The 72,089-nt window shown below is 38.8% G+C and overlaps 3 protein-coding genes and 1 long non-coding RNA gene across 9 annotated transcripts in view; 1 reads left to right on the top strand and 3 right to left on the bottom strand.

The window, feature by feature from the left end:
* LOC309497647 (uncharacterized protein) overlaps positions 1-11,825 on the bottom strand; it is a 28,055-nt gene extending 16,230 nt beyond the window's left edge. The window contains exons 1-3 of one of the 3 annotated variants that reach the window (XM_082167942.1): positions 11,769-11,825; positions 10,877-11,002; positions 8,206-8,363 (exon numbers count right to left, since the gene is read on the bottom strand). In XM_082167942.1, coding sequence (XP_082024068.1) covers positions 8,206-8,296 — 91 coding nt within the window. In that variant the 5' untranslated portion in view covers positions 8,297-8,363; positions 10,877-11,002; positions 11,769-11,825. The other 2 variants (XM_082167943.1, XM_082167944.1) reach the window with 2 other exon arrangements.
* Positions 11,826-23,763: 11,938 nt separating this feature from the next.
* Positions 23,764-64,457, bottom strand: LOC309497682 (uncharacterized protein). Of its 4 annotated transcripts, XR_014205646.1 has the most exons (5): positions 64,371-64,457; positions 63,712-63,860; positions 38,394-39,582; positions 26,261-26,374; positions 23,764-25,891 (listed from the first exon to the last, which is right to left on the bottom strand). XR_014205646.1 is itself a non-coding variant. In XM_082168008.1 (3 exons), exons 2-3 carry the CDS (start codon positions 63,791-63,793, stop codon positions 38,753-38,755), a joined length of 912 nt encoding a protein of 303 aa, XP_082024134.1. In that variant the 5' UTR covers positions 63,794-63,860; positions 64,371-64,457; the 3' UTR covers positions 37,604-38,752. The 4 variants fall into 4 exon arrangements, 1 of the variants encoding a protein (XP_082024134.1); XR_014205647.1 differs by lacking the exons at positions 23,764-25,891; positions 26,261-26,374 and adding an exon at positions 26,403-27,912; XR_014205648.1 differs by lacking the exons at positions 23,764-25,891; positions 26,261-26,374 and adding an exon at positions 26,403-27,814.
* LOC309497637 (uncharacterized protein) lies at positions 49,030-54,347 on the bottom strand. Its single transcript, XM_082167926.1, has 5 exons — positions 53,748-54,347; positions 50,861-51,442; positions 50,618-50,761; positions 50,158-50,413; positions 49,030-49,869 (listed from the first exon to the last, which is right to left on the bottom strand). The coding sequence occupies exons 1-5, from the start codon at positions 53,874-53,876 to the stop codon at positions 49,208-49,210; spliced, it is 1,773 nt and encodes a 590-aa protein (XP_082024052.1). The 5' UTR covers positions 53,877-54,347; the 3' UTR covers positions 49,030-49,207.
* A 3,630-nt stretch (positions 64,458-68,087) lies between the features above and the next one.
* Positions 68,088-69,396, top strand: LOC309497718. The gene is made up of 2 exons (XR_014205678.1): positions 68,088-68,207; positions 69,224-69,396. It is a non-coding gene; the product is annotated as an uncharacterized lncRNA (long non-coding RNA).
* The last annotated feature ends 2,693 nt before the right edge of the window (positions 69,397-72,089 follow it).

Raw genomic sequence — 72,089 nt, 5'->3', positions numbered from 1 at the left:
GGGGGTTTATTTTTATAACCTACAGAGAACGTCATTAGCAGAGGTTATTTTAGCCAAATTCTAGTCGTGTTTGCCGCACATGCTCATAACCGTCAAACAAATATGTTTGAACGTTCCCTGCAGGTTATTTTGGAGTTTATGTTATATAAACTAATTAAAACATTGCATATGATACCAATATGCTACAGAGATTATTCAAATGCTGATATGTGTAATTTATTTATAAATAAAGTATTTATGCTCGGACACATTCGGTCTCTGTCGCGCACTGTCAAGCGCGTTCTCGGACACACTCGGTCTCTCTCGCGCACTGTCGAGCGCGTTCTCGGACACACTCGGTCTCTCTCGCGCACTGTCGAGCGCGTTCTCGGACACACTCGGTCTCTCTCGTGCACTGTCGAGCGCGTTCTCGGACACACTCGGTCTCTCTCGCGCACTGTCGAGCACGCTCGCGGCATTCGCCTCGCTTTTGTCGAGTCCCGCGCCTCATAAACACTCACAACACCAGAGAAAAAACATTGCAGCTCCTATGGCTGAGAGAGAGCCTACTCGGATGAAAACCACTTCAGTGAGCTCAATTAAAGTAACGCCGCATTTTTATTGACAGTAACGGTAACGGCGTTGTAATGGAGGAAGCAGTAATTAGTTAGATTACTCGTTACTGAAAAAAATAACGCCGTTAGTAACGCCGTTTATTTATGACGCCGTTATTCCCATCACTGATCAAAGGTCAAAAAACTGTTTAATTTCCTCATAATATTGCACATCACCACATTTTCAATGATTCTCAAACGACTCGTGAGATGAATCAATCCCTCTAAATCCCGCCTTTCTGCAAGCTACTCTGCTCTGATTGGCTAGACAGCTCAGTCTGTTGTGATTGGTTTACCGCGTCGAAAACAAAAACACCCATTGCCATAACAACGTCAGCTGTCCTGAGGCTTCCTACACCGTAAACTAAACACAGTAACTAACAATGACGTTGATTTTACCATATCAATGCGAGCGCGATGATGAAACACTGGAAGAACTAGTTATTCAACCCAAACCTCCATCGCAAGGACGACTCGAGCAGGGCGTTTCTCACTGATACACTACTCAGTTTGAGGTACATTATGAGATGTTGCAACTGTAATTCCTCACCATCAGCATTATTAGGCCTGTCACGATAACTACTTTTTGTTGTGCGATATATTGTCCCAGAAATAATTGCGATAAACAATATAATTGCCATTTTAAAATCATTTTATGCCACTGAATATAAATCATAATATAACAGCATAATAATGCAAGTAGGCCTACACACTTTCAAATGACAACAACATATATTGTGCGAGAAGTCAATATATTGATTATTACGACAGGCCTAAGCATTAACAACTGCATGTCCATCAACAAACAAACAAATAATTTTACTTGTACTAATTTATATACCGAGTATTTTTTTTATATATTGCGGTGAACACGTGGAAACTGTATCAATAACAGTGCATGTATGCAATGTATACATTAGCCGAGCTCTAGCGTGAATGACTGATGTAACATAAACGTTGGTAAAACAAATCTTGCTCCATGCTTAACCTTTCCTCAAAGTAGTGAGAATGACAGACAATCTGCATTAATAGACACAGTTATAGGTAATAGTGGCCCACAAACTGATTAGCAGAAGTATTTAAGTAAGACAGTAATAACATGAGTTAGCTAGTTAGCAGGAGACCTACTCAATATAAAACTCAAAACGAAGTATTTTGAACACCATCTTTCAAGAGCAAGCGGTTTGTGAATCCTGCATTGAACTCCGAGATTTGAGAAGCAGCCGTCAGTGAAATAAAGGGAACACAGCAAAAGTTTAGGATTATACTGCTGTGATGTCATGTAAAGATGAATTTTAACCACTGATTCTTCACATGGTCGTCCTTGGGCAGTGGAAAAAACTGGCTTTACCTTCACATTGTAGAGCACAGCTTCTTCTCGACATGATGCTGTCCAGTATCCAAAGGAATCAGCTGCAGGTTTGAGGTTCAAGTTTTCCCTGGTGTCTGCGCGCACAAAAAGTGGGCGGGCAATATGCTGATGTTTCGTCTTGACGTCACAACGAAACGGCTTATGACTCGTTTGAAAAACAATTAATTTCATTGACTCAGAGTCGACTCTTACTTTTGAATAGGGTTGGGTACTGAAACCGGGAACCGATATGGAACCGGTACCTAAGTAACCGGTATGTAACCGGACCGAATCAAAACGCAGATTTCGCTGCCACTTAAATGCCTCAGTTCTCTGTTGAAATATTTGCCCTCTGGTTCTCCGAAACGGACGCAAGAAACATCATCACCGCATGTGATCGCTAGTTAACCCTTTGATGCGTTTTTCATCGTTCACACTAGTCAAGTCAAGTCAAGTATATTTGTATAGCGCTTTTCACAATACAGATTGTATCAAAGCAGCTTCACAGTATTAAATTAAAATAATACAACAAGGTTTGTTTCAAGTGGAATTTATTGATTGATAAAAAATTAAATTAAATATCTCCAAAATATCCCCAACTGAGCGAGCACTAGTGTGCTTAATGTTCGGATCGCGTGACGCTCTCAGCGCTGTCATATTATATCACAACTATTCAGTGTTTTCAACCACATAAGGTTTATTTTAGGTTTCAGACATTTAAATACACAAAAGTACTAGCAAAACAACATTTATTCAACATTAAATTGACTTGATTCTTCTCACACTTCACCTTCAATTTGATGAACTGACGTGTTGTAGACTGACAGATGATAATAATAATAATAATAATACATTTTATTTGTAAAGCACTTTACATTTGACACCAAATCTCAAAGTGCTACAGTAGAACATAATTAAAAACAATACAGTATACAATAAAAACACAACATGTTAAAAGACGGGACTAAAAACAAGCATTAGCTGTTAAAATAAGCCTGTGTAAAAAGGTGGGTTTTTAGTCCTTTTTTGAATGTGTCCACTGTCTGCGGGGCCCTGAGATGGTCTGGAAGGGCATTCCACAGGCAGGGAGCAGCGACTTGAAAGGCCCTGTCGCCCATTGTTTTGAGCCGTGTCCTGGGCATGACCAAACAGTGCTGTTGGCCTGACCGGGTTCTGGTTGATGAATTTGGTGTGAGCAACTCAGTGAGGTAAGTGGGGGCCGCACCGTGCAGACAGTGATGGGTCTGAAGGAGGACCTTATATTCTATGCGGGACTGAATGGGGAGCCAGTGCAGTGAACGGAGGATGGGGGTGATGTGCTCATGTTTTCGCACCCCCATCAGGACCCTGGCAGCGCTGTTCTGAACATACTGGAGCTTTTGAAGGCTCCTGCCAGGAATCCCGATGAGGAGTGCATTACAGTAGTCCAGCCTGGAGGAGACAAAAGCATGGACGAGCTTCAGAAAGGGAGAGGGAGGGGCGCAGTTTGGAAATATTGCGTAGGTGAAAGAATGCAGTTTTGCAGATAGAGGTGACATGACTGTCGAAGGAAAGGTGGGGGTCAAATTTTACCCCTAGGTTAGTAACAGAGGAAGAGAGGGGAGTGGTGTGTCCAAAAAGTGAAACAGTGGTGATTGGAGAGGAGCGGAGTTGATGAACGGTTCCAGTTTGAATGGCCTCTGTTTTGGAGCCATTCAGCTGCAGGAAGTTTTGACTCATCCACGCCTTTATCTCCTCCAGGCAGGAACTAAGGCGGGCAGCCGTGGGAGGGGGAGCTAGAGGGAGTGACTTGAAGGTAGAGTTGTGAGTCGTCAGCATAGCAATGGAAATTAACTCCATGCCTGCCGACGACACGACCCAAGGGGAGCATGTAAATGGTGAAGAGGGTTGGACCGAGTACGGAGCCCTGGGGGACCCCACAAGTGACAGTGTGGGGTCTGGATTTTACATCCCCCAGAGCTACATACTCGGTTCTATCAGTGAGATAGGAGTGAAACCATTTCAGGGCAGTACCAGAGAGACCTGTGTAGTGTTGAAGTCGGTGCAGGAGAATGTGATGGTCTACAGTGTCAAACGCAGCAGAGAGGTCGAGAAAAATGAGGAGGGATGTGGAACCGGAATCAGAAGCCATCAGCAAATCGCTGGTGACTCTGATAAGAGCTGTTTCTGTGCTATAGGAGGGACGAAAACCAGATTGAAATTTCTCATATAGCCTGTTGGATTTGAGATGATTATGGAGCTGGGTGGAAACAACTTTTTCCAGGAGTTTGGAGATGAATGGGAGATTAGAAATTGGTCTGTAATTCGACAGTGGTGTAGGGTCCAGGGTGGGTTTTTTGAGGAGGGGTTTGATGAGAGCAGATTTGAGGGAGGTGGGAACATAGCCTGTCTCTACGGACATGTTTAGGGAACTGATAGAGTTAGTGTGAGTTTTAAGCAGAGGAGATGGGAGGGGATCAAGGTAGCAAGGTGGCAAGATACAATTCTCTGAACTGCAGTGCGTAATGGCGCTCATTGTGCGTTATAGATCAACTAACATGAATCATGATCATTATAAAGGTTTCTTAAATGACAAAACACATTCACTTACATGTATTTAAGAATAAGAATATCAGCCAAGGACTGACTGACATAACGCAACCAATCACAGTTTGTTATTTGTTCCGCGTCATGTTTAGTGTGAAAATGTCGATGTCCATACAATAACAGATCGGCGTACATCTAATAAATTATTGATTCAAGAACATTGTGCAAGTTTACTGCAACAATAGAGAACCTCACGTACTTTTTGAAAATCCAGCATTCAGTTGATCCTGACGAGCGCTCATTGTCACAGTTGTAAACATGATGGCGTTCTTCTTCCACGAGGGGTTTCGTGTCACGGCATTTAAGGTGATGCGTTCTAAAATAACGCTCACCTTGTGCAGGACATGCAATAAGTCAGGAGAGTTGTCGTATTTGGCCAGAGAAGGCAAAACATGTGTAAAGAATTGCTGAAATTTAAAGCTGGTTTGTAGCATACCAAGAATACAGACTACTTTGCTGTTATTAGCACTGTAGTGTTATTTAGCGTTAAATTATTGTATTTGGGTTCGGTGGCTTAGGTTTTATTGTGAATTTGTTATGCAAATTTGATGTGTTTTGTATTTAGACTACTTATATTTATATTTTTACTCTAAAATTGTAATATATTAAATTAAGAATTTTTCTTTTCTTTAAAAAAAAAAAAAAAAGTTCTTTAATGTCATTCACCATCGTTTTGAGGCTCTCTCTCTTTTTAATTTTTTAAGTATCGGTTCAGGCACCGGTACCGGTTTAAAAGTATCGTTTTGGCACCGGTGTAAAAAAAAAAAAAAACGATACCCAACCCAATTTGTGCGTACGCATGCTTGGTGAATGAGACCGATTTATCCCAATCACACCAGCAAATCTACGACAGAACGGCTGAAAAAGAAAAGAATAAAGGCCCAGTCAAAGTCCAGGCCTGAATGCAAGCTTTTTAAAGAGACTGAAAAGATGATGCAGACTATATTGGATCAGACAGCAATGTCGCAACACACAAGTGTGAGTAACAATGTTTAACCATGTGTCACTTGCTTTGTCTGTTACAGATCGTTTGATATACAACCCCAATATCAAAAAAGTTGGGATGTCGGTTGGGAAATCGGATGTTGCGATACACAATGTGGACGTCAATCATTTTAGATCATTCCAATTGGATACACAAATAATCAGATTTGGACTGACAGTGTGAACGTAAACTTAGAGAGGCAGAGTGTCTCAGAAGTAAAGATGGACAGAGGTTCAACAATCTGCAAAAAACTGTGTACAATTGTGGAACAATACTGATTATTTATAGCCTACAATAGTGCCGCAGTCAAACTGAATAGATGTGATTTGCTGTTATATCCTTTGCTTCAGCATTTATGAGGTTAATGCAGGGAATTCCTGGATACGGGAGAACGTAGTGAACACTGCTTTAGTTATTGTTTTGATCGAAGCATTTGCTGTAATACTGAATAAAAGCTTCAGTGAGCGACGTTTTGTCATCAGTGAGACATTACATCACGTTTCATTTTATTTAAAACACGACTGACAAAATATCTGTTTTTCACTTTATCGAAAAGGATCAACGATAGTTTGCAAATAATGGTAAATTCATTCATAATTATATTTACACTAAAATATTTTCCACAACCAAGGCATATAAAGCATATGTAATACGCATAAATGTTTCACAATGTTGGCTAATATTTCCACTATGTAACGAGATATTATTCAACATCGGAAGTTTTCAAAATAATTCCACAGGTGTAGCCTAATGGCGGTCAACGTTAAAAGATTATTTTAATATGCAAAACCTTTTCCTGTAAATCCGTTTACTTTTGATAGGCGGCATTCCAAAAGTGTTTGGAAGAGAGGTTCAAAAACAGGATAGAAAATAGCTTATTAATAACATTAATTATTGATAACATTATAAGCAGACCTCATATACTGTAGGTATGATAGGTATAAGAACCTATCATATTGGAGAAAAATTATGTAATGAATCATGTCACCTTTGCTATTTTCTTGTTGCTGGTGAGATTCTCTCTGAAATATGTCTGAGGTCCTCCAGCCGTGATTAAAGCATATTCGAAGGCATTGTCTGGAATCTTTAGTTATTGCTGCGCAGCAGGATAGTGGAACACTAGAGACCTTATTCCCAAACGCTGAGGGGTTTTCGCACCGGAGAAACCCTTTCATAGTTCCTAGAACTATTCGCAGAAGTTCCCAGTTTTTGGCGTGTTCGCACCGCAGGAACTAGGAACGATTTTAGTTCTATGAACTCCTTTTGGAGGAACTAATTTAGCTCCTGGTTCAGAGGAAGGGAAGTCGTGTTTATGACGGCATGTGCGTTCAAGTCACTTTCGTTGGAGTAAGATGGCGGTGTAATTTCTCTAAATTAATCATAAACAAATAGAGCAAGTTTCTTAAACTCTAGTTCTAGAGTAACCAAAAGTAATTTTTCGTGGATTATAACGCTTTAACAGTCAAAAACATGCGAAAATTATGTCAATTTTTGGTCTTGGTGAGTATCCTCCAAACACAGTCAATTATGTCTTAAATAAGCATAAATCGCATGTGACCATAATGAACACAGGATCCGTGCACAAATTGTCATTGTCATTCATTTGGTTGTCAAAACAACAAAACATGGCTTTGATTTTAAGGAATCAGGATTAATAGCCTTTGTATTTAATTTAGTCAGGACTAAAATACTACCCAGTGTTATTTTACATTTGATTACTTTATTCAGTCTCTGTATTTCTGAATACTAGTGTTAGACCTAAGCAAAAACTTCTCTCTTTATTTCTCTTTATTGGTATCTTTATTCTATTGTATTTATTTGTGCTACTTTTTTCAATTTAATTCAAAGATTGAAATCAAGCTTCCTTGTGTTGTGTAAATTCTTAAGAACAAAATTACCCCATTGTAAAAATGCGATGAGTGAGCAAAAAAAAAGTCTAAACTCCCCCCTCAAATTAAAAATCCCCCCCCATAAGAATCACCTAAGTCATCTAACTATTAGCGTAACTGTTCATTCATAAAAAATTTTTTTTAAAAGAAGCTATTTATGCATGATAAACAATATTTGAAAAAAAATTATAATAATAATTCTAAATAGCTTTTCAGCTTTTCACTCATCTTCCTGCGGATATCTTGAATTGGTTGGGCTCCATGTGCAACTGTATTTTATATATATAGCATAACAGATTCTTAAACACGAGAATCAGTTTAAATGTTGCAATGTATGATCCACACTACAAAATGGAAATGCAGAATGTTTATGCTTATTGTTGACAAAACAAAATCACATAGGCTATTCGAAACTGGAATGAGAAATGTTTCAAGGATTATTTTGCATAGATGTTACATTTCAATCAAACGCCAATGCAATCCTTCTGTGTCTAGAGGCAAATATGAGCATCAAAGGCCAGTTTCCGCAACTTGTTTCTTTCCTAAATTAATCAATGTTTTTGGACTATGCTGACTATGTGAAGCCATATGGTATACCATATCATCATCAGTCTTATTAATTTTGTTAATAAAAGTTCTAGGAGTTTGTTAAAAAGCCGACAATTTTTTTTATTAAGAATAATATTGAATCAACATTAAACATTATTATCATGGTGCAAAGGACCCTAGGTTGATTTTACTCAGAACCATCCCTTTAATAAGGATCAAATTACTGATTTCAGCTTTGAGAATGAAACCAACCTGTTTGCTCCTCAGTATCTTCTTGTTTCACACTGAATGTTTCTTCTTTTACAATCTTCATGTCTTCACTCTCCTCTTTAATAAACGCCATCTTTATAATAGTGTGTCACGTGGATCTCAGTCGCTTAACCATACGTTTTTATCTGTATTTGGACAATCTGTAATGTTTAAGATGAGAATAATTAACAGACAGAAAAATAAATCCAAACTAAATCTCTGAACGGTCTCACTCAGCTCAGTTCAGGGGCCCGTTCTTTGTACGTTGCTTAAAACATCCGAGATCAAATTACACATCCAAGATGATATCATCGTGCTAATCATGATCTGGCTAATTAGGTTATTCGAACACACTTGCCGGATAGGATTAGTATCGCTGGATTGAGTTATCTGAGATAATTGCGCGTTCATGCGCTGGGTTAAAAGGGGATTATGTATCGATAGTAGAAACATTGATCAGCAACGCTGCTATTGGCTGCTCAGCGTGGCCAAAGAGCGTGCTCAGTTTTTCTCCTCAGCAGAGCAAGAACTAATAGTCGAAGTTTATTCGGAATTTTAATGTTTAATCAAAACGCCAGGGAACACCTCAAAGTCTGCAAAAGCCAGGAGAGAGGGCTGGTAAAAAGTAGCAGACAATTTAAATCCGTTAGAAGTGGCCATGTTAGATGTTGTTATCACTTGTTAGCCTATATATTTGTATTTTAATAATTGCATAATTACTTTGTTCATTGTAATGTCAGAGTCACCACACTAGAACATGGGAACAAATAAAAGTGAAGTACAAAAATATTCTACATAATGGTAATTTTTAGTTATATTATAGTCTCTTTTATAAAAGGCAGTGTTAAATAAATGGTTGTCTGTTCATAAAAGCAACCAAGAAAAAGGCTGAGAAAAAAGAAGAAGAAAAGATCTTAGTAGCCTACACTGTAATAATTGTTGCTGCATTAAATTAAGGCCGTATAGTCATTTCAACTTTTAAATCTTGAGTAATGATGAATTTTGACTTGTGAAAGTGAAAACTGATAAACTTGTTAATGTGAATATTTTGCCATGAGTTATTGATCACATTTTTCCCGAGTGTAGTTCATTGTAATGACATTGTGTTTTCCTCTTTTGTTCACTTTTACATAATACACAAACACTTGTATCTGTTCCCAAGAAAGTGGTGGCTGAAATATGTGCAGTAAGTGGACATTTTCTAACTTTCCAAAGGAAAGAAAGTATAAGACTTAGTAATGTCCATTTGTTTCCATTGTACTGGACAGTGAATAAACCCTCTCAGATAACTGTCATATGGAGGAACTAGCCTACCTGCAAATGCATAAATAACTTTACTTAATTTATACTTGTGTGCTTTATGGCTGCAATATAAGTTGCAGGATTCCACATCTACAGAAAGGCCTACAGAAGAGTCTGCACAGACAGAGGAGACATAGGCCTACAGGTGGGCAGTGGATAGCCAACTTTTCCTTTTTATTTGTTGCATGAGGCATGTGTCTAATATCTCTTGTTGCAGGCACTTGACCACTGGCTTATCTTTACAAAGAACAATTGAAATAAAACTCAAGGAACTAAGTATATTTGTCTTTTATTAAACATTTAATGAAAAGTGTTTTTTTTGCAATGTTGTGTAATATGCAACAATGTCACAGGCCCTGTCAGGTGTGAAACCCTCAGACTTTTCCGACACTGTAAACGTCCCTTTAGTTAGCCAAAGTTAATTTCATTGTGTGCCCTTGTCCTGGCTAGAGCTGCATTGTAACTGGTTTGGGTCAGGGAATGGGGTCATAAAACACCTGTCTGCAGGCAGGAACATGTCATAATCACCTATGAAAAAATGCAGTTCTGTTAGGATCAGCATAAGTGTATGTAATACAGTGAGCTTGATATTTAATTGTGGAACTTTCCTTACCACTTTCAAATAATGTGCATAAATGTGAATCTCTGAAAATTCTTAAGTCATGCACAGATCCTGGCCATTTTGCTTTCACATTTGTGATATGGAAGATTTTAGTCAACTGCCTTTTTTAATTTGATATAATATTACTAATCTGGAATATTAAGAATCACAGTAGTAACTGGGCTGCACATTTACATTGTGAACCCCCTTTCTGTTCACATAATCCCCTTCATTGAGGCCTTGATGGCAGTCTATGGTCTAGCCTATAGTCTATGGTACCAATCACGTTAGTGAAGCCTGAGTGACACTGTAATGGGCATGGTCATGTTTGCATGATCTTCATAAAAAATTATGATAGCCTAAAAATTTTTTTTAAAACTGCTTTAAAAACAACATTGGGTCTTAAGTGGCTTGGAAATGCCACTAAAAAACCTAAAACTGTTTTTTAAACTCCAAATGACACAACAGACAGCACTTTCCATCAAGTTCTCCGCATCTCCAATAGAGTAAAGGAAAGAGCCACTGGCAAATAATCTTAGGGCAATGCAAACAGTTTTTGTCCCGACTCCGACAAGTCGAAAATAAATGTGCGTTTACAACAAATTAATAATGTAAACGACAATCTCACGAGTCACGAGAAAAAATATATATCTCAGAAAGTGCACTATCGCGCTGCGCTGGACTTCCCGTATCAACTCCGCTTATGAAGCCGCAGTCTAATCCTGTTATCATGAAATAAGCCTGCTCACAAGCAGGTTTAAGCTTGCGCACCTGTTGCTATGACAGCATGTCCAGGATGAGCGTCGAAGAACCAAACAATCCAAGATCATGCCAAATCGCCAACAATCAAATCCAGCTAACTGAGTTAGCAACGTACGAAGAACGGGCCCCAGTTCACTGGTAAGAGTCAGTCAGAGCAAGAGTTCATGGACTGAACAACAACAACAAACTAGCACAACAAATTAATAAAAGAACACACATTTTACAAACACTTTACATTTAGTTTAATATTACTGAATGATCTGTAGATTATATTTAATAGATTCAACAACATTTGCAGTTGGCTTGTTAAAGTTGTCATTCCACGTTTGTTTTACATGTTTACACTGATTTGACGAGCATCGTCAGCGCGCGGCGATTCGAATCACTGAATGTGCAAAAACATATTGGTTCAATTAACTCGGATTTTCAAAAAGCTCAGTTTCTCCAAACAATAAAACCAGTTCGTTGCTGCCAAGTATTGATGGAAAAATGCAAAAAAGATCTGCACTCTAAAAATACTTTATTTACAAACAGGAGATAAAGATTATATACGTTTCGGCTGTTTGCCTTTGTCAGTGTCTTTATCTCCTGTTTGTAAAAAATGAAGTATTTTTAGAGTGCAGACCTTTTTTGCATTTTTGTTCTAATATACAGTATAGGTCTCAGCACCTAATTAGATGGGAGAGCGCGGTGAATGTTTTGATTGAACTATTGATGGAAGAAATGAGACGCACATACTGTTGCAAATGCATGGATGCACTTTACTCACAAAACGTTCATTTATGTTATTTATTACATTATTACACTGCTACAATCCGTAATAATTAATTTCACAGATCTCTATAAAACTTTCTGAACGGTTTATATTGGTTTTAAACACTGTAAATGGTTAAAAACAAACCTTTCTTCACCCGAATCACAGACGCAGGAGGAGCGCGCGGCGCAACCTTATGACGTCACATCTCCAGACCAAAATAAAAGTCCTTTTCAAACGCTAAAAAGTATAGAAATTCACATTAAGAAAACACATTTAAATTATGAGATAAATTACTAATTTAAGGTTTGAATCACATATTTGCAAAGCTATCAATATCGTTTACCATTTTTCAAAGTGTAAAATGCAATTATAATACTCAAATGCAAAGTATTTGTGATATTCTCAATCACAGAAAAAGTCAAGTATCTTGTTCATCATAGCAAAGGCTCGGAAATAACTTTTAAATATTTTAAACTCATTAAGAATTTGTTGATCAAAATTAAATGCATGGTTGCAAAGAGATCTAATAATTTAATTTATTAACTAAAACAGTATCCTTATCACAAAATATAGGGGAAAGGGGTGAGTTGTGCCAGTTTTTACTCAAAGTGACTTTAAAGTGAGGCCATGGCAGTAATGCCTTCAACTTAAGGATGTACATATATTTTAGGATGTGGTGCATCCCTGAGAACAATAACTTTGGATCTGAAATAAATTGTTTCAGAAATATAGCTTTTGGGGAAAAAATTGGTCTCGTGGCAAAACTTGCCCCTGGTGCGGGGTAAGTTGTGCCTTTGGGGGAATACGTTGGGGTAAATTGTGCCAGTGATTTCTGAAGTAAAACAGAACATTTTAATGTTATGAACAGTAATGCTATATGAAAGCAAGACAAATTCAATACAAAATTATTCATTTAAGGTTTATTTAGATATTGTCACCCTATTAAACTGTTGGAATAAGTCATATTTTGTAGTTTTTGGGAAAACACACAAAATATGATATTTGTGAATCATTTCTGGCAAAAAGGCTTTGGCAATAGATGCCTGTTGACATACATAGAACGCTGTCTGTCAATTATGTAACATATAAGAATAAAGTGACTAGGTTCATTTCTAAACATCCTATTGTGACTTAGGCCACTTAAAGACTTGATAAAATTTCTCTTTAATAACATAGTGCAAACTCAAAATTGAAATCATTGTTAGCTAAATTAAACAAATGGCAGGTAGGCCTAAGTCAAACACTGATGAGGCATGCCCATCTCCTCACTTCTCCAAATTATCCCCTGTGAGTAGGTCTAGGTGGTCTGATTCTGGCCTACTATTAACATCCCACTTGTCAATGCTGCAGGGGAATATAAACTTCTGCTCTCTTCTGGCTGTACCACCAAGTTTTTGGGGTGTGGCTAGTTTCTTGAGCACATCACCTCTAGGGATGACTCCTTCATCATTTTCTTTAAATGTAAAGATGGGCTTTCCATCCACAGACTTCTAACAATTTTGCCTTAGAAACGTTGCGCTGATGTCTGCACCCTCAACCTTCTCCACCAATCCAACGTAGTTATAGGATTTGGTTTTACCAGCAAAGCTCACAATGACAAAGTCACCAGCAGACAGATCCTTGTCACCATCATCATCATCATTCTGGACATCTGAACTATCATAATCAGTGGTGTCGTTAAGTGGAATGGAGATGTCACTCTCTGCTGAGCTACTGTAGACAGTCACTTTCTTTTTGGGTTTGGTTGGTTTGGACACTTTTAGAGCCCCTCTCTTATTTTTTTCATTCATTTTCTGTTTTTCAGCCCTTTTATTTTCTCTGTTGTGTGTGTTCTCCAAGTCATCTTCTGCTTCATCGTCAGTGGTGTCATCAAGTGGAAGGCCCATGGTGCTTTCTTCTGAGCTACTGTGCACAACCTTTTTCTTTATGATTTTGGTTTGATTTGAGCCTTTCAGAGCCCATTTCTTCTGCCTTTCATTCTTTTTCTTTTCCTTTTCAGCCTTTTTATCTTGTTTTTCTTTGTGTGCCTTCTCCAGCTCCATCTTCTCAGGTGTGTCGGTCACGATTCTTGTTTTTACTTTCTTTCTCATCATTCTGGGCCTTCTTGCCGTGGCTTTTGGCAAGGGAAGTATGACTTATGGAGTCACATAACTCCCATGGGCACCAGAACCAGTTTCATCACTTGATGAGTGCTCAGGATTTGGTTCCGGAAGAGTGGCAGGTGGCTCCCCTGGGTCTGGACCTGCTTCAAGACCTGTGGCATGGGTTGGTTCCTCATGTGATGGTCCAGGCGGGTCAGCAGCAGCACTGGTGGAGGGCTCTTCTGGGTTTGGCCTGTTACCATTGATGAGGCATAATCTTCATCTGGGAAGATATCCTTGTTGTATGGGTATATGCCCATAGCTCTGAAACCTGATGTGATGTTTGTGGGGGTCATTGCAGACATAAATGCTTGCTTCACAAGTTCTGCAACCTCGTAAATCGATATGGTTCAACCAGGGTGTGTGCGCATCCAACCGTCCATTGCTCTGAAGAAGTAGGTTTTCAGTGGTCCATAGACTGTTTTGTCCAATGGTTGCAATCAGTGTGAGGAGGTGAGGTGGGAGGGTGAGCATAACGACACCATTTTCTTTAGCAGTTGTCACTGCCTTCAGTGAGATGTGAGATTCATGGTTGTCCAGAATGAGCAGGACTGGGTGATCGATGGAGCAGTTGGTGTGGCGGATGAAGTGCTCCAGGAAGATAGTGAAGGCTTCTTCATTCATCCATCCAGACTTTGTAGAATGACCTATGGACCCTGCAGGTGATCCATTCATGAAGGATTCGTTTAAATGAACACAAGGGAAAATAAACATGGGTGGGATTGCATTTCCAGTGGTGTTTACTGCACAGGCCACAGTGACGAGTTCTCCTCTTTCAGCTGATGTAACTGAACCCACTTGTTTCTTCCCTTTCTCTGTGACAGTCTGCTTGGGTGTCTGCACTGTAGTCACACCAGTTTTGTCCATGTTGTATATCATGTGTGGAGGGAAGTTATACCGGAAATGAGATTATGGAGGTGGTTATGTGTGTAAATGTCAAATCTGCTACTAAAGGGCAGAAGACCCTATAGAGATGTGCCCTCTTTCCTTCCCTGGCTGCCTCGTCTGTGTTGAGTGTGTGTGTGTGTGTGTGTGTGTGTGTGTGTGTGTGTGTGTGTGTGTGTGTGTGTGTGTGTGTGTGTGTGTGTGTGTGTGTGTGTGTGTGTGTATGAGAGAGAGAGAGTGTGTGTGTGTGTGTGTGTGTGTGTGTGTGTGTGTGTGTGTGTGTGTGTGTGTGTGTGTGTGTGTGTGTGTGTGTGTGTGTGTGTGTGAGAGAGAGAGAGAGAGAGAGAGAGAGAGAGAGATAGAATATGTGATCCTATGATTGATGATTACCTGTCCATCACTTTAGAGAGGTTATCAAAGAACTCCCCCACGTTGTGTCTATTAAATGCAGTAGCTCTTCCAAGAGAGGCTGCTTCAGGAGTGCGGCATGACAAGTGGTGGCGTGCTTTAAAGGCTGTGAACCAGTCAGGTCCTAGAAAAGGTTAATAGTTTATTAGCATAAAGGGTATCTCTTTATTTATCCCTTATTAACCATTTCAGTTTACATTCAGATTTTACTTAAGGTGAAGTTATACTGTATGCTCTAAGTACCCAATTTTGCTTCTCTGTAGGATGTGCATGGTTATAACTGATAATGAGCATGTCCTGGGAAAATCACGGGAAAAAAAACGTTAGATTAATTAGCTGCGCAGTACTTGGTAGCCTTGTCTGCCTGAATAATACATAAACATAAAAAAACTAGTAGGCTATTTGCAGTATATTAAATCGTTTTTTGACCTAATTATTTTGCACTGAAATGACACACTCGAGTCTGTCGGCTCTGACAGCGTTGCATCACGTGCACCTGCGCAATATCATAGCCTATGATTTCAGAAAATAGTACTATGTCAACTAGTGATATACGAACAAGAACTGTTGAGGAATATGCAACATAATTTAGACAATTGTTTTTGTCATATGTTATAATAACTGACAGACACTATCATTTCAGAGGCTGAACATAGGAGCTCAGCTTCAGCTGAGACAAAAATAGACTATTAACTTAAAGCTTTTACTCTTAAACACAAAAGGCACGTCCAAAAATTATATTTATTAAACTAAATAAAGTGCATAACTGAAAAATAAAGCATAGGCTCAAAACAAATACAAACAGTGGGCACAACGCAATTGCGCATTAGGCTCCAAAAAAATAAAAAATAAATAAAGTGCCCAAATCCAATAAATAATACTAGAAATAACATACTAGAAACAGATGGGGCAAGTTATCTTACCGTTTTTAGGTGATATGCCATGTTTGTAGTCGAGCTGTGATATGCAAACTGTTGCATGCAAACTTTGCATTCGACTTTTTTTCCGTTATCTATTTTTGCAAAATGCTGCCACACTGCCGATAACTTTGACATGGTAGAGGAGGACTGACTGTAAATTAAACGCTCACAATTAAATAAACATTCAGCAAACCACCAGACCAAGGCCTTCTAGTACTTTCTTCAATCTGTCTCCAGTGGGTTGGGCTAATCCCAAAAAAGTGAAAACAAGGGGGGTGTTCTGAAGACAGACTGTTACCTGTGAAACAGGGGTGCTCTGAAAACACCCCCATTAACAATTAGTGCTTTCCACCTGATGAAATTAACACGGTAAAAAATCGACCAATCAGAATTTTGGTCGAGCCAGAACGTATCGACCAATAAATCGACTAGTCGACTGGGAGATTACAGCCCTAGTTCTCTTATATCCTAGCTGTGTCCCAATGTGAAGGCTGCATCCTTCGAAGGACGCACCATGTAGCCTTCGTAGGATTTCCTAATTGCGCAACCAGGTGTTTCTGCTCACCGCTCCTGGCGCCAAGCAACGGTGCGAGAGGACAGCTGCCATCCTGATAATTAATTTGATATAATTGAGTAAACAACTATGGAGCCAGAATTGGCTATATTGTCATTTTTATGTTTTATATTTTACTGGAGGACATGGTGAGGATGTTTCAGCTCCGGCGCTGCCGGATCATGTATTTTCGGTTTAGCCCTGTTTGAATATAAAACCCAATTGAATATAAAAAATCCAGTATTTCTCCCGCTCGTCATCGGCAGCTGTCACATTTGCCAGGCGACAAGAACAATCCTCCGTAGGCTAGACCGGTCTGAACGCTTCAGATGCGCCCTTTGATATGGGACACAGCTGTAGTTAGCAACAATTTGTTAATATTGTGACAATAGACCTACATTTTGTTACTTTAATTTTCGGAACTGCATATTTCGTTAGTAATTCACTTACAAATGTGAAGTACTGAAGTACTTTTTTCTCTCACATATGATTTTACATTAAACTACACAAAAGTATATAGTTTAAATGTAACAACCTTGAAAATATTCAGAAGTAAAATGCAGTAGTAGCATAATATAAATGCAAAACTATCATAAAAACCCTGACAAGGAGTTTTTTTCCCCCCTGCAGATTACATACCTCTAGTTTTACTCTTGATACTTTGTACATTAACAAGATAATTTTGCTTAACTAGGGTTTTAGTAGTTTTTCCCCAATGCAGTATTAGTAGTTATTAAAAGTACTTTTTTCAAACCTGTTGGTAGACAACTTAGTGGATAGTGGAAATATGCACTCAAACACTCTGGAGACCATCCCAGATGATGTCCCACCAGCAGGAGGCCTTACCAGGGTCTCTATTGTGGCAGCCCATCCCGGTCCAGCAGCACACCAGGGTCTCCCACTCAGCTGAATAAAAGTCTACATCATTTTTTTCTTATTTTATGTACTGTAAATTTAAATGTTTATGTTGATTTTGATATGTTTAACGGATGTTGTTCATAGTTGGAAAAAGTACTTTAATGCAGGCCGTAGAACAAATGATTTTCATTTGAAAAAAAAAAAAAGGTATAGAAGAATTTGTTTCATGTAGAAATTATGACTGTCATTACAAAAATAAACAATGTCCAGAACAATTAATTCTCTTTTATTTACACATTTAAAGTTGCATAAAAATAATGTACAGATTTTTTCTTTCCTTTTAAAAAATAAAAGTGAAAAAAAGTTAAACTACAATATGTAGAAAAAAAATTATTTTTCAATCATTCTCTCAAGAAGAGAAAACAGCCTGTCCATCCTCTCCCTACTCTCCTGTGCTCTCCTCGCCTCTGCCTCCCTCTCTAGTCCTCTGTCCTCTCCTTTTGTCTCGCCGCCTTCGTGCTGGTGCTGGTGTTGCCCCTGGCTCCTCCTCACCGTGGGCACCCACTGCTGAACTCAGCCCTGGTCTGTCCTCGGGGATTGAGGCAATGAGGACAGGGGGGTGGTGCAATGCCTCTGTCCCAACACCTCATCCAGGACAAACCAGGGCCAAGTTTCAGCAGTGGGTTTCCCACTCAAACCCTCTCCTGTCCCAGGACACTTGCAATCCTAAGGGCAGAGCAAATGAACCATGGCTTGTTAACAACAACAGCACAATACATTTCAGCAGAGACGTGTGTATTAATTTTCTTACTTTGTATTTTTTTTCTTTTTCTGAATTGCTCTAAAAAAGCAGAAAAGGGTACTTAACACGGGTGCAATCTTAAGTGCATTGTTAACACTGCAAAATATGCCACATCAAGACAAAATATGCATACAAAATACTTCAGAAATCATATTTCTGGAAACTCAAATTTGGTTAAAACCTTTGTAGACATCTATTTGAGTAAATGAAAACATAATACTGACATTTAAATAAAAAATGCTGTCGTCACCGGCGCGCAATGACTTATGGGGTAGGATAGGGTAGGATAGGCCGCTTAGGATCCTTTTATGTATCCTTCCTTTCACGGGGAAACGAAGGGTGCATTTGGCGTCACTTTTGAATCAGGGTAGCCTTCGTCGCGTCGTGATGACGCAACCGGCCTTCGAATACGGCCTTCGAAGGATGCAGAATTGAATTGGGACGTCCTTCGCCGCGCCGCTGTGACGCAATCGGCCTTCAAATACAGCCAATCGGCCTTCATATACGGCCTGTCTTTGTTACTTCTCCTATCTTTTTATTCTCCATGAATCTTTTCAAGGTCATCCTGCAGATCTTCATCTCCGTTGCCACCTGACGTATGGTCTTTCCCTGTTGCACCTCTTTCACTGCTCTGTCCAGCTCCACAAGAGGAGTTGAAGCCCTGTCTGTCTTCCGTTTATAAGTGCGTGGCATGATGGGTTTTGGTCTAAAATTAAGAATGTCACATAGTTTAAGTGCTAAAATGTAAAGGTGATGATACACTGGGCAACTTTTTGAGCAATGTTGCCGTCAACGGGCAACCAGGTGAGACACAGGGCAACTAATTAGGGCAACAGACAGTTGGCAGCAGCCAATCAGACAGGAGTAAATATATTGCCATGGAGACAGACATCACAAAGATGGATGCTGAAACTTTTGCAGCTGTGACTGTTGTCTTGGCTTCTTCAACAATTATTTTACTTAAAGGTGCAATGCGCAAGTCTCTGAGATTTTGCAGAACCATGCCCCCTCTGGCGACAAGCGAAACTGCAACCAGAGGTGTGCACGCTCATTCCGTCCCGAATCCCTCTTATTTATTTTGCTGTACAGGATTATAGAGGCAATCACAGTGATCAGAGAAGGGCTCATTCAGCCCATCAGGCAATTGTTTAAGCATGTATGGGTTAGAAAAACGGGTATTTTTAACATGAAATGTTGCGCATTGCACCTTTAAGTAAGTATTACTTATAACACAAAACTTCGAAAATAATTTGCCATTATTATCACATAATTTAATTCATATTACATGCAAACATTCCATCTTTTTTTCTTTTCTTTTTGCTTTCAAAATGCTAGTAGCCTATGTAGCATATGACTAATGACTCAAGAGTTTTTATTAAATGAGGCTAAATTACATTGTTGTTATGGAAATGTCATTATATATATATATATATATATATATATATATATATATATATATATTATACAGTATATATACTGTATAATATATAAATAATATAAAATGCCTTTGGCATTCTCGCCAATAGGTTTAGAGTGTTCCGCTCCACAATCCTCCTACACCCAGAGAGTGTAAGATCACCCTTGCTTCAGCATGCCTCCACAACTTCCTCTGTGATCGTCGTTCAGAGGCCTACATGACTCCAGCACTGGCAGACTGGGAGGATGCAGGCCACAGAGTCAACGAGGGGGCATGGAGGAGAGATGGTCAGGGGGCCATGCAATGTGTGCCAGCTGAAAGGTCACGTAACCCTAGCCTAGCTGCTAAGCAGCAGCGTGACCTCCTAAAAGATTACTTTGTCTCACCTGCTGGCCAGGTGACATGGCAAGAAAAAATACATTTAGGCAATGGACAAAAAGAAATGTTTGCTAGTTGTACTTTAGTGACTTATGTAATGTACATAGTTAACAGATAAAACATTTTTTGTTTTATTTTCCTGTTGATTGATTTGTTGGTTGTGATCTAAAACACTACTATTTGATTCTGCTGTCCTGTATTTTTGATGAGATTTTATATTTTTATAATTGAATCTCTTATAGCTTAATTTTTTTAATGTTTTAAATAAAGACAGCATTCATGATCACATTTCAGTTGTTTATTCAAGTATTTTCAACATAAAGGATTAAAGTGCCAAATGAACATTCGAAAACATTCATACAACTCAAAAACTTTATTTAATTATTTTGACTCTCACAAAAGTTTTAACAGCAACGTATAATGACATATTATAATACATTACACCAAGTAACCAATAAATAAATAAATAAATAAATAAATAAATAAATAATGTGCATGTGAAAATGTGTTTAATGTACCACATTTTTATATGCAACTACTCTTCCAAATCTTGCATCCTCAAAAATGTTTGAGGCTGAACAGGGCCCTGAGGAGGCTTGTGTTGATGGTAGTGTTGAGGTATCTGTGTGTATACAGGGGTTGAGGAGGCCATTTGTGCAGGTGTAAGAGTTGGGTATATGGCTGGTGGCATGTGTGAGGAACTAGATTGGTCAGCCTCCTGGGCCTCAAACAAAACATTCATAATTTGTCTTTTTACCTTGGTCTGTATACTTATGTTTTTTATCAACCTGAGTTCAACAGCAACCTGACTTCCAAAGGAATGGCATGCATCTGGAGGGGCAAGAACGGAAGCAGACATCTGCTGTAACAGGTTGAGTTTTTGTTGCTCAAAAGTATCTGTCACTTTTGCAGCGTTTCTTTGCAGGCCTGGGAGTGGGAAAAGGCGATGTTTGGGTAGAGGGACATGGTCCTATGGTTGATGAGATAAAAGATTAAATTATAACATTATTAGTAGAATTTCAATCAAAGTAAGTTTTTGCATACAGCCAGAAGTATTTGTAAACTTTTACAAACTTACGCAAATACTTCAAAGACAGAAATATAGAAAAGGCAAAAAATAATTTAAGAAAAGTTGGGGAAAAAAAAATCACATTAATTGCTCCTGACCTGCTTTGTTGTCTCCCATTGTTCTTGACCAAGTTAAAGGGATAGTTCACCCAAAAATGAAAATTCTGTCATCATTTACTCACCCTCAAGTTGTTCCAAACCTGTATGACTTTCTTTCTTCTGCTGAACACAAAAGAAGATATTTTGAAGAAAGTCGGTAACCAAACGACTGATGGACCCCATTGACTTCCATAGTAGGAAAAAAAAAATACTATGGAAGTCAATGGGGACCAACAACTGTTTAATTACCAACCTTCTTTAAAATATCTTCTTTTGTGTTCAGGAGAAGAAAGAAAGTCATACAGGTTTGGAACAACTTGAGGGTGAGTAAATGATGACAGAATTTTCATTTTTGGGTGAACTATCCCTTTAATGTGTGATGTGTGTGCATTGCACACTGACTCTGATGTTATCCGAAAATCATCTATTTAGCTTATGAAATATGTCTAAAACCATCCTGTGCAGTACTAACATACTAGAATTATTATGACCACACAATCAGTTTGTAATAATATGAAAACTGGTCATATTATATGAAGCAGATTTGGCTGTTGAGGAAATTGGAGTTCTTCAAGAAGCATGTTGCCCAACCAGTGAGTGATGTATGAGTGACATGTATAAACAATCCTAGTAATGAATGATAGAATAACTACACTATTTGAAACGCATTACCTCATCATTACCTCTAGATTTGTGCAACTTTACACCCTAAATGACAAAACAAGTAATCGGTCATCACCGTTTCCATTTTCCATGGTCTTGTACATCTACAGTTATGATTTTACCTAGTGCCTCAGATGTGTCTGCAATTATGTCTTCATCACTGGTGGGATCATCCATGTCCTGTCCTTGACTGAGCAAGTCTTTCACGGATTGATCAAGCTGAAAATTAATTTTATACAGGGTTTGTTAAACGTTTATCCATCCATATCAACAAAGTACTGCCATAACAATTTCACTGTATTGTTTTACAATATTGCTCTGTATTGTAATTTTCCACCTTTTACCAAATGTGCATTTTTATATATTGGGTTGCACTTCTGGGGAACTTTCATCCAAAGAAGTGAAACAAATCATCTCAAATAATAAGGTAGTGCTACAAATATTTTTTATCCATAGTTAAATGAGATGCACGTACACTTGTTATTTTAATGTGACATCAGTATCACAGGATATGTGTGTCAAGAGCTCTACTAAATTCAATGTGACCTGTTCCTCCAGATTATTTTATCTCTGTAATCCAGTAATATTTAACACCTCCGTAATTTTGCTGTGGAAAGACACGTCTCGATTTTTTGAATTTATTCGTGGTCTGCTGAAAATAATTTGTTAATTCTATTAAGTATTCTAGTATTCTTTAAATATTGAATGGATGAACTGTGAGGAGAATAATGTCACCTCATTGTACCACATTTTTAAAACACATCACAGATTATTTACAGTTTAACAGAAGTTACCCCCATAATTCACCAAAAAAAAAAAATGGGGTGAAGGAAAAAGGTAAAGACATTATATCACATGTCATGTCTGTTCATAATATTACATACTTACACTGGTCTCACTTGGGCGTTGGGCAACATGTTTCTTCAGAAAGTCCAAGTTAGTTAATAGCCATCTCTGTTTCTCTGTGAGGCCTTTCTCCCCACTGCCACTAGGTTTCGGTTTGAGAAGTTTTGTAAATTGAGTCCTTAATGTGGTTACTCTTGTCTTCAGATCTTCCACTGAAAATACACAACATACACTGATACTCATCTCTACATTCAGCTAAATTAACCTTATTAAAATATAAATGGGCTATACTAATCTTTTAATGTCCCTTGAATTATTTTTTTCTCAAAATGTACAAACAATTATAAAGGTTGGTGCCTGTTTACATTTTTTTTTTTTTTTACAGTTTATGGTTCACTTATGTTCTGTTGAGAGAGGATTGTGTGTGTGAGTGAGAAAGAGAGGAGGGAGGTGTGTGTGAGGGATTTGAGAGTGTCTTGTGGACGTTTTATATTAATGAATTGTTATGTTATCTTTTTACAGACATGTATGTAGCAGATGGTAAGGTTAACTGACGTTACAACAGTTAATGTTTACATTTGCTAGCCTAGCGCGCTAACAACTATTCTCACCTGGTACTTTTAAAACAGATGCGATTTCTCCCCAGCTCTTCTCTTTATCGGTGCGGTTATGGTACACTTTTGAAGAAACGTTGTATAGGCAGTCATGTTGTTGCCACATTTCAAAAAGTCGCTCCTCCATCTCCGAAGTCCAACAGATCCGTGTTGCAGGTTTCGCGGTTGCCATTTCGAAATGTCCGTCACTTCCGTCTCGTCGTAGACTTGTTTCCTATTGGCTATTGTGACAGTACTGACGTAATCACAATCTTGCTCATCCCGATAAATATCAAACATGTTTGATATGATCGGGGAGAGCCCGATTTGTGTGAGAGCAGATCGGGAGGGGCAAGATTCGATCTGTGAACGCCTCACATTACCAGATAATCTGCGCCGAACATCGGAACCGATCGAGGTCCTCGACAAGATTTTTTCTCAGATTCTCGGGAGGGGTAAATCGGGCATAAATCGGCCTAAAACTCCTGTAGTGTGAGCCAGGCATTAAGAAGGCAAGAAACAGTGATGAGGGATGCAATACCTGTTGGGGAGAGACTGGCAATAACATTGAGGTACTTGGCCACAGGACAGACTTTCTCCTCTCTGGAATACACATTCCAGAGTAGGCACAGCATTTCCAGGATTGTAGTCGAGACCTGTGAGGCTCTTTACAAGGCATTACAACAGGATTACCTCAAAGTACCATCCACAGAAGAGGAGTGGAAACACATCTCCACCAGATTTGAGGAGAGGTGGAACTTCCCACATTGCATTGGTGCCTTAGATGGCAAGCATGTCAACATCCTTCCGCCACCAAATTCAGGGTCCCATTACTATAACTACAACGGTTTCAATTCAAGAGTTCTCATTGGCTCTAGTAGATGCGGAACTAAAATGTATTTATATCGATGTAGGGACAAATGGCAGAGTTAGCGACGGGGGAGTTTGGGCCAAGTGTGAGCTGAGCCGGGCATTGGAAGACAACACACTGAACATACCACCACTAGAAGACCTGCCTGGACGTCAAAACCCTGTCCCTTATGTTGTCGTGGCAGATGAGGCCTTTGGTTTGAAGCCATGGATGATGAGACCATACCCAAGGACACAACTGGATAACAACAAGCGAAACTTTAACTACAGGCTCTCTCGTGCACGTCGTTGCGCTGAGAATGTTTTAGGAAACTTGGCAAACAGATTCAGAGTTTTTCGCCAAGCAATCACACTGGAGCCTTCCAAGGCTGTAATAAAAATAAAGGCAGCATGTGTTCTTCACAATTACCTAAGAATCACCTAGTTTCCCAGTCTCGTGGATCAGGAGGACACAGAAAGTGGACGACTTATTCACAGAGCTTGGAGGGAAGAACCAGAATGTATGTGCCCTATTGCAGCTTCCTCAGACAGAAATTCATCTTTGCAGGCAAAACAAGTGAGAGAGGAATAGTGCAGCTACTTCAACACAAACGGGGCAGTAAGCTGGCAAGAGAATGCATTGTCTTGACTACTTATTCTTCCTCCACACTGCCACACCCTCTACCCATCTGTTTAATACAGTATGCAGGATACAAAAAGACGATAATAAATGAAATGCTACAAATACATTTTGTTTGTTTTTATTTTCAGTTCAGCCACCCAGGCAAATGCAAAATATAAAATACACTATGAAATAAGTTAAATTACTATTAAATTAAATAAATTAAATTACAGATTACTAATGGTAAATGGACTGCATTTATATAGCGCTTTCACAGACCTATGGCCACCAAAGCGCTTTACATATAGCCTCACATTCACCCATTCACTCACACATTCATACACCGACGGCGGTGTCAGCCATGCAAGGCGCCACCCAGCTCGTCGGGAGCAGCTGGGGTTGGTCAGGTGGAACCGGGGATTGAACCACCAACCTTCCGGTTTGTAGACAACCTACATGAACCACTGAGCCACTGCCGCCCCTAATATACTATACATACATACTCCATTTGTTTAAAATGCAGAATACAAAAAGATAATAAATAAAATGTTACTATCAAATACATGTTTTGTTTTTCATTTTCAATTCAGCTACCCTGGCAAATGCAAAATATAAAATACTCAATGAAAGTTAAATTCCTATACATACTACTCCTCATCTTGGACAGAGTGAGCCAACTCAATTATCTGCCTTTTCAGCTTCTTCACCTTGTTGTCTGGCAGGCTATCTAGGCAACTTTCTAAGTAATTTAAAAAGCCTGTGTGTTGTGAGGAGGCCTTTCTTTTCAGAAAACCCATAGAATACTGCATGGCCTCTGTAGCTTTATCAATTTTTAGTTTTTTGGGCTCAGACACAGCCTTGTGGTGTTGGGGTTGAGGTGGAGTTGTAGGAGTGAATGTGGATGTGTATGTGGAAGTGGAAGGAGAAGATGTGATGTTCTCTGGGAACCGGGATGTTGAGGGAGCAGCCAAAACTGTTTTCAAATTGTCAGAACTTTCTTCAGGGGTGCAGGGGTCATGGAGAAAGGACAGGATGTAGTAATACTTCCACCTGGGGAGGTAAACCTCTTCCGCTCCGGCCCCGGATTTGCTGCTCTTCAGAACCATGCTGTGCTCCCGCGAAAATACAGTACAAAGGTTTTTAAATTTCCTCTTGATATCTTCCTCTGAGAAAAAAAGGAACATAATATTGTAACATAAATACTATATAGGTGATCTATAGGTGATATCACATATATATATTTTTTAAATCTGTGTTTATACATATAGTTTATATTATAGAGCAATGTGGAATCAACTGTAGCAATTACAATTGACACAAGTTAAGACTGCCCTTGAGAAATGTTTTTTTTTTCTTCTGAGCATAGTGATAGATCAGAAATTATTTTGATCTGTTCTTAAACCTTTGTCCATGACTGTAACGCTGTAAAAACTATGTTTTCGATAAATACTACCTCTTACTACCACAACATTATTGTAATAGCCATTAGAAGTTCAAAAAATATGCATAGAGCAATATTCACAACAGGATGTACCAGTTATAACTTGTTGCTCATCTGACAGGAGCTGACAGAGAGTCTGGAAGTCCCTCGTTTTAAGGTCCCGGTGTTTATACAGCTTTGTCTTTGGGTTCCACAAATACTCGTGCTCTGTATTTACAAGGACACACAATACGCGACGGTGATGTTAGACAAACACTGTTCCAACTTAAAAAATACAAATAAAAATAAAAAAGCGTCAGAATAAAGTCAGTGGTTCTCAAACTTTTTAGAGTGCATTTAACATTCTTCTGCATACCCCCTCTCATCCACTTAGACTGCAGTTGACTATCTGCACCCTAAAATCGATTTTTCAAGAGCATTTTTTGCCTTTATAGAATAAATAATGCTTTAAATTAAAACATTTTAAATAGAGAAATTATACTTTTAAATATTAAATTAAAACCGCCAGTAGGTGGCGGTAAGTCACTGTCTTTATGAGTGAGCCATTGATTCATTCATTAGAAACTAACTGTATTTATGAATGAATCATTGACTCTCACGATTTGTTCAAAGCCGCAGATTCGTTCACGTAACACCGCTGTGTGTTGGAGATGCACAACAGTTCTGCAGTGGCTTTTGTTGGAACTATTACTTCGTTGAAAAATAGAGTAAAAAATACTGACAATACCGTTTAAAATGAACAGCACTTAATATTACTCTTTCATTTGTTGAACTGTTGTATAAAATCAATTTCACATTTGCAATCGTGTGGATATTCGGGAAACATTTTATTCTTGCTCATATAATATATGACTAACATTAAAAACAAGAATTCACAGTAAGGTATGTTTTTTTTATCTAAGAGAGTTTGAATCTTAAATCGCTCTCTATGCACGGTTTGTGTTTATACTTGTTCTTCATGCTAGTAAGTGCTAAATCCCCACTTTTACAAAGGTACATTGTAGAGAACGGCAGTAATGTAATTAGTGCGATTTGCTAAGGCAGCCGACTCTGCAGTCTGCACGCAACCTATCATATGGACGCTGCTTGTGTGGATGCAGTTCATTTTGATTGGATGTCATGTATTTACGGGATTTTACTTGCTAGATATACATGTTATTTTAAGGTGGGGTAGAATTAAATGAACGGCCAAGCATTTTGTTCGCGTACCTTCTCTGTCACCTCACGTAGGCTACCCGCAGTGGTGTGCGTACGTTACCCCAGTTTGAGAACCACTTTTACAAGTGAATTGCCGAGACACAAGTCAGGGTATGTAGCAAATTCACCGCAAGTTAGCTAAATCCCATAGAAAGTCTATGGAGCGGGGGTTAGCTACCGGATGTTATTAAAACCAAAAATATTTGGTGTGTAAATTACAGACTGGGGACATTAAATTGGACATCTATTGGTATTTTAAGCATTAAATTAAGCAAATTCTCTGTTTTGGGTTGACACATGACAACTTAGCAGCATAAAAAGATATATTCGCTCCACTGCCGCTGAGTGGCCGCCATCTTGTTTGAAAATTTTCTGAATTCTCCAAGCCGGTCAGGTGGTCGGCTGCTAGCATTCTGATTGGAGGATCTCAAAAAGTTGCCCACGACCGATCTAAAGTATCCAGATAGAAATTTGTTGCCCATTCTCAATGAGAAAGTGACCAAGCAACATCGCTCAGCAACATAAAAAGTTGCCCCGTGTATCATCACCTTAAGAGTACAATGTACAATTACAAATGAATAATATGTTGAAAATAATCATAAGTGTGCCACTGGCACAACTTAACCCAGGCCCTTTGGCACAAATCAACCCAGACCCACAAGTTTGAAAAACTATCATGATCCCGCAGTTAAGAGCTAACATCATGCTAACTCTATAGACTCAGTGTGTAGCCTGGGTAAGAACGTTAGCCATAGAACGTTAGAAAAGTAACTGACAATACTGGAACTTCAAACGGGACAGGTTCTATGACCAGATGAAACAACAAAAAAAGAGCTTTTTGGCAGCAAACACTTAACATGGGTTTGCTTCATACAGGGATAAAAAAAGTAGCCCATGTGTAAAATGAAATACTCTGCTGTATCTTTAATGCTGTGGGCCTAATTTTCTGCCAGAGGTCCTGGACATCTTGTTCAGATACATGGCATCATGGATTCGATCAAATTCCAACAGATAAAAAAATCTAAACCTGACAACCTCTGCTAGAAATCTTATAACGGGCCATGTTTGGATCTTCCAAAAGGACAGTGATCCAAAAACAAACATCAAAATCAAAACAAAAATGTGTCACTGAGCACAAAACTAAGCATCTGCTATGGCCATCCTAGTCCCTGACCTGAACCCCATAGAAAATGAGTGGGCTGAACTGAAGAGAAGAAGCGCCAACATGGATCTGGGAATCTGAAGGATCTGGAGAGATTCTGTATGGAGGAATGGTCTCTGATCTCTTGTCAGGTGTTTAAACTAATCAGGCATTATAGGAGAAGACTCAGAGCAGTTATCTTAGAAAAAGAAGGTTGCAAAAAGTATTTAATAAAAGGGGGCAAATAATTGTTCCCAACGTGCTTTGGAGAAAAACATTTATTTCATAATGTGATTTTCCCCCCACTTTCAATTATGTTACTTCAATGAAAGGTTGATTTTTTGCTAATTTTTGTAATAAAATATCAAAAGGATTAACAATGCAGATACATTTTTTTCATATTTACCAAGGGGGCAAATAATTCTGACCAGCACTGTATATGTACATACTACACATATGCATACATAAAAGACCTCAATCCACAAATAATTGTAGAATGATGTATTCAATAATATTTAGAACGTATTTATTATAGAAATAGTTTGTATTTATTCATATGGAACTTTCTTATTATTAATCCATTTAATATGCCAAAGAACTTAATTGAGGCATCAACTCCCTAGCTAGTTTTAATCGATATTTAAGGATGAGAGCAGTGTACTGAAAATGTTATTAAATTTGTAAAGTTGGTTTTTAATTGCTGATGTTTGTTTCTCTTTAATAATATGGTCCCTTAAAGGTGCATTAAGCAACTTTTCATGTTAAAAATACCCGTTTTCTAACCCATACATGCTTAAACAATTGCCTGATGGGCTGAATGAGCCCTTCTCTGATCACTGAGATTGTCTCTATAATCCTGTAAAGTAAAATAAATAAGAGGGATTCGGGCCGGAATTTTAGACTGGGCGTGACGTCATGCGCGTTCACGGCACGCTCACCTGGCTGTCTGGCAGGTTTGTGTATTCGCCGCCATTCTCCATAGAAGATGGATTCTAAGAGACCGGCTTGTAGTTCATTTCAAACACCAAAGCAAACTCCACGTAAGATAAAAAAAAGAAAACTTTTGTCCGTGAGCGTGCACACTTCTGGCTGCAGTTTCGCTTGCCGCCAGAGGGGGCATAGTTCTGCAAAAACTCAGAGACTTGCGCAATGCACCTTTAATAGATGTAGCCATTGTGTAGTTGATATTTGGTATTTATCTTTCCAGTTGAGTAGTATTGTTTTTTTGGCGATAGCTAGAGATATGAGCAGAGGTTTTGAATGTTCAAAAGGAGGCTTAATTTGAGATGTATCACCTAAAAGACATAATGATGGGAGTGCATTGATTGTAATTTTAAAGCGATCTGATCCAGAACTGATTAACCAGTGGGCATAGCCAGAGTGCATGAAGGTAAGTGCAGTTAGTACATCTATCGGAAGTTACAAGTTCCATTTGAAACATCTTGCGCTATGTTATGCGTGTTCTGTGTACAATTTTACACTGAATTAACTAGATGTTTATGTTTGTACTTAAGATAAAAGTGTTTCTGCAAACTGTTTTCCAAAATTCCTCATTTGTGTTGATGGTGAGATCTTTTCCCATTGTTTAACTGGTGCTGCTATTGTTTTAGTATCTATAGATGATATTAAAGTGTATAATTTACTAAGTGTTTTTAATGAATTACTAATTGTAGTGATATGTTTTAGAATTGGGTGTGGTTGTGCAATATCTTTGTTTACACTTGTGGTTTTAATAGAATTCCTGATTTGTAGGTAATAGTAATACTGTACTTTTCCTAAGTTAAATTTCTGAGTTAATTCTATAAATGTGGCGAAGGTGTTGCCAGTAAACAGGTGATGTAGATGTGTGATACCTTTCCCTTTCCATTTAATATTGTTTTATTGCGAAATTTTGTTGAAAGTAAAATCAGGATTATGCCATATAGATGTGACATAGAGATCAGATATGGTTATTTCTTTGCATTCTGTTTGTTCTAACTCTAGCCATGGGTTTTGGGGGCTGTCGCCTGTAATCCATTTGCAAAAGTATTGTAGATGGGATGCTAAGTAATAGTATTGAAGATTTGGTGCTGCTAGACTGCCTTGAGCTTTATTTTTTTGAAGTGTTTGTAAACTAATTTTAGGATTCTTTTTTTTTTTTTTTGTAGAATTAGTTGATTATTTGATTTAATGATGTAAACCATTTCTTAGTTGGTTGTACTGGAGTCATGGTGAATAGATAAAGGAGTTTTGGTAGAATACACATTTTAACTGCTGTAATACGACCTTTAATGGAAAGCGGTAGGTTCATCCATCGAGTTAAATCATCTTCTATTGTTTTCAACAGTGGATTGAAATTGAGGTTAAACAAGTCAGAGAGGTTCTGGGATATGTTTATTCCTAAGTATGTAATAATATTAATTTTGAACAGTGTGTCTTGTATGCTCCTGTCATGTGGTTTCATATTCAGTGGTAAAATTGTTGATTTAGTCCAGTTTATGGAGTAGTCTGATATGATGGAATATTCATTATTTCTGTAAGTGATGATTTAGGATTTTGTACAAATAGTATGTCGTCTGCATATAACAAAATTTTATGATTAGTGTTGTTTGATAAAACTCCAAAAATCATATCATTCTGTCTTATTGCAGCAGCAAGAGGTTCAATAAATAAGGCGAAAAGTAATGGTGATAAGGGGCATCCTTGGCTAGTACCTCTCTGAAGTTGGATTGGTGATGATATTATGCCATTTGTTATAACAGATGCTAGTGGAGTATTATATAGTGTTTTAATCCAGTGAATAAAGCAGTCTCCAAACCCAATTTTTTTAAGTGTCATATAAAGAAAGTACCAACTAACTTTATCAAAAGCTTTTTCTGCGTCTAGTGATATGATTATGGTCTTTTTTCATAATGTTGAATAATCGTCTGGTATTGTTTGATGACTGGCGCCCTTTGAAACCTGTTTGGTCTGGATGGATGAGAGATGAAATTACTGATTCAAGACGTCAAGTCAAGTTTATTTGTATAGCGCTTTTCACAATACAGATTGCATCAAAGCAGCTTCACAGTATTAAATTTAAATAATACAACAAAGTTTGTTTCAAGAGGAATTTATTGATTGATAAAATTAAATTAAATATCCCCAAAATATCCCCAACTGAGCAAGCCAAAGGCAACAGTGGCAAGGAACCGAAAAACTCCATCAAGTGACCTAATGGTGTCCTAAAACTCCATCAGGTGCCTTAATGGAGAAAAAAAAAAACCTTGGTAGAACCCAGGCTCAGTCGGGGGCCAGTTCTCCTCTGGCATTGGATAGAGGCCGGATTGTAGTTTGAACTGTAGGATTATATGAATGCCTGGCAGAAGAGATGCGACTTTAATCTAGTTTTAAACTGGGAGAGCGAGTCTGAGCAACGAACAGTATCAGGAAGACTATTCCAGAGTTTTGGAGCCAAATGTGAAAATGCTCTCCCTCCTTTGGTGGTTCTGGATATCCTAGGTATGACCAAAAGCCTTGAATTTAGTGATCTCAAAGAGCGCGATGGATTATAGGGCGATAGAAGATCCGTTAAATAGACTGGAGCTAAGCCGTTTAGGGCTTTATAAGTCAGTAGCAATACCTTGTAATTAATACAGAACTTTATAGGTAACCAATGCAGTGATGATAAAATCGGTGTTATATGATCATATTTTCTTGATCTCGTAAGAACTCTAGCGGCGGCATTTTGGACTAACTGTAGCTTGTTTATTGAGGATGCAGGACAACCAGCTAATAAAGCATTACAGTAATCCAGTCTCGAGGTCATGAATGCATGAACTAACTTTTCTGCATCAGAAACTGATAGCATATTACGTAGCTTAGCAATGTTTCTAAGGTGGAAAAAGGCTGTTTTTGTAACATAAGAAATATGATTTTCAAAAGACAGGTTGCAATCGAGTATAACACCCAGGTCTTTTACTGTAGAGGATAAAGTAACAGGACATCCTATGATGTTAAAGTTGTATTGTGCGAGGTTTTGTGGGCGGTTTTTTGAACCGATAAGTATTACCTCTGTCTTGTCTGGATTTAATAAAAGAAAATTACGCGTCATCCAATCTTTTATATCTTTAACACACTCTGTCAATTTGGAAAATGTAGCGTTTTCATCCGGCCGTGATGAAATATATATTTGAGTGTCATCAGCATAACAATGGAAACTAATTCCATGTTTCCTTATAATATTTCCAAGTGGCATCATATATATTGAAAATAACAGAGGGCCTAATACAGATCCCTGCGGCACTCCATAGTTTACTGGAGTTATGATCGATTTTTCTCCATTTAAATAGACAAAATGGTAGCGGTCAGATAGGTATGATTTGAACCAGCTTAGTGCTTGTCCTTGAACACCAGTATAATTTTGTAGTCGATCTAAGAGTATTGTGTGATCTATAGTATCGAACGCAGCACTAAGATCAAGTAAAACTAGTATTGAGATACAGCCTTGGTCAGAAGCTAAAAGTAAATCATTTGTGATTTTAACGAGCGCAGTTTCAGTGCTATGATGCGGTCTGAATCCAGACTGAAACTTTTCATAGATATCATTTTGTTGCAAGAAAGAGCCCAGTTGAGCGGACACCACTTTTTCTAATATTTTAGACATAAATGGAAGATTTGAAATGGGTCTATAATTTGCTAGATTATTATGATCTAATTGTGGTTTCTTAATGAGAGGTTTTATAACTGCCAGTTTAAATGTTCTTGGAACATGACCTAAAGATAAAGACGAGTTAATAATATTGAGGAGAGGCTCTTCCACTACAGATAACACTTCTTTCAGTAGTTTAGTTGGTATAGGATCTAATAAACATGTTGTTGTTTTAGATGAAGTGATAAGTTTATTTAACTCTTTTTGTTCTATAGTTGTAAAGCACTGTAATTGTTCTTTCGGGGTGATAATTGAAGCTGAATTGTAAGGCGCGATTGAAGATTGAACGTTTATAATTGTGGTTCTGATGCTTTCTATTTTCTCAGTGAAGAAGTTCATGAAATCATTACTACTGAACTGTAACGGGATATTTTGTTCGGGTGACGTCTGTTTATTTGTTAGTCTAGCCACGGTGTTAAATAGAAACCTTGGATTGTTTTGGTTGTTTTCTATTAGTTTGCGTAGGTGCTCAGCCCTGGCAGCTTTTATGGCCTTTTTTATAACGTGACATACTGTCTTTCCACGCGATTCTAAAGACCTCTAAATTAGTTTGTTTCCATTTACGCTCTAAAATACGGGTTTCTCTCTTTAAAACATGCGTAGTATTGTTATACCATGGTGCTTTATATTTCTCTCTGACCTTTTTTAATTTAATAGGTGCAACCACATCCAATGTTCTAGAGAGAATGGTGCTCATAGTGCTAGTTAGTTCTTCTAGTTCATCTGTTTGTTTGGGTTCAGGCAGCAGCTGAGACAGATTAGATAAGCAATTTGAGAAATTATCTATGGTGGATGGGAGGATTGTTCTGCCTGGTTGATAACGCGACGCCGCATGACATATTACAGCAGTACGTAATATGCAAGTTACCATGTAGTGATCAGTGACTTCATCACTTTGTGGAATGATATCTATATCGGTTGGATCGGTTCCGTGTGATATAATTAAATCGAGTGTATGATTAAGACGATGAGTTGGTCCGGTGACGTTTTGCTTGACCCCAAATGAATTTAATAAATCTGTAAACGCAGCTCCTAACGCATCATTTGGATTATCTACGTGTATGTTAAAATCTCCAACAATTAATGCTTTATCGACATTGACTAATAGGTCTGAGAGAAAATCTGCAAACTCTTTTAGGAAATCAGCGTAAGGCCCTGGCGGTCTATATACGGTAGCCAAGGCTAGAGATAATAGGGATGTTTTTCTAACATCTAAGAGCGTAACATTTAGTACAAGTACTTCAAATGAAATAAACTTATAACCCGTTTTCTGAGTAACATTTAGAATATCTTTATAAATGGTTGCAACACCTCCGCCACGGCCAATCAGACGGGGCTCATGCTTATAACAGTATCCAGGAGGAGTAGACTCATTAATACCGAAATAATCATTTGGTTTAAGCCAGGTTTCAGTAAGGCAAAGTACATCGAAGCTATTATCTGTGACTATTTCATTTACAATAACTGCCTTAGGTGTGAGTGATCTAATGTTTAGAAGACCTAGCTTTAGAAATAGTTTTTGTTTACTAATAGCAACATTTTCTGTTTTAATAACAATTAGATTTTTCCTAGATCCTGCATTAGATTTATTATTTGATCTCACTAAACGAGGAATAGACACGGTTTCTATGCAATGTTCTCCACTAGTATTTATATCAGTTGAATTGGTGCAGCAAAGACTATGATTTGGACTTTTGGTTACTAGTCAAAGGGTATTTAACATTTTGGAGATGTTATCTGACAGAAGATCCGCTCCGAATCTGCTTGGGTGTAAGCCATCAGCACGGAAAAGCCTAGGACGCTCCCAAAACAGATTCCAATTATTTACAAAGAGCAGTTTCTGCTCATTGCACCATGACATTAACCATTCATTTAGCGCAAATAATCTGCTGAACTTTTCATGCCCTAGTCGGTACGTGGGAAGCGGTCCTGACACAATGATCGTTGTTTCAGGCGATGTGCTGCGTACCGTATCGATTAGATTCCTGAAGTCTTTCTTCAGAATCTCCGTCTGGCGCAGCCTGATGTCGTTCACTCCCGCGTGCAGGACCACAGTTCCGACGCGCTCGTCACCGTTCAGGATCTCGGGAACGCGAGCAGCGATTTCAGAAACACGAGCACCAGGGAAGCAGTGACTTTGCACCTTACTTGTACCTAACGTAGCGTGTACGTGCCGAACGATGGAATCGCCGATGATCACAGCATCGCGTTCTGTTTCGCGTAGAGGGGAGAAGCGGTTTTGTGTCGATAACTCGAAAACCGGGAGGGTCGGAGAAAGTCTTGGTCTAAACCTGACTCGCGTCTTCCGCTGCGGAACCACCCAGGCTTCGTGGTGGCGTGTTGGAGCCGGAGTGAACGAGACCATGGCTGATTGCGACCGATGCTGAGGAACGCACGGAGTAGACGCGGTCGGAGTCAGCGGGTTAGTAACGTTAAACACTGATTTGTGTGCGTCGGCGCGTGATGTTTCAAGAGCCAAACACCGGTCTCTCAGCTCGGCCTGTCTCAATAAAAGGTTGTGGATCTGTTTCTCAACAGCTTCCAGCTCAGACTGCAGTGCGTGAAGCTCAAATGTGTCCTCACCTGCACCAAGCGGTAGACTACTTACATCTGATATATTCGCCATTTTAACAGATGGACAGTGAGTTAGCAACGAAGCTACCAGTGATGCTATCAATATTAATACTAATTTATATTATAAGTTTGTTTGTAAATGAGTGTGGAGAAGACGCGTTCAGCCGTGATCCACGGACGTAACCTTTAAGAGTATGCAGCGTTGGATCACTAATAGGCTTGAGACGCGTCTGCTCAACAGTCCGCGTTGTAACCATGAGGTTTTTTAGTGGTAGGGGTGTAGAGTAGACGCACGATAGGCGAAAAAAAAGTGTTTGTTTATAAGTGAGTGTGGAGAAGACGCGTTCAGCCGTGATCCACGGACGTAACCTTTAAGAGTATGCAGCGTTGGATCACTAATAGGCTTGAGACGCGTCTGCTCAACAGTCCGCGTTGTAACAATGAGGTTTGAGCAGTAGTGCTTCTCAGTGAGGAAGAGTAGAAAATGTTCGTTGTAAGCGGGTTTAAAGAGAAAAATCAAGAATTATAAATCAAATCGATAGAGCTCCAAAAACAACAACGCATTCAGACGCAACGCATGATAATGACAGGACAAGACATTATTCACCGTGTTTGTTGAGTGTTTCTTATTCACCTGAGCTTTTATGAACTCAAAGGCGCGAGAGAAAATAAATAAATAAAAATAGCTGAGCGCAAGGGTGGCGCGTTAACAGGCTAGCGAATTACTAGCGTGTTATGCGTCAGGGTTGGGTAAGCTGTATTTAGTAGTAATATAAACAACTAGAAATTGTAGTAAATGATGGTTCAAAACAAGGAAATACGAGGCTAAGACGGAGCTTACAGCTCCGAAGCAAACACACTCACAGCAGGCAGCGAGAAAAATCAAGAATTATAAATCAAATCGATAGAGCTCCAAAAACAACGCATTCAGACGCGACGCATGATAATAACAGGACAAGACATTACTCACCGTGTTTGTTGAGTGATTCTTACTCACCTGAGCTTTTATGAACTCAAAGGCGCGAGCGCGCGAGAGACATATAAATAAATAAAAATAGCTGAGCGCACGGGTGGCGCGTTAGCAGGCTAGCGAATTACTACCGTGTTGTGCTAGTAGCAACGGAAGCCAGCGATGTTGGGCAAGCCGTATTTAGTAGTAGTATAAACAACTAGAAATTGTAGTAAATTCTGGTTCAAAACAAGGAAATACGAGGCTAAGACGGAGCTTACAGCACCGAAGCAAAAACACTCACGGCAGACAGGAGCAATCGAAAAATCCACATCGGAGGAAAACACATCGGAAAAATCCACATCGGTTGGCTACACTTGGTGTAGCCAACGCTTTACTAATAATTTTTAAGTCAGTATTTAGAAGAGATAATGGGCGATAACTAGTGCATAACGTTGGGTCTTTGTTTGGTTTAAGCAAGAATAATGGTATAGTTGATATAGTTGACCAAAAATGTTTGTAATATTCTGGTGGGTTTCCATCTAAACCTGGGGCTTTATTGTTTGATAGAGATTCAAGAGCTTGTTTATATTCAGTTTCTGATTTAGATTCTTCTAATGATTCTCTTTGTGGTGTTGGTTAAACTGGGTAAAAATAAATTGTTTAGAAATGATTTAGTGTAATTAATTTTAGTTTTTTTCGCATTACTAGTTTAAAATGTTGGGTCTTTTAGCTGCTGAGTTAATGCCTCGTACATTCCAGCTTACTAATTTGTGTGACATTCTGTGTTATGATACTATATAGTTTTGTTCGATAATCATTATTAGTATCCGAACCCCTATTATATGATATAGATATAAAATATACATGCATTACATATTCAATGACAGACAAACACAACATGCATCAATGAAAACACTTTTTTTCAAATGAATATACAGATAACATTTTGAATACGTGAAGTAGGTGATTATAGCTGATCTTATATTGCATTCATTGGCGACATGATTTTTTATTTATTTTTTATCTTCCTTTCGCGATGGATTATAACCAGTGCATAGTGTCGTTCCTGTAAAGTTGGCCATCAACATATAGTCGGTCTACCGTGAGAACAGCTTTCCTTCCATTTTTGTGAAATTGTTTCATGAATGTTTCATGAATGAACAATATTCTCTGTTCTGAATCTCCCATGGAAATTGATCGTTATGTCCAAAGGTAGTGTTCTTTGCCCTTACTCTTGACCAGTTCTTTCTGTTTGTAATGCTCAAATTTTGCAATGATGGGACGGGGATGTTTATTATCAGCGTTTTTATTGTTGTTAGATCCGAGGCGGTGAACGCGGTGGAAAGTAATGTTGTTGTCAGTCTCTTTTGGGAGTTTGAGAGAAGAATGCATGAAATCTTTGATTGCTTGTTCCGGGTTATCTTGGATTTGTTCTGGCATACCCGAAAAGATCAGGTTGTCTCGCATATTGCGGCACTGGATGTCTAATAAGGATTCTTTCAATAGTTTATTTTCGTTTGTGAGACTTTTTATTGTTGCTGTGATTTCTGATATCTTTGTATGTATTTCGTTGTTGTCTTTTTGCAACGACTATCTGGGATTGACTGAATTCAAGGCTGGTTTTAAGATCTTTGATGTCTTGGAGTAGTTCAAGAATTGCCAGTTTATTGTTTATGGATTCTAGAAGACCCACCTCTATCGTTGCAATAGTTCCATCCTTGGACTCTGCTGAGTATTCCCGGTGCTGTTGTTTCTTTTGTGGTTGTGGTATGGTGGTCATATTATTGAAGTAGTGGTCTATCAACTTTCCAAGGTTTCCAAGTTTGTTCTTGATCCAGTTCTGGTGTTTACGGTGATGGAAGTTGTAATAGTAGAGAAATGAGGAGCAGATCGGTTTATTTTTGTTTTAACTGCGTTCAGGGAGCCGCCATGATAGATAGCACACGATGTCTCGCAAGATCGTCACAGGCACATCTCACCGGGCTCAATAGTTTTGAACAGCCAAGTACAAGTACACTTAATAACTACACTGAGTAAAATGCCACACACAGATCACTGAAGTTTCTTTCCAGAATGAGTTTGCAAATGACGTTTTAGGTCTCTATTATATGTGAAACTCTTCTCACACTGTTGACAGGTGAAAGGTTTCTCTCCAGTGTGAATTCTCATGTGCACCTCAAGGTTTGCTTTGTTTGAGCAAGTCTTTCCACAGTGAGGGCACATGAAAGGCTTCTCTCCGATGTGATTTATTACATGATTCTTAAGGTGATTGCTGTCTGTGAAACTCAGTCCACACTGAGGACATATAAAACAGTTCTCTCTTGAGTGAATCCTCATGTGGTTTTTCAGGGTTACTTTACATCTCAAACTCTTTCCACACTGATCACATGTGAATGGCTTCTCTACAGTGTGAACCTTCATGTGGGAATTAATGTGTCCTTTATGGGTAAAACTCTTTCCACACTGAAGGCAGGTGTAAGGCTTCTCTCCATTGTGAATCCTTATGTGAGTCTTAAGATTTTCTTTTCTTGAGAAGCTCTTCCCACACAGATTGCAGGCGAAAGAGTTTTCACCAGAGTGAATTCTCATGTGGACACTTAAGTTTCCTTTTTGAGTGAAACTCTTTCCACACAGTTTGCAGGTGTAAGGCTTCTCTCCATTGTGAATTCTCATGTGGACTTTAAAGCTTAATTTTTGAGTGAAACTTTGTCCACACTGTCCACAAATTAAAGAACTTCCAGCTCTTTTTCGTGAAGAAGTCATTTTTGTCTTTGAGCAACTAAAATATTTTTCCCCAGTTATGAAATCCTGATCTTTCTCATTCTGAATTTTCAGTTTAATTTCCTTCAGTTCTTGACTGTCCTCTTTCAGCTGCATCATATCTAAAGCAAAAACAAAACAAAACAAAAATGTTAACCCTAATTGAATGGCACAAAGCAACATACATCAAAAACAACATAAAAATGCATTAAAGCAGTGGTTCTCAACCCTGGTCCTGGCGTTGTCCCTCCAACAGTGCACATTTCGGATGTCATTGCATGATGTGCAGATTAATTAATCAAATTAAATGGCAAATAAATCACACATCAACTTTGATGTTTTTTTGTTTGTTTTTAATTAAATGATTCTAGGATAGTTCACATTAAAATAAAAATGTAGTAATTATTTACTCATTTACTCACACAAGGAGAAATATTTAAAAATGGTTTATTTTGCTTTTCTATTAAATGGCAGTGAATGATGACTTTATATTGCACGTTTTCTAAAGTCACACAATAGTGTTTAGTGAAATTAGTGAAAATCTTGACATCATTGCTCTCCTCATACATTCATGCAAGTGCCCACACACTGCACATACACTCACCAACCACTTTCTTAGGTACAGCTTTCTAGTAACGGGTTGAACCCCATTTTACCTTCAAAATTGCCTTTTTTCTTTGTGGACTAATTAGCGACAATTTGGGGAGGCAATTGCTTGAATGGTGCGTTTATTATTATTCTTAATAAAAAACAACAACAACAAAACAGTACCAAATAGGCTCTTTTACATTTCGCTTTGAAACCAAATCTTCTGCCATCGTCTTGTCCGTCAGCTCACCTCACTCTTCTTTTCAGACAGCTCCTCACTCCTGTTGCGTGATAAATGAAATCTGACTCCTGCTACTGATCTGTGCTGTGACTCTTCTTCGGCTCACGCTGAATTGAGCAGAAACAATGTGTTTTACCAATCAAACCAATCAAGCACACTACCCTGACTCCAAACCGCTGTTGTATACATGCGCTTCAGGAAAATAGGTTATTTGAACTGAAGCCTGCACTGTGATCAAGCAAAGTAGAATAGCACACTTCCCTGAGTGCACAAGACAGCAATACAGTGTTTCTGCTACATTCATTCTGTGGTGGTGGGCCGCCACACCAAAAATCATGCCGCCACGGCTGCAGCTTCTCAGTGAGGTCCGATATTGTGCATACTATTGTGTTATTGTTAAGCCTCACTAAAGGCATAAAAAACATTGCAAAGCACCATAAAGTTTTCGTGCACTATATTCCAAGACTTCTAAAGTCATTCAATAGCATAATGTGAGGTAAAAATGAATATTTAAGTCGTTGAGTTAAAGTTAATGGAAACTCATTCTCCATTCAGCATTCAAACAGCGCGTCACGATGGTTACGACAGTATCACGATTACACTCTCTCTAAGATCAATGTTCCCATTATTATACTTTATTTGTAGATAAAGGTCTATGCAGGGGTTTTGGCGGCCGCCAAAGCGAATTCTTGTCCCGCCAAAGTCTTATTTGATCGGTGAGTGATGTAGCACAGAATGAATGCTGCGCTTGACAAGAACGAGCAGAGATGGCACTCTCACCGTCTTCAAACTCCATGAGGGCTGTCTTGCTCCCCTTCCCTCGCGCATATTAATCAAAATCAATTGCCACGATAGTAAAAGGTCGGAAGACCTAAGTTTCACGTGATGCATTCAGAGATTTTTTTCTCCTGAATTACTGCGGGGTGTGAACTGTGCTACAAAAAACGTTGCCTTATCTTCTCTGAAAAGCGTTCCGCACATTCAGCTGACATAAAAAAACACTTTCAATAAACAAAAACAAAAAACTATCCAGTGATTTCTGTGTTGACACAAATCTTGTGCGATGTCCTAAACTGCCGAGATAATCACACGACGACACGTCTGATTCGCAAACTAATGACTCATTTGAACCGATTCACTTTAATGAATGGTTTAAAACAACTGATCTGTCCAACATTGAACTCAAGAGACGTCTGAATCGGTGTATAACAAACCGGTAACACTTTACAATAATGTTCCATTTATTAAACTCTAGTTAACTACTGTCCATTAGTTAACATTTACTATTAATAAACTGCACTTCTACAGCATTGTTAATGTTAATTTCAACATTTAGGCTACTAATAGCCTACATTATTGAAATTAAAAGTTGTATTTGTTAACATAGTGAATGCACTGTGAAGTAACGAACAAACAATGAACAGCTGTATTTTTATTAACTAAGATTAATAAATACAGTAACAAATGAATTGCTCATGGTTAGTTCATGTTAGTTATTAGCCTAATACATTAACTAATGTTAACAAATCAAACCATATTGTAAAGTGTAACAATTCATTTACTCAGAACACCTCTTAAAATGAGAATGTAAGTGTGCTTACCCCATTTTTTTTAGTAAGAGTGGTTAGCAAGATTTAACCTTAATGAACTACAGTATTTTCAGGTTATTTATATGACAATGATAACCTAAAAAAATAATTGATCATGATTTATCATTACCTAATCACGAGACTCACTAGAAGACTAGTCTTGTTGTTTAACTGCGCGCTCTGACCGGTAGGCGTGGCTTGGGAGTGGCCTGGTAGAGCAGCGAAGCAAGTGCATTCTGGGAATTGTTGTCTTTCATCCACATAAGCCAAAAATACATTTTGTGGCTTTTCTCAGTCTAGAAGGCTCCAAATTCAAAGATAATTTCACATTTCTACTACATAAATGACCCATTTTAAATACACATTCATCTTTCCAGAGGTTAAGTATCCCTTTAAGTCCGTTCTATGACATCCTAGATACATAACATAAACGTAACATTACAACTTGCATCTGCACAAAAGGACGCAAATGCGCATGTGAACTTGAGCGTGCTAGTTTTTTAGTCTATGGTTTTAAAGGGAAACGCACAGAGAATTTATACCATTCTATCACAATCACATTCTCATTGTAATGGTATATGGCGTATATATTGGTGCTTCACATCTTGCACTTAATTTTATTTTTCATGACAGAAAATGATTACAGTCATCACTGCGCATTTTCAAAGCCATAACGAGAAACAACTTTAAATAAAACATAGGTTTAGCCTACTGTTAAAAATGTGAACAAAATGCTGTATTAATATCATCAATGAATTTGAAAAAGAAATATATATACTGTATATATATATATATCTCAAAGGAATATGACCGTCTTATATAACCCAATTATGTTACGAACCGTCACATTTGACTCACGTCATAACCGTCATCACCAATTCTGAAACCGGCACACCCCTAGCTCATGGTTAGTTCATGTTAGTTAATGCATTAACTAATGAAGCTTATTGTAAAGTACAAGCCAGCACACATGGAATACATGCAGTTAATTAAGCGATATGGGCTTTCAGATAATTCCATGTTTGTTGTCCTGCTTGATTTGTTTTTGAGCCCCTTTGTACCTGGTCTTAATACCACAAACACAGCTGTAAATTTGAATATTTTATCATGTTTATTTGTGAAATGACCTGTACCAGGAGGTAATAATTAATTAAGTACACTTTTTTATTTTTTGTATTAGGTGAATATGTACCTAATAGTACTATTTGAGAAGGAAAGCAAAACTGGCCCAGTGGCAAAGGAGTGGTATTCAGATGGCCTTGCTTGGTGGCCCCCATATTTTATATTGCATATTACAAGTTCCAGATTTTAAGAAGCGTTCAAAAAAAAGTTGCCCCCAATTCATCAAAGGGCTGGAAACAATTTGCTGCACGTGTGCTCTACGAATCAGGTAGTTTGTAGAAGTATGCAATTGAGTACTACACCATCTGGTGTTGCTTTGTTATTTATTTGTTCTGATATTGTAAAATACTATTACTACATTATATTATATCTAGTTTATGTTATAGTTGAATAGTTAACAGGCTAAATCTTGCTTACAGATTCAATTGACAAAATAAGACAAAAGTGGGAAAGGTCATGTGTAACATCAGACCTTAACACAGACAGAGAACAAGACGTTACACCTGTACGACAGCGAAGGAAGTAAGCACATATTTCTTTGTTGAATATGAAATAGCCTAATCCTCATTTTAGTCTGAGTTTTAACTGTATCACACAAAATGTAATGGAACTGTGTCATGTCTTTATGCTTGAGGGGAATGCTGTCACCTTTGCTTGTATTGCATAACATTATGCATGAAAACCAAAAAGTCTCATAATGGTTAATTTACATAGACCAAAACGTCTCATGTCACCATCACCCTCATCAACATCATCAGAGGAAGATGACGAAATCGACCCCCTCCAAGAAACTTAACAGCCCCTCTTCCCTTACCAGTCGTCAGACCAAAGATCACAGATGACATCAGAGCTGGTAAGATTATTTTGATCTGTGTGTCAAAATAAATCACATCAAAGTCAACATCGCTAGGCTTGTGGTGACAAACATGCTAGCTTTATCTTTCTGTAATGTTTTTATTTCATAACAGGGATTTCAAAACCCCGACCAGTGTCCTCCAACAGCAACCATAGCCCTGTTCCAGCCTGGCAACAGAGCAATATACATTCATCTCAACGTAAGAGATATGACATAGAGATTACATGCACCATATCTACACTAACTCAAGCATTTCTGATTATATTTGTAAGACATGTGTTACTAACATCAATAAATAATTTTTTATTCAAAGGCATGACATCAAATTGAAGGCAAGAATTGGAGGCCAGACCAGAGACAGACTGCCATCAAAGGCCAGCTTACACTGAACGTAAGCATCTTTCAGAAATGATGGCCAGTAGACCTTTGATCTTAACCTAACATGTGCAGAGTTACTAGATTATTTAGGATCCTTTCACTAATCACAAACATGAGGTAATGATATTTTATTATTATTTCCAAGTAACAACAGTTAGTTGGAGGCCTGACGAAATGGAGGAACGGCATCCAACTTCATTGCCCAATGAAGGGCTGGGCCTTCCTGAACGTAAGCTATTGAACCTATTACCTCATCGGGGTGTGTGGGATCTGTTTTGTTGACGCTTCCTAAAAGAAACATGGTGGAATTAACATACATAGTACTTGTTGACCTTGGCTCATTTTGGTGTAGTTTTTTTTATATTACATATGTATGTGGTGTTTGGGTCCACTGGACCACCTAATACTAGCACCACCAATACTACCACTTCTACTAAAGATACAGTAGAACATGTCTATTTTGTATTTTTCATGTTTACATAGTAAGTTTTAAAAAATATTATGGGGTGAGGTGGAGTGATGTAAAACTGGAGCACCGGAAACATGTCAGAATCAATGAATCCACCTTCTGTTTTTGGCAATCGGATGGATGAGTTTGGAGAATGTTATCTGCCTGGCTGCATTGTGTCAAACTTAAAGGCTTGATGGAGGAGGCATTCAGTTTGGTTTGAAACATACTGGGGACATACACATGGATGTGCAGCTTGGTTTAAAAACAGCTGGGGACGGGTATTTTACAAGGCCCTCACTTGGCCACTGCATGTATGTCTGCTACTGTGATAACTCTATTACAAATACAGACACTAAGACTATCAACATGCTAAAACAATGGAATGATGGACAACTATAAGAGACTCTAAGAGACATGGCAGCGAACAGCTAAGTGGCTGTGGCATAATTATTAGCATGGCCACCTCCAGTGTTTGAGGTTACAAGTTCGAGTTCAAGTTTCATAACATCTAGGTCTACTGCATGAAACAGACTTAGCTATATAGCTTGCAATGCTTTGCCAGGGATAAACACAGCTAAACGTATTACGAAAATGTCTTACCTTTTCATGGTCCACTGAATGTTTCCTGACTTAAATGTGACATATCTATCTTTCCCTAGAACCAAGATATTGCCTTCCCACCTATCAACGCATGCCAACTAACTGCACTGGTACGTTTGGTCACATCTTTCTCTTGATGTCGGTAAACTGCTCTTTTTAGGATAAGTTTAATAATGCCATTTTTGCTGTATTTCTAACAGCAGTTGAAAGGATTGTCCTAGAACAACTAGGGGAACTTCACCTCAAGCTGGACCATTTGACAACAATTGTCCAGTCCCTAACTCAAAACAGGGCTTTACAACAAGAAAGCCCTGATTACCAAAATGTACTTCCAATTTCCACATTGGAAGACCTAAATCGATTTGACGAAAGGCTTCGGCAAGATGCCGATTTTAAGAAACATATGGTATGTCCTCTAATACTTTGAGGTGTATATACAGTGGTTAAGCAACATCAAAATGGGGAGTTGATTAGTTGAGTCAGTTGTTTGTTGGCCTGCAAAAATCCATGCAGGAGGGTTGAACTTAGGTGCTCCAAACTAACAAGATATGTGACAGGAAATAGGATTTTGATTGCCTGTAGTAATATTTGCTTTAATTCTGTATTTTATTACAGATCACAAAGCTGTCCATAACTGGAGGAATCAACATAAAAAAAAACAGTGTGGTGAGTCTGCAGGAAAGTGTTCACTCCTGAACTTGCCACCCAACTAAATTGGTGTGGGAGAGGACAGAAGACTGGCATCAAGTCACGACCAGTGCGTGAAATTCTACTGCGTAAGTTTTACTAGGTTAGCAGTAACAATCCCATCAAGGGATCAATATTCCTGTTTCATATACAATTGTGCTTAAAAGCTTGCATACAACGGCAGCATATGTTGTTAAATACTGCCATTTATTTGCAAAATATAACTGATCTTGCAAAATACTTTTAAGGATATTGGTCACACAAAGCCGTTTATCACATAGTTGTTTGGCTCCTTTTTTAATCATGATAACTGAAAACACCAAAATGGCCCTGATCAAAGTTTACATACCCTTGAATGTTGACAACACAGGTTTACATGGCAAACTTACAAGGTAAGATTCTACACCTGTGACTTTCTGTAAATGTAATGAGTGTGTGTGTGTATAAATACTTTTGTTAGTGATTTTCTTAACGTAGCTCTTGAGGGGGTGTGCTAACGTAAATGGATGGGAGTCAAGTCAAGTCGCATTTATTTATATAGCGCTTTTTACAGTATTGTTTCAAAGTAGCTTTACAGAGATAACAGGAAAATAATGCAACAAAGTTTCAGGAGAAAATAGCGTCACAGTCCAGCTTAAGTAAGTTCAGTGATGTTTCATTTTTGTTGTAAACAAATGTATTAATGTATTAATCATTTATATATATAGCCGCTCTAGAGAAAACCGTGATGTCAGCGTCCAGCTCAGTTCTCAAATAATGGTGTCAGTGCAGGCAGAACAAATTATTGTTGAATATTAAATTAAATGTTAAATTTAATGGGACACAAAAGAAGTGTCCTCGAAGCCACATGCTCGATGGAAGAGGACGTGTTCCCCTGAGCTAAGCATCATTGGTATAAAAGTAGCTGCACTCCAAACAAGGTCAAAAGGTCAGATTTTAACGATCTGAAACGCAAGTGTCAAGCGCAAAGCGCAAGTAACTTTGTGGGCGGGTCTCGGCGCTGTTGCTATTTTCCCGGCGGGATAAATGCCTCTTGCGCCCGGCGCAAATCTAAAAGGGGTTGGTCTGAAGTAGCTTCATTATTCATAGGTGTGGTTTGGGCGTAACGTGAAATAAACCAATCAGAGCGACATCTCACATTCCCTTTAAAGGGTTAGTTCACCCAAAAATGAAAATTCTGTCAGTAATTACTCACCCTCATTGGTTTGCCCTTCCTGCTCAGCTACTGTTCGGACGCTCTTGCTTACTGCTCCGCGCTTTGCTCTATCGCTTTTATATTTTATCTTCTATACTTTTATAATTTTAGCTCCTTCTATCACCTAATTTTAACTTCAGCAAATCAGCACAGTGCTCAAACGACAAAGTTTGGATTACTACAAAAAAGCAGAATTCTTCTACCCGACCAGCTTACATTCCGGGGAAGGAAAACACAACTGCCTACAAGGATGAGAGAGAAAATGCCTCTTCTGGAATCTACTTGCTGCACTAACTGCCACAGACTTTTACAAAGGATTGCAGTTCTTGAAACAAAGTTATTTACGGGACCACCAAACCAGACGGAACACACAACAGAGCTTCGTCATGGACGCCCTCAGCATATAGCCGGTGAGTCCCATGAAACTAGTGCACCTCGACAGGTAGAGAAACAAGCCGATCGACTTACAAATCGATGGCACAAACAGGGAGCGAGACCCAAAGACACTCGAGACATCAGATTGTCACGAGCCCCACATATTGCCACAGTAGCATCCTCTACCCCAGATACAGCTCTGACAAAGATTGCAAACACTGGTCTCCTACCAACACCTATACATCTTGAGAACAGATTTGAAGTACTAATGAATGTAAATGAGGAATCCCCAAACGTGATGAATGTGATCGAACACAGACTGTATCAGCCAGTAGCTAACACTGATGCTAACTGGCGCTCAAGGTCGAGCAGACAGCGGCACTCAGCTCAGAGCACAGCCGAGCCCAGGACTCTGATAGTGGGGGACTCCATAATCAGAAACATTAGCTGCAGGGATACAACTACGTGCTGCCTTCCACAAGCAACAACTTCTGATATAAACAGGGAACTTCAGAACATTCTAATGAAACATAAGACTGCAAATCGACTCATCATTCATGTGGGGAAGAATGACATTCATAAAGAGCAGTCAGAACTCCTTAAGAAGGATTTCAATGAACTTTTTGAAACACTTAAAAAACTGAAAGTTCAGACATTCATCAGTGGACCACTCCCAGCAAGAGGGACAAACAGGTTTTCACGGTTGCTTGGGATTAATACATGGCTGCAAAAAACCTGCAATATAAAAGGAGTAAACTTCATTGACAACTTCAATCTCTTCTGGAGTCAGAGACAACTATTTCATCGGGATGGCCATCACCCAAACAAACTTGGTTCAATAGTGTTAAAGGACAATATCTACTTCTTCCTCAATAATCCTTCTGCAGTGTGTGCCAATCCACTCAATCAGAATGGCACACACACACACCTGGACACAGTATGAATGACCACAGGACTTCACTTCAGAATGGACATGATGTTGACATATCCAGGGTTTATACAGAGATTCTTAAATTGAATTTACTACCTTTTTACCACCTATTTTACTACCATCACAATATTTTTACTACCAACACGGCTTCAAACTTCAACTGTAGCAGTGTTAAGTAAAGTGACAAGTAAAGACATGAAATATCTTTCCAAAATGAATTAATAACATATTTAATCACAATTTAATGAGGCAATTATAACTTAATTTCAACACTGGGAGGGAGAGATAGAGAACCAGAGAGAGCGAGAAAGAGAAAGTCAGGAGAGGTTCTGTAGGTGTATGTGAGTGTGCATGTGTGTTAGGGCAAGTGAGTGAGCTACATTCAAGTAAGAGGGAACTCTACCATAGGACTTGGATTAATCAAGATATCACAACAGGCCTTGGTCCATAGGATTTACTCAATATGTCAAAGAGTAACAATTACATAAAAATTAGAAGACAGACTGGACCTTTAGAATGAACAGCTACACAATGTGTAATAATAAAGTGCAATTGAACAATAACAGTATTTCATTAATAAACAAATAATTTCAACACTGGACACAAGCCAAGCACTGTCCAACAGAGAGAGAGAGAGAGAGAGAGAGAGAGAGAGAGAGAGAGAGAGAGAGATTGAGAGAGAGCATAAACAATTAATTGAATTAACAACAAACATAAAAGTTGCTAAGGCAGGATCACAAGTGCCTCAGCTGTGCAGCCTTTTCTTCGATCAATTTTTCCACTTGGAGAAGTTCTGCTTTTTTCTCCTTGTGCCTTCTTCGAAGAGAGTTGGATTTTGTGATGAGCTCAGCCATCTTTGTTCCTGCCTTTCCCTCAGCCATCTCTGCACACTTGTCGGCTTCATTCTCAAGTGAATGGCACACACTACCGAATACCTGCCGCTGGTTCCGGAGGTCCTCCAGCTCTTTCTCTGCTGCTTTCCTCTTCAGCTCTTGTGTGGCACTCTCCTTTTTTTTCCGCTCACTATCAAGGTACAGCCTGTATTGTGACCTTGCTGAAGCAGCAGATGCCAAGAGCTCCTTGGTCAGAGGAACTTTCAGAACGCCACCACAGACAATTACTTTATCGCAGATTAACCTGAGGGCTTCGAGAGATTCCTTGCGAAGGTTGCACGTTTCTACCTCCTTATTAACTGAGAAGCCTCTCTCCACTGTGGCTTGTCCATGGGACAGGAGGAGAGCACTTTGACAGAACTTGAGCAGGTCAGGGTGGGACGTGCAGAGTTTGGAGTGGAGAAAGACATCCAGACGCTGCCTCAGGGGTTGGAAGGAAACAAACTCTTCTTCTCTGCCCACAACCGAGAGCAAGGAAGTGAACTGCTGAATGATGACATCACCTGCAACATTGAAAGGAAAATTTAAATACATTTTTTAAATTAACAGATACCAGTCAACTGCGTCATCATCCATTCAACAAAAGTACATACAGTTCATCATAGATACACAACAGTATCTAAAGCAGTGGTTCTCAACCTGGGGACACAAAGGTCTTGCCTAAATTACAAACTGATCATTGACATTTTCAAACCTCTATTAAAAAGGCAGAAAACCACAAATGAGCACAAGTCCTTACTCCATTTAAATAACCTATCCAGCTCTACTGTCCCTGTACAATATTTTCTTACCAGCTGCAATGCCACCTGCCAGCTGCTGTCCCCGGATGAAAGTTTGTACTAATGCCTTCATCTGTACGATGCACCACTCTGGATCTTTGACCATCTTTGTGGGATCCAGGCAGGCAATCTGCCTAACAATGGGGAATTTCAACGGGGACCTTTCTTGCAGTTTCTTTATGATTCGAATCAGACTCTGCAAACACTCTCTTCTCAGGCTGAGTACGGAGTGTTCCCCTATCTTGGTTCCTGGTTTGCCCAGGAGTGCCTATTAAGGAACATTATTAATTTAATAATTAATTAATATAATAATTATTTATTAATTTAAGGAACACCCATGTCAATGTTTTCTTTGAAAGGAAATGTTTGTATAATATTAATGATCATAATATTCATAGTGAACAAATTTTATGTAATTGTGATTGTGTAATTAGTGTGATTGTGTAAAACAAATAAAAAACAATGAAATTACCTTGATGGAAGATTCAGCCCCCAAGCCTATGTCTACCCTTTTGAGGGAGATCCAGTTCTTCTCATCAGAGATGTCCAATTTAATGAGCTGCAGGGGGGTTAGGTCTTGAATGAGCTCCCTTCTGATGAAGCGCCTCAGTAAACTCTGATGATGACAACAAGCAGATAGTTACCAAGCCATTCCATCAATTAATACAGGTTTACATTCAAATGAGTTAATCAAAACCTTTACAGTGATACTCACCAAGAGAAGCTGAGTTAAATCTTTTGCCAAAAATGGCAACACAGGCTCATCTGTCTGGTATTTTTGGAGAAAGGGGTTGAAACTTCTTGCAATGGAGAGGAAGAATTGGAGCTTTGGGATTAAGAGTGGATCCCCCTGTGCTGCCAGGATGGCATCATAAGAGGCCGTGTTTGGTTTTTGAACCTTCTTATTCTCTGCAGCATTGATGTATTTCTGAATCATAGGCCAAATTTCCAGGACTCTCTCGGCAACTGGCACATTTTCTACCCATCTGTGGCCACAGAAAGAGAGGGGAAAGCAGGACGACCCAGTGGTGATGGTGTAGTCCTCTCTGCGGGCAGGAACGTTGTGAAAGAGGAAATGGAGCGCACGCAGGAGCTTGTCAATTTGCCAGGCTGTAAAGCCTGCCTTCATGGCATTGTGGAGAGTGTGAAGTCCACAGCTCCCAACTATCAGGACTTGAGCACCTCCATACAGCTCGGTATGCTCCTTTTGAAGGAGATCGAGGAGCTTGAAGTTTACGTTGGGGCCATCCATTCCCACAGAGAGGAGCCGCCTCATGTTGAGCTGAGCAACACATTCCTGTGAATTATCACACAGAAGAAAGTTTGTTTAAATAACATTTATTGATTAAGTAAACCACATTCAATATACAGACCGACAGTAAAACTGTATATAGTATGCTTCAAATTAAACATTTAGCTTTATTATCCTAATGTAAAACGTAAGTAAGATGTTGAAATACATTTGAAAGAGATAGATATTATGCTTATGTAAAGGACTGCTTTGCCAAAGCATAAGTTAGGCTATAACACTTTTTAATTACCATATATACATTTTTCCAACATTGTGTTACAGAATTCAGAAGTAGGCTAAATTAATAAAATGATCAAATCCATGAAACTGTTCAAATGCAAACAATGTCCCCTGGCCAGTGTTGGGCAAGCAACTTGGAAAAATGTATTAAGCTAATCTATAAGTTACTCTCCATCAATCACTAAATGAAAAGCTAACGTTACCCACCAAACGAAAATATAGCAAATGTAGCAAGCTAAGCTACAATAAAATGACAAAAGTACATAACTATCTTAAGCTACTTTATTAAAACATTGAACTAATTTCACTCCAAGCCATGGCTATCTAGTGATCAATAAAACTGTAAGACAAACTAATAGGCAAAAATGTCAAGATAGCTTATTAAACTGTTCTCAATGCTTTAACTGCTACAAAACCATGGCAACACAAACCAACAAAAACATCCTCACATAGCCAATTACAAAAACGGGAAGAGTGTATATTGTAGAAGAGCCACACTGTTTGGATGTATACTTCATTTAGGGCACATTGGGAGGACACTTTGTATAAGATCACTAACGTTAACGTGGTTCAACCCACAGGAGCAAAATTAAGACCTGCTCCAAACAGTAGCAGCCTGGCAAAAAAAAAGGACAAATGACGTTGAAGGTAGGGATGGGACGATTACCGGTTTCACTATAAACCACGATAAAATGTACCGACGGTTAGTATTATCGTTCAAAATGTAATGATCATTAAAACCGTGTTTGATTATCGTGATTTTAATAACTCACTGTAAATCCTGTCCAGCCAGCAACAGTCTGGCGCAGGCGCAGCGCGCAATGTTGTTGTTTTTATTCGAGAAGGAATGGCGAGAGGCAATGACCGTGCTCGGGAGATTTTTCAGCGTTTTAAGAGGACCAAATCTGAGGTGTGGTCATGTTTTGGCTTTTACAAAAGTCCTGAGTGAAACGATGCTCGAGGGTGGTCACTACAATAGGGGGGAAACACTTCAAATCTGCCGAGTCCCTTTGTGTGATCATCACCCACTGTTTATAGCGAACGCAAGGCAAGTTAACTTACCAAAAACTACGTCTGGGAAATAATTGGGCACAAATGTTGTTTTGAGTTGAAATATTTTATCTCACTCACTTGAAATAAACGTGAAGCTTCCGCGAAGAAAAGTTCGCAGCAAGTGGCTTTGAGCCAAAGACGAACGAGTCAACGAACAAGTCAACGAACAAGTTCAAACAAGACTTTTTTTTTTTTACCACACAATTACGGGGACATATTGAATTGAGATTAATGTTTTAAATCTTACCTGTTTATAAATCCATTTTGCACAGCGACAGCGTACAAAACAATCGCCCAAGAACGGAGACGCAAGACGGCAAGTTGTATTTGAAACGAGAGAGCGCGTGCGCGTCCGTTGCGATACATGGATGTGCGCTGTGTTATAATGCGTTGCTATTGACGACGGTCATTATAAGGAAGGAAATGCCACAGAATATAATCTTGCTTGAAAAGGTGCATAGAGCTGCTTGTTTTATTTGTTGTTTGTTGATTTTCCAATATGAAACTGTTTTTAGTGTGAGCATCAGTTCTTTTTGAACACTTTCATCTCGTTTTAACAAAACCGTGATAATATTGATAATCACGATAATTTTGGTCACTATAATCGTGATATGAAATTTTCATACCGTCCAATCCCTAGTTGAAGGTGAATTTAAGGAAAGAGTTTTCCTGAAGTCTGATAAGATTCACTATATGAACTCGCACTTCTCTCCCCCTGCTTTCTCACCGCTGTCTCCTGTGCACGCTCCCCTGCTACCCCGCAGCAGCGTCTGTCATCACCATGGTTACGCCTATAGCCTAGACCACAGCAGAAACTCCGCTGGGAAATGTAGCTTCTGTGAATGCTACCACGTTACTTAATCAGTAAAATAGTTTCACTTCTGAAAAGCTACTTGATGTAGAAAATAGCGACGCTACTGAGAAATGTAGGTAAACTAGTAACGGCGCTGTTTTGAATGCTGCTACTGCCCAACACTGCCCCTAACCAATAAGTAACGTTATATAAAAATAAACTTACTTTGATGTGCTGCAACAGATCCTCAGCTCTTCCATGTCCCAGAAATTGTGAGCCAAAATACCGAGCGGACACAGCCATCCTCCAAAAAACGAATGTGTATGTCCAGTTGTTTTTTCTTTGACGATTCATTCAGACTCTCATCAAACATAAGTACGTATGGTCCGGCATGATTTATAGCTTCAACCAGTTGCTTCTTAAAATAGGGGGCGATGCCAAATTTGATCATGTAGCTGGTCTTGTCTTTGGCCAAAGCGAACGATTTGGCGATTTGGGAATCCGGGAACATCATGCTAAACAGCTCTCCTATGCCATCATTGGACTTGAACGAGTGGTGTTTCACTGCCAAGTCTAAACACCATAGTACTTCAGCCTGTAGCGTAGCGGTGGTGGTGCAGATCGTCTGTATGCTGGTGGTAGGATTACTGGCAGTGGACTGCGAGGAGCGAGCAGGCAAGGTTGAGGGAGCAGTGGAGGTTGATGGCGTCGATGTAGCCGTTGGTCCAGCGCAAAACAGCGACAGCGGTAGCTGGGTGTTACGTCCCCGCATCCTGGCTTGGTGGCTAGTAGACTCCCTGTGGGAATTAACCGCCTTCACCCCCATCCAAGTAATATTTATCGTTTTCTTGCAAACAAAAAGCTTCTCGGCTGTTTCCAACTACTGGCCTAAGCCAGTCTTTAAACCGAGCGTCCTCCAGCCAGAGGTCCGAAAACTTGCACTTGCCCATATTTACTTGGTAAACTCGCGCGGAGCAGAGATTTACCGCCAAGCTACCAGCTTCAACCGCCCAACGTACACATCGCGTGATGTCATTCCGTTCACTCGCTATAAATCCATCCATATTTTTTTTCAAAACGCTATAAATCCATCCATATTTTTTTCCAAAACGCTATAAATCCATCCATATTTTTTTCCGAAACGCTATTAATCCATCCAGATTTTTTTTTCAAAACGCTATAAATCCATCCAGATTTTTTTCCAAAATGCTATTAATCCATCCAGATTTTTTTTCAAAAGCTGTAAATCCATATTTTTTCCCCCAAAAATTGTCTTTTTAAAAAGTATTTTGTCTTTTATTTCGTGTTTGCATTTGAGGAAAAAAACATGTTATGTAGCCTAACCGTTCGTTCTCCATTAAGGATGCTTTTAAAACTTTCACAGAGACATCAAACAGAAAACACAAAGCCTCTCTTTGAAACGAATTTCGTTTTGTATTAATTTTATCTTAATTTTAATCCATGTTTCATTATTTTGTATAATCACAACACGTTCAGACATGAACCGAAACTCAGCGTATAGGTAGCCTAGGCTACTCGCCTCACAGTCCAAAACAAATTAGAAATATCCTATATCTATTATCTACAGAAAGCTTGAAATTTCTACTTTTAAACAGAACCATTCAAAACTAAATAAAAGTAGGCTATAGGCTAATCCGTAAGAAATGCATTTTTCTCCGGCGCGTTCACTACTGCAAAGATCGCGAGTCAGTGTCAACTTCATCTTTGCAGCTGACACAGAAACACTTGTTTATTAATAAACAATTAAAATGTCATTTTTTTTTTTTTTTTACAGCGTTTAGGTGCCGTTTATATGAACGCGTCACCACTGCATGAGAGAGAGAGAGAGAGAGAGAGAGAGAGAGACAGAGAGAGAGAGAGAGAGAGAGAGAGAGAGAGAGAGAGACACACACACACACACACGCAAGGTCTCTCCCTCTCTGCCGTGCGCTCGCTACACGGTTTGCACGCGCGCTTTTGCTCGCTCGCTCGCTCGCTCTAGATTCGCAGGAGATTTTAACTAATTTCCAGGCATCATTACATTACAAAAGGCATTTGTAATATTTTTTTATTACTATTTTGGTATGATGAACATTCACCCGCCAGTGTGGCGGATAGTCTTTTGAGATTTACTCGCCAAACGGAAAATCTAACCGCACTTGGCGCTTGGCGGGTGTTAATTTCGGACCCTGGCTGCGGGCCAATAAAAACTGGACAGCGGGCCGCAGTTGGCCGGCCCGCGGGCCGAAGTTTGGACACCCATGATATAGACCCAGCTAGATGGGGCTTCGAAAATTTACTACCTCGTCAGATGACGTTTACTACTTTTTACTACTTTTTACTGGCCTTAATTTGGCATAATTTAATTTACTACCTTTTACTACCTTTTACAACCCCGCGGAAACCCTGATATCACACAAGGACAATGATAACACCACTGAGCCACAACAACCTCTGCTCACGGACACAATCTCAGCTGAGCCCTGCCCACAGAGCTCACCACAGACAGACACATCAAAACTGCTCCAAGATTCAGCACCCAAGGACGACTTCCTGGAAAACAGCCAGGGAAGCCAGGACAGCATATCACAGCCTCCTATAACACCAGAGCAACAGCCCCTTTCACCAGACACGTTTTCCCTCTCGCCAGCAACTCCACTTCTGTGCTTCTCACAGAAAATGGAAGAACTGGTGCATGCTGGAACCAGACTATCACACTCTTTTGCTGCAAGCCCCCAGATATCAACCAAAAAACGTCGGGCACCGCTACCACCAAAGCCTGCGCGCCGAGCTCGCCCGCCCCCTCCTGTGAGAGCTCTTCGGCCTCTGCCACAACGCCAGGGCCCACACCCTCCTCCATCTGCTCGAGGTGAACCAAAAACAACTGATACCAGCTCTCAGTGATGCGTGTCGGGTCCCCGCTTTGATAACAGGAACTCTCTCAAATGTTTACAGAACAAGCGGCAACCCAGTGTGCCTGTATCTTTCTCTATTGCTGTTCTATCACAAGATAGAAAGTCTAAGGCCTTCAATAGCCGTACAGCAAACTCAACTAATCTGGTGCCTATTGCACGTCTAACTAAGATTGGTGTAGGGAAAAAAGTAAGACTGTTAAGTTAGCAATTTTAAACATCCGCTCACTTAAAAATAAATCACTTCTAGTCAATGACTTAATAACCACAAACAACCTGGATTTTATGCTTCTAAATGAAACCTGGCTAGAAGACAGCTGCAGTGCAACAATCCTCAATGAAACATCCCCTCCTAACTTTACTTTTATGAGTGTCTGCAGAGCTGTTAAAAGAGGTGGGGGTCTAGCTGCTCTTTTTAAAGATATCTATCAATGTAAGCAAATATCATTTGGGAACTACACGTCTTTCGAATATCTGGGTATTGTATTAAAAGGTGCTCCACGCATTTTACTCATCATTATTTTCAGGCCTCCAAAATACTCTCCAGCCTTTGCTGAGGAATTTACAGAACTGTTATCAACAATTACTTCAGAGTTTGACTGTTTTGCCATTGCTGGAGATTTTTACATTCACATAGATAATGCAGAAAACAATATGGCAAAAGAAATCAAAACTGTTTTAAAAACTTTTGATCTGACTCAGCATGTACATGGACCCACACACAATCATGGACACACTCTAGATTTACTTATCAGTAAGGGTCTAAACATCTCATCGATTGTTATTAAGGATGTAGCACTGTCTGATCATTTCTGTATTTTCTTCGATATATTGATCTCTCCTGCCACTGAAGCTAGATCGGAGTCTGTCAAGAAGAGATGCTTAAATGAGAACACTAGTGTACTATTTATGAAGGCTATATCCTTAACACCAAGCATATCTGCTGACTCTGTTGATTTTCTCCTTGATTCTTTTAACTCAAAAGTTAAAAGTGCAATTGATGATATTGCTCCTGTGAAAGTCAGGAAGAAGAGTGGCAGACAAAAAGCACCTTGGAGAAACTCAACAGCAGTGCAAAATATGAAAAGACAATGCAGAAAAGCAGAGCGCATGTGGCGGAAGACAAAGCTTGTAGTCCATTATAACATCTACAAAGACAGCCTTCATGCTTTCAGTATGGAACTAGGCAAAGCTAGACAGACTTTCTTCTCAAATATTATAAACTGCAATTTAAACAACACACGCACTCTTTTTGCTACTGTAGAGAGACTGACAAACCCCCCAAGCCAGATTCCCAGTGAAATGCTCTCAAACAGCAAGTGCAGTGAGTTTGCTTCTTTCTTCTCTGACAAAATCAATAATATCAGAAAGGTGATCAGCACATCCTTGAGTTGTGCTGGGGTCAGACAGATCAGACCACCTGAAAAAGTAGTAACTTTGTCTGATTTCAAAAAAATTGATGGCAAAATTTTGGTAGAAACCGTACAGCACCTTAAAACATCAACATGCGCCCTTGACACACTTCCCACATCTTTTTTCAAAAGTGTGTTAAACAGTTTAGAAGCAGATCTTCTAGAAGTGGTAAATGCCTCACTTCTCTCTGGGAGTTTTCCAAACTCCCTGAAAACTGCAGTTGTCAAGCCCCTCCTGAAAAAGAACAATCTGGATAAGACCATATTAAGCAACTATAGACCGATCTCAAATCTTCCTTTCATAGGCAAGATCATTGAAAAAGTTATCTTCAATCAGCTGAACAAATTCTTAAGCTCGAATGGATACTTTGATAATTTTCAATCTGGTTTCCGACCGCATCACAGCACAGAGACAGCGCTCATAAAGATAATAAACGATATTCGCTTAAATACTGATTCAGGCAAATTATCAGTGCTGGTACTACTCGACCTCAGTGCTGCATTTGACACTGTCGATCATAACATACTTCTTGACAGGCTGGAAAACTGGGTGGGGCTTTCTGGGATAGTCCTAAAATGGTTCAGGTCATACTTAGATGGGAGAGGTTATTATGTGAGTATAGGAGACCATAAGTCTGAGTGGACATCCATGACATGCGGAGTCCCTCAAGGCTCAATTCTTGCGCCACTCCTGTTCAACCTGTATATGCTCCCAATGAGCCAAATAATGAGAAACAACCAAATTGCTTACCACAGCTATGCAGACGACACACAGCTGTACTTAGCCCTATCGCCTAACGATTACAGCCCCATTGACTCCCTGTGCCAATGCATTGATGAAGTCAACAGTTGGATGTGTCAAAACTTTCTTCAATTAAACAAAGACAAAACTGAAGTTATTGCGTTTGGAAACAAAGATGAAGTTCTCAAGGTGAACGCATACCTTCACTCTAGGGGTCAAACAACTAAAAATCAAGTCAGGAATCTTGGTGTGACACTAGAGTCAGACCTTAGTTTCAGTAGTCATGTCAAAGCAATAACTAAATCAGCATACTATCATCTGAAAAATATTGCAAGAATTAGATGCTTTGTTTCCAGACAAGACTTAGAGAAACTTGTGCATGCTTTCATCACCAGCAGGGTGGATTATTGTAATGGACTCCTCACTGGCCTTCCCAAAAAGACCATAAGACAGTTGCAGCTCATACAGAACGCTGCCGCCAGGATTCTGAGCAGAACCAGAAAATATGAACATATCACACCAGTCCTCAGGTCTTTACACTGGCTCCCAGTTAGATTTAGGATTGACTTCAAAGTATTATTACTGGTATATAAATCATTCAATGGCCTAGGACCTCAATACATTGCAGATATGCTCACTGAATATAAACCCAACAGATCACTCAGATCATTAGGATCATATCAGCTAGAAATACCAAGGGTTCACTCTAAGCATGGTGAGTCTGCTTTTAGCTATTATGCCAGCCGCAGCTGGAACCAGCTTCCAGAAGAGATCAGATGTGCTCCTACAGTGGTCACATTCAAATCCAGACTCAAAACACTTTTGTTTAGCTATGCATTTACTGAATGAGCACTGTGCCACTGTCCGTCCGACTGTACTGTACTTCATTTTATTTTTCTAAACTGTTTTAATTATTCTTATTTCTTTTTATTATTTTAATTTCTTCTGTGTAAAGCACTTTGAATTGCCATTGTGTATGAAATGTGCTATATAAATAAACTTGCCTTGCCTTGCCTCATGTTGTTCCAACCGCGTAAGACCTTCGTTCATCTTCGGAACACAAATTAAGATATTTTTGATGAAATCTGAGAGCTGATCACTTCTCCATAGACTGCTAGGTGGCCCAAACTTGCTGGCCCTGAAAAGTTATTAAAGAGATCGTTAATATAGTCCAAGTGACTACAGTGGCTCAATCTTAAGTATATCAAGCGACGAGAATACTTTTTGTGCGCAAAAACAAACAAAAATAACGACTTTATTCCACTATTCATTTCCTTCTCTCTGGGCCTCGTAGTGTTTTTGCGCAGCGCGTCTGTGTTACACGTCACCACGTAGGCTCACTATTGGCCGACGCTGGTCATGTGTGTGACGCGCAGCGCAAAAACACTACGTGAACCAACTAGAGGCCCAGAGAGAAGGAAATGAATAGTGGAATAAAGTCGTTATTTTTGTTTGTTTTTGCGCACAAAAAGTATTCTCGTCGCTTGATATACTTAAGATTGAGCCACTGTAGTCACTTGGACTATATTAACGATCTCTTTAATAACTTTTCTGGGCCAGCAAGTTTGGGCCACCTAGCAGTCTATGGAGAAGTGATCAGCTCTCAGATTTCATCAAAAATATCTTAATTTGAGTTCCGAAGATGAACGAAGGTCTTACGCGGTTGGAACAACATGAGGGTGAGTAATTACTGACAGAATTTTCATTTTTGGGTGAACTAACCCTTTAAGAGCAGGCGCGCTTGTTCTAAAGCGGATTCCTATTATAACGGTGGATTTGCCAGGCGCGCGCCAGGAGCGGTTCACAGCCGAAGAGACCGACGTTCTCGTCAGGGACATTGGGGATGGAGAAACCCACCCAAATTAACTTCGGTTAAACAGGCGTATGATAATTTGGGTAAATGTGTAAGCTAGATGTATGCTTTTATAATAAATTGTCTGTCTATCTATCTATCGTAATAATGTATGATTTGCAAAAATGAAAACTGCTGCTTCTTTGTAGATGAGAGAATCAAAGTGCGCGTTGTGCACACGCTACATTGATTTATGGCCAAGCATGCGCCCTTAAAATAGTATATGAATAACATGCGCAACGCGCCACTGACTTTAAACTTTTTTTTCCTAGTTAGTGGCACAATTGTTTTCTAAACCTGCAAAATAGCATGAAGGAACGTTTGCGCCGGAACACGCCTCCTCTTTGCGCTGAACCGCCCCCGGGAGCGCAAGTGTATTTCCTAACTTACCGATGTGCGTCTGAGGAAGGAAAAGTCCGCTTTGCGCGGGTGCAAAATAGGAATGATACATGCGTCGGTGTACAAAGTCAATTGCGCTGGGTGCAAGATAGGGCCCATAGTGATTTTAAAATGAGCCAAACAACTGTGATAATTTCTCCATGTGACCTCTATCCATAAATAAAGGTCTGATTTCCAGATAAATGCCAATATTTAACCATTTATGCTGGTGTATACAAAAACTGTACAAAAAAACACACAATTACATGAACAGTGCAGGGTGGGGACAAAATAAAATAGTGTTTGAACAAAACGAATGGAGTTGCTGAGAGGTTTAAGATAAATGAAAAAGGTAAGATTAGGATTGGAAAAGAAGGAGGTGGGAGCATTTGAACAGATTTATGGGTTAACTAAAGATAAGATTAGGAAAAGGTTTAGTTTAGAGAAGGGGTGGGGGGGTTAGAGGTCAGGAAAAAATGGTTTTGTGGGAGTTGTTTTATAATAGAACAAGTTGGATAGTGAGGGTGTTCTTTTTAGAATCGAAGGTAAAAGGTTGATAAATGTATTGTGTATGTTCTAGGCGTTATGTTGGTAAATTACACGCACCCCCACACTTTATTGTAGCTGATACATTGATTGGTGACACAGGTAGTACAACTGGTACTTCCCTCTCTTGATAGTGTTTTTTCCCCATAATATTTTCTCTTGTAGTGACAGTTCTTAGGAATGGTGCCCTGGCACACGTTACTGAGGCTGAGGTGGAAACAGCCATTCAAAACTGGCTCAGGCTGAGCCAAGATAGACTTGGAGGGCAGCGGAGGCAGAGACCATAGCTGTGAAGGTGAGCTGATTGATGAAACTACAGCTCAGGCATATCTAGGAGGTGCTTCAAAATAAAAAAATCTAGGGATTTGTTACTTTGCAGTCTTACTGTAAATACCCTTCAGCCACACTGATGCTGCTCAGTTCATCACATTTTAAAGGTGGCATTCTTTTTCAAGCAAAGATAGCAACTTAATTACATGTTCCCTACATGCACCTTGACATTTACATTTTATTGATAAAGACGACCTACTGTATATGAAAATTACAATTAAATATATATATTTTTTAAAACAAGGGAATGTTTTGTATTCAGCCATTGTATTGTATTCGTTCTTAAGTTACACTTTAAGCTGTACCTTATCGTTAATACGCGTTTCCCGAAACGTTCTTAGTTAAGTATACCTTAAGTCATACGTTCGTAAGGTTTGTCTGGACCACTCTTAGCTTCACCTTATCACTGTTGACCGTCTATACGAATATAATTCTGAAGTTTTAATATGCACAGACGTGTTCAATTAGGCTAATTCAAGTGTTTTCATGCAAAGAATAAAATTGTCATTACACTGATTGTTGTTAGATTTTTAATTATAATATTATAATTTAATTAATTATATTATACATTGGATTTCACAGATCATCCCATGATCTGGCTAAAGGAAAACAGTTCAAACGTATTTGTTGATATAGTAGGCTATTTGTTTTTAAAGCAAGTTCTAACTGCTTTTCCCTATGTTTTTTTCACTCTGTTACAGGCTGCCAGGAAGAACCCGTTTCTATCGAGGGGCTACATTGTTCCTGTTCCTTTTTAATCCCTTCTCCTGGAGTTCTTTTTTGTTTTATTAAAGCGTCTTAACTTTGAATCGTGTCTGTTCATTATACTAGAGACAGTTACACACACAAAAATAAGAAGATAATTTTTTCGATGTCACTATAGCCTAACCTATTTTCTTTTTTCATATTGTTATTCATGTTGGATACTATAGTCAAGTAGCCCCAGCCAGGGCTGTACACCATATAGGCTACATTGAGGGGGACAAGTCTTATACGTAAATAATAATAACAATAATAAGTCAACAATTAGAAATGGCAAAATTGGAAATGCCCAAATGAATTTTTTTCAAATGAATATGGGCATTTTGAGGGATGAAAGTTGCATGTGTTCATATTGAAGCTATTTTATTAATGAAAGTCGCGGGGCAGCGTTGACTAGTTTCTGTGCTCCTGAAAGTTGCAGCGTGATCTCCGCTCTCTGAGTGCAAATTATATGTGTGTGTGTGCGTCAATGAAAGCAGCATGGTGTCTAATGTAAAGGAGTAGCCCGAAAGGTTCGGCCTATAAATAAAGGTACTATAAAGCCCATACAGAGCGGCCGGGATTTACAGCTTTTGCATCGTTCAAACATCGGCCGGAGATCATTGGCGATCAGATGCCGACGTCGCGGCGACATATTGCCGATTAGCAAACGCTCTCTGAGCGACATCGTGTCGATGGAACTTCGTACATCGGGCCGACATCGGCCAGATGTACGTGTGCTATCTGGGTAACCAACAAAATTCATGGTTTGTTCAAGAGTTCGCCTGCCCATTCAGTCTTAATAGTTAAAGGTAGACAAACTTGGCTTGCTTTCCTCGAAGGAGGCTCGAGCTACGAGCTAAACCCCAAAATATATTTACAAGGACAGCAATCTGGGCAGTCAACGGAGAGTAGATCAGCGATAAAAGTAGAACATACAAAATGCTTTTGTTAGCTGCATAATTAGGTGATAGAAATGAATGCCTTTCATTGTTTTCAATTCAGAGGTTGATATTGGATTTAATGTTACACAAATTAAGTGTGTTAATATTTTTCCTAATTTAATGTTACGAATAATAATATGATTATTCAATAATAATACGAATGTTCAATGTGGAAGTAGAATCTTCTCATGTTCACTTGAAGGCAGCGTTAGTATTTGTCTGGTCATGTGATCTCAATGTCTGTCCACATGAGGGACCCGCTCCATGCCAAATAAAATTAGGACACTCATGACATTCTTCAACAAATGTTCAGCTTAGAAAATGAAACCAACCTTTCTGAGTCTCAGTATTCAGAGTGAAACAAGATGTTTCTTCAATCTTCATGTCTTCACTCTCCTCTTTAATAACTGCCATCTTTATAATAGTGTGTCGCGTGGATCTCAGTCGCTTCACCAGGAGTTTTTCTGTGTGTTTAGACTATCTATCATGTTTAAGATATAAGAATAATTAACAGAAAGAAAAATAAACCTCTGGGTGCGTCTCAATCAGCTCCCTGCAGTACGTTAGTCAGTGCACTGGTGAGAGTCAGGGTGAAAGTTAATGTCTTTAAATGACCTAATTTGTTTTTTTTTGTAGTTGTAACACGTTTATGTTCTCGTTGCATTTACAGTGTTTTGACCAGCAGGTCTAGTCAGTGCTCAGCGATTTGAATCAGTGAATCATTTTTCAAATCAATTAGTTCAGTTGACTCGGAGTTTTGAAAGCTCCGTTTCTCCCATCACAAACTGATTCGCGATATAGGGAGAGAAATGAGACGCACCTTTTCTGTTACTCATGCACTTTACTGACAATAAATAACGTTCATTAATGTTAGAAAAAACATTACAACGTTACTTTCAATAATAAATGATTAACTTTGCATTGCTTGTAAGAACTATGACATTGAACGATTTATATCGACAAAACTATCTAAATATTTTAAAACACAAACCTTTCTTCAGCCGAATCACAACAGATGCATGATCGCGTCCCAGGCCTATGACGTCACATCTCCAGACCAACATAAAAGTCCTGTTCGCATGCTAGCTATATATATATATATATATATATATATATATAAATATATGTGTGTGTGTGTGTGTGTGTGTAAATGAGATGTCAGAGGATTTCAGATGTCATCATCTGTTAGTTCTCATATAATGGTGTCAATGCAGGCAGATCAATAATATTGTTGAATATTAAATTAAATGTTAAATTCATTTTCTTTGTGAAATACTTATTTAAATACATGTTGTCAAATGATGTGCTGAAAATATTAAGAACTACTAATTAAAGAGTGATTTTTTTTTTTTACCCTGCTTAGGGTGAAAACATTTATCAGATATCCTTGTATTACAATGCAAATAGTGACACATATGTTTTTTTAAAAGGCTAAAAACAGTGTATGCATTTATAAGGCGGAATTCATACATCACACATCTACTGAAACATACAAGGCAAAAAAAAAAAAAAAAGTGAATGAAACACTTAAATCACACATTGGATCTCAATGAACAGAGACTATTCAAGTTGAAAATCTTTGCTTACAGTTTAAATACATTGTGTAATTTGTTGAGAACAAAATGATGTGACAATGGTCAATGGAAACCAAAATCATCATCATCTGTGGTGCTACTTGGGCAGCTTTGGATGCTCTGATACATAACATCCCAAAGGTTTTCAATTGGATTTGGGTCTGGGGAACGTGAGGTCCAGTCAATGGCATCAATGCCTTCATCCTTTATCCAGAAACTGCCTTCACACTCATACACCAGGAGGAACCCAGAGCCCACTGTTTTGTCTTTTGGGAATTTAGTCCTTGTTTCGTTCTTTTTATTGTGTTTTTTTGTGTGTTTTTTTATTTTTATGCCCCCTTTCTTCATTGTCCTCAATGTTGTTAGTACATGTACTGTTACTCATCTTCCATCTTAAGGACCACAATGGAAACAAGCCTATGGGCTTTTTTGTGTTTTTATCCTTTTGAACACTTCGTGTTGATTGTTGTTGTTCAATGAAGTTTTCAATCAATCACTGCACCAGTGTACGGTCTGACTATGGCTCTGAGGATTTCGTCCCGGGACCTAAACAGCATTTTTTTGCTAGTACGTGGAGGTCTATGCAACCCTCCAAGGTTATTCCTCCCCAGACCGTCAGTGACCCACTGTCAAACCTGTCATGCCGGATAATGTTGCATGCATAGCGTTCCCCGGCATCTTCAGACTCGCTCACATCTGTCACGTGCTCAGTGTGAACCTGCTCTCATCCGTGAAGAAAACGGGGCGCCACTGGCGGACTTGCCAATTCTGGTGTTCTCTGGTAAATGCAAATCAAGCTGCACAGTGCTGGGCACAGGTCCCACTACTAGAGGACATCGGTAAGTACCTTTAAGTGAAACTTAATTAGACATTATTACAAAATGCATTTTTTTAAAAGTGCACGTAAGTGTGTTTAGAAATATTGTCATTAAAGTGTATTCCCTTTAAGTACACTTAAGTGCTCTTTCATTTTAATTATTATTATCTGCAAGTGCACTTTTCAAAAAGTATACTTTTATGATTTGAAGCACACAAAAAGTACGCTTTCAATACAATTAAAGGGGTGTGGTATAATGCCCTTTACACAAGATGTAAAATAAGTATTTGATGTCCCCAGAGTGTGTATGTGAAGTTTTAGCTCGAAATACCCCACAGATATTTTTAATATAGCATGTTAATATATATATATATATATATATATATATATATAAAGGACAAATTCAGTATTTTACACTTAAAGCCCTGATTTCAGATCGTTTCTGATCATCGATCATCATTCAAGCATCTTTTGCAGCGATTTTTGTGTGAGCATATCAGTGAACACCCCTGACCACTCGGTGAGTTTCACGTCTTTGTAAACGAAAGTTTAATGTTTTTTAGGAAGGATTGTTCCAGTGCACCTATGCAACCATTGTGGAGGTGGGGGGGTGCTACCACAGAAACCTAAAATTCTCGGGCCAGCGGCATGTGTCCAAATTTCAATCTTAACCGTTCTATTTCATCAGAAACGATCTGAAAACAGGGCTTTAAGTGTAAAATACCGAACTTGTCCTTTAAAATGGTAAATTTTTGAGGGTGAGCAAAAATGCGCCGTTTTGTGTCTGTCCCTTTAAATGCAAATGAGCTGCTGCTGGCAGAGGGCGGAGCTACAATAGCTTGCACTCACACAGACATCCACTGAAAAAGACACAAGGGAAGCTCTGCAGTTTTTCTGATAAAAAATCACATTTTACTTTGTGGTAATTATTTTACGGCATACAATGAACTAATATTTATCTTGAGGTGACTTATATGTTTGAAAAGAGGTTGGGTCTTGATAAGTTTGGCTTAATGTACGTTGAATTTATATGTAGTTTACTGTATAATCACTATTTGTGTTCTCCAAATAGTATTTACTTTCTTACAAAGGCACATCAATGGATTTATTAATCCACTTAAAAAACATTCTTGACAACTCTATTTATGATTGGACGTGAAAAGAAAACATGATCTGTAGTTTCAATATCATTACTGCACAGTAGAAAGTCAGCACAAGATAAATGTCATTTAAAATATTTAAATGAATCTGTTTTGCTGTAGGTGTGTGTGAACTCATATGTAAAATCATGATAACTGAAGCTTTTCACCTTTTGTCTGTGATGCTCTTGCTCTTCTGCCTCATTCCTTTAATTCAGTGCTCATCGTTCATGACCATCAACGCCTGTTTTAAGTATGAACGCAAAACCTGAAGGTTTGACTTTCCCTGATCTCTATGATAATGAGTGCTATAGCTATGCTGATTGGATTAGAGCTAGTTAAACTTATTACATCCTTACAGTATGCTTCCATCCTTTACATACTTTAAGGTTGCGATCGAGTGCTTTTGTCTTCACCCTTGAGGACGGCCTCCTAAAATTTCGATAAAACTCCCATGTTTCACTGCTTTAGTCAGTCTTGATGACCGCAGCGCGACAGTACGATCTCAATAATGAATCCTGCAGAAGATTCACTGAGTCTCTGATCTTCACTTCACTGAGTTTCCTACTGCTGTAACTGGATATTGTAAGTATTTTATCATTGTTTCTAGTGAACTGGTTATTTAATCTTCTGGAAACTGAACGCCATTCACTCTTAATAAGGGTAGATGAGGAGTAACAACTAAATATGCAATATCATATTTTCAAAAAAAAAAAATGAAACTGAACAGGCATTAATCAGTGAACATTATTCCTTTATACTGCAAAAAATATGTTAAACAAAATTGCTTGTAGAATATTACCAATAAGATCAAAGACAGACCATATGTTCATTTCCATTCAATCCCAAATTCTTAACCAGTTTGAAATATTCAAAAGGTCTTTTTAATCCTTTGTAATATGAAGAACATGATACTTGACTTTATCCTTGACAGAGAATATTACAAATGCTCTGTAGTTGGTATTATTAATTAAGAGCAGGTAATTAAGCCAGAATCTTTTGATAAAGCTCAGTGTTATTGATTTCTTTTGGGATCTGTGAAAGGAGTTGGATGATTTTAATATTATTTTTGTGTTTTCTATATTATTTCTATGTGGTTTCTATATGTAAATTTCTATGATTTTAGTGTGTGGAAAAGACTTTTATTTTGGTCTGATGATATGACATCATAAGGCTGCGCCACACTCCTGTGATTCAATTCAGCTAAGGAAAGGTATTCTCATGAGAGTTGGAGTAAATCACTCTGCAGAAGTAGCAGTGCTTCGCCTTCTGAGAATATAGTACCCAGTATGTATACGGTTAGTAGATGGCTGTGTCTCATGTGACCTTCGTATTTGTACACACTGTGACTATACAAATCACAACATGTAAATAGGAAAATGTTGGCGTTATTTTGTCACTTATGGGAGCAGTATGCTAGCTGGAGCCGTTTACCTCCAGTCTTTGTGCTAAGCTAGGCTAGCGGTGGGTGCGTCAGAGTTACGGCACGCATAGAGATGAAAAGGGTATGTATGGACTTATCTAACTCTGGGGGATACGGTGAATAAGCTAAAGTCCCAAAAAGTAGGCGTGTTCCTTTTAGACAGTCTTTTTGGGCACGCCATCTTCTAACATTACTTGTTAGATAATGTATATTACACTCTGACACACTGTAATTCATAGCTGCTTAATGAGTTGTTTGATGACTCCATTGTATTTATCAGTTCTGGGCGGGTTCCTATTTTTTCGGGTGTATTATTGACATAAAAGTTTAAACCCCGAATATAAGACGACCCCATTTTTTTTAGATGTATTTCCAGGAAAAAAAAACATCTTATATTCGGGACGATACTTTAACTGTTTAGACAATCTATAGAGAACTGTGAAATTATTTAATTATTATTGAATGTAACACTGTAATGCTGTACACAATAACATTAATGATCATCATTGTTTGTCAGTAAAGCGCATCCATACACGAGTAACAGAAAAGGTGCGTCATATTTCGCCTCCCTATATTGTGAATCAGTTTATCATGAACACGAACTTGGTCACTGGCAAGTAGTGATGAGAGAAACTTAATTAAGTTAAATTAATCAAATCCTTTATATGTAAATTATAAGTAACTAAATATGATATGTCTGTACAATTTGCTTTCTTTTAATAATATACAATTTCTCTATAGCTAATCAGGTTTAAGGCCACTAACTCTCACTCTTACTGACTCTTACCAGTGAACTGAACTACTGAAGCTGATTGAGACGCACACAGAGATTTAGTTTGTATTTATTTTTCTTTCTGTTAATTATTCTCATCTTGTTGTCCAAACACACAGAAAATTCCAGGTGAAGCAGCTGAGATCCATGTGACACTATTATAAAGATGGCATTTATTAAAGAGGAGAGTGAAGAAATGAAGATTAAAGAAACATTCAGAATGAAACAAGAAGATACAGAGGAACAAACAAAGATGGCGTTTATTAAAGAAGAGAGTGAAGACATGAAGATTGATAAAACATTCAGAGTGAAACTAGAAGATACAGAGGAACAAACAAAGATGGTGCTTATTAAAGAGGAGAGTGAAGAAATGAAGATTAAAGAAACATTCAGAATGAAACAAGATGATACTGAGGAACAAACAAAGATGGCGTTTATTAAAGAAGAGAGTGAAGACATGATGATTGAAGAAACATTCAGAGTGAAACAAGAAGATGCAGAGGAACAAACAAAGATGGCGTTTATGGGCTCGGTGCACAAGATGAAATGCGTAAACTTCCCGGAAGCAAGTGTCTCCATGCTTACTTCCGATCGTAATAACACTGTAAGGGAAGAGAAAAGAGCGAATATGAGCGGGTTTAAAGTAAAAAAGGACAAAATAATCTATCAGCGACAGGAGAGAAGATCATCGTTACATTGCTGTGTACCCCAATGTGCTAATTCATCTCGTTATAACTCCGTCATAAGCTTTCATGCGTTCCCGATTGACTCAGACGTTCGGGCTCAGTGGTTAGCCAATATTCGCAGGGACAACTTCAGTCCTACAAAAAACACTAGAGTGTGTAGTGTACATTTCCAACGAGATGATTTTGTTTTGACTACTAGGACACTAAGAAAACTTAAAAGGGGAACTGTCCCTTCTCTTTTTGCGTGGAATCACAATACTCTACCCACGCAGAGAGCAAATGTTTGAGACCATCGACCAAGATGCCCTCTACCTGAGACATACCCATCTGACTCCAAGATGAGTGAAACCAAAGTCTTTATTTGTCAGCAAAACTCCACATTGTGTCATCCGGCAGGGTTTTTCTGACAAATAAACAGACATATCTCTCAGTACAGCTAAAATGGAGAAAGATTAAACATTGTTTTTTTTACGTATACTGTCGACATTCTCTAACAATGCAAAGCTGGTTGAAAATCAGCAAACTTGTGGTGTTCAGCCCTGCTCCTGGAGTGCCACTGTCCTGCAGGCTACAGTTCCAACCCCAATCAAGCACACCTGCCTGTAATTTTCAAGAAACCCTAAACACTTTAATTTGGTGGTTGGTGGTTTGCTGGTTGAGGTTTGTTTGTTTGGGGTTGGAGCTAAACTCTGTGGGACAGTAGCTCTCCACTAGCAGGTATGAACACCCCTGAATTTAAAGCGACAGTTCACCTTTTACTCAACCTGTGAAGTAGTTTCTGTATATGAAAAAAATCCCTCTCCCTTAAATGAGCTTGTAACTCCTGTAAAAACGTTGTAACAAAGTTTATTTTACAAATGTTGCATTTTTTTATGAACAAGTTAACAATTAAAACTATAAAACGCTGACTGTAACGACTCTGCTTACATGTAAAAATAGAAACAGAAGTAATCTCCTTTCTCTCTAATTATTCTGGCTACTCCATTGTCTCTGTATATACGCTGAATTACCATGTCGTCTTCTGCAAAAACAACAAAATCACACCACTCCATCCATTCTTGTAATCAAGAGTTAGTCTTAGACCTGCCAGTAGTAGCTGTGCTGCGATTTTTAGATCCATGGTGCTACTGTGCAATTTTAGATAGCTACAGCATTCGGGCATTTTATTTCAAGCAGGCCACAGTGCGGTCTTTCAGTTGGGTCAAACACAACATCATTAGGTGACGACCCTGACCAGGGGGCATCAAGGTGGATGACAAACCCACAAGGCAAGAAGTTAGTCTCCATTGTTCTGCAATACTCCTGAGTCTTCAAGCAGTGAGGATGATTTTGTTGTCCTCTTCCTTCTTAAAAAGAGAAAAAGTAAGAGGAAATATTGGGTCCATCCAATCCTGAGATTGCGTAGAGAGGAAGTAGAGTTCCACCTCCTTATCAAGGAGCTGCGGGATTATCCTGAGATATTCAAAGTTTACTTCAGGATGTCAGTTGCTCAGTTTGATGCTTTGCTAGCGATACTGGAGCTGTATATTAAAAAGAAGACCACCAATTTCCGTGAACCAATTTATCCTGAACAGGATTTTGGCGTTCGCTTGTAAGGTGGCTCTGAATTGTTAGAACACCTCTCAAAATGCTGAAAACGCAGATAATAGAACCCGATCCGAATTTTTGACGAACAAAAGTTTCGGTTTCAGTAAACGTGATTAACACAACGCAAGGTCGTATTTATTTTTTTACGTAATACGTACGAACATTATGGGAGAATTTCGGACTGAGTGTGCAAGGACTTTTCCAAGAGCAGACTTAACCAGTGGGACTTTGCCGTTGCCATTGTGGTTTGAGCAGTGCAATGTCTGTTGAGGAGTCTTTGTAAACCTCTGAAACTTAAAGCACATCCTGATCAGGCAGCCCTTCTTGCACTGCTTTGTAAAGTGTGCTCCTGTGAAGAAAGGATCTTTTGTAATTTAAATAGTCATGGCATAAAAATAAAATGTCAATTGCTCTTTGACATAGGTCACTGTAGTATAAAAATACAGTGTTATAAAATATAATATAAATATGAATATAAATATAAATGTATTCCAGTGTGTTTATTACAAGAAGCCAGTTCTATAAAATCATGTTAAGTTTATTTTAAATATTTACTAAAAACCAAATCAAGACATTACACTTTTGAACTGAAAAGAAAGTTTATTAGGATGCCAAACTCTGAAAAAGTCAAGTCCTTAGTCTCAAGATTTGAAGAGAAGTCTGTTTCCCTGGATGGAACACACATTCCCATCATAGCTCCCTCTAGCTTTAA

Source organism: Leuciscus leuciscus (assembly GCF_965113295.1).
Source record: "Leuciscus leuciscus genome assembly, chromosome: 4".
Taxonomy (NCBI): Eukaryota; Metazoa; Chordata; class Actinopteri; order Cypriniformes; family Leuciscidae; genus Leuciscus; species Leuciscus leuciscus.
Note: the sequence above shows the minus strand (reverse complement) of the source record. Positions and strands in the feature narration are given on the sequence as shown.

Excerpts from the sequence above, each read along its gene's own strand:
- LOC309497637 (XM_082167926.1), bottom strand. The coding sequence starts at position 53,876 with ATGAATCGTCAAAGAAAAAACAACTGGACATACACATTCGTTTTTTGG. Across the intron at positions 51,443-53,747 it reads ATCTGTTGCAGCACATCAAA|GAATGTGTTGCTCAGCTCAA; the intron begins GTAAGTTTATTT and ends GATAATTCACAG. Across the intron at positions 50,414-50,617 it reads GGGCTGAATCTTCCATCAAG|GCACTCCTGGGCAAACCAGG; the intron begins GTAATTTCATTG and ends GTTCCTTAATAG.
- LOC309497682 (XM_082168008.1), bottom strand. The coding sequence starts at position 63,793 with ATGGCAGTTATTAAAGAGGAGAGTGAAGACATGAAGATTGAAGAAACA. Across the intron at positions 39,583-63,711 it reads GAATACTGAGACTCAGAAAG|ATATGATGCAGCTGAAAGAG; the intron begins GTTGGTTTCATT and ends TTTTTGCTTTAG.